The 72,089-nt window shown below is 37.0% G+C and overlaps 1 protein-coding gene across 1 annotated transcript; it reads right to left on the bottom strand.

Annotated features, from left to right (window-relative positions):
- Positions 1-20,061: 20,061 nt before the first annotated feature.
- LOC124975735 (steroid transmembrane transporter SLC22A24-like) lies at positions 20,062-68,818 on the bottom strand. Its single transcript, XM_047538310.1, is given in 11 exon segments — positions 20,062-20,122; positions 21,014-21,217; positions 21,636-21,744; positions 22,611-22,777; positions 22,779-22,823; positions 36,108-36,223; positions 47,392-47,515; positions 64,833-65,001; positions 65,098-65,252; positions 67,464-67,567; positions 68,417-68,818. Coding segments are annotated over 11 exon segments (1,656 nt in total).
- Between the last annotated feature and the right edge of the window lie 3,271 nt (positions 68,819-72,089).

Below are 72,089 nucleotides of genomic sequence, written 5' to 3'. Positions count from 1 at the left end.
AAATCTAGTTTCAAGATACCTGAGAATCAATTTATGTTGTTTTAAGCTATGAAATTAGTGGTGCCTTTGTATGGTAGCATTTAAGGAATGATATAGAATTTATCGGTGGGAATGCTGTTAAAACAATGCCTAAGAATGTGGAGATGAGATTGAAATCTGGTGAGAAGTAGAGGATATGAGAGTTTTTCAGGTATATAGTAGAAAAATCTAGATTCCCTTGAAGAGAAACACAGATATTAAAGTTGGTTCTGATAAAGGCTCGGACAGATTTAAGAAACAGAGGAAGCTTCCATCACCATAACAGAATAGTAAAGGTGCTGCTGAAGTATCTGTCCCTTGTAGTTCAGTCATGCAGTGTTCCTGCTGGTAAAATTATCAAAAACCTTGTTGATTCCTCCATAGCTGTTAAGGAAATCCATATCATTAGACATTACCCACAAACACTGTTTGGATAACACCATTTCTATTCCTGACTTCTGCGAATGGATCCATTAATCACCCATTTATTCCACACTATTACAAGGCAATCCTTTTAATAAAGCAGCAGAAAACTTGGCCAATTGAGTTCTGCTATTGGGTCCAAAGTAGTAGAATTTTTTAAGTGATGGACTTGGATATTTAGCAGAGGAAATTTTCAAGCAATGTGAAACTTGTTTTCTCTTTCTATTTATGGCAAAATATTGAGAAGAAAGAGGTAAATCAAGATTGAACTGTTAAACCAAAAGGAACCAGCACTTGAGTTTGAAAATTCTCAGCTTGTTCAGATAGTATGTTCTGGAAACAGAACCCAAGATGTGGCTGAGCAACCATTTGCTAAAGAGCATAATTTATGTGACTTGTTGATATAATGAACCATTCATCAGGAAACCAGGTACAGAGATGGGGTTATCTGGGTAGTATTTGTGGATAACTTTCTTGTCTAATGGTGTGGAATCTCCTTGACACCTATGAGAAACCACAAGGTTTTTTTGGGGAATTTTACCAGCAGGAACACTGTCAGATTGGATTGAAAGGAAACTGGAGCAGGGCACAAAAGAGAAATAACTCCAAGTGCAGAGCCTCTGATGTGGAAGCCAGGGTTGGACTGCTACTGTGGAGGGCTCAGAGGACAGAGGATCGAACCACAGAGAAGTATTCTCAGGTCTTAAAACCTAGCAGAGGGATGCTACTGCAGATGCCCAGAGGTCTTTTCTCTGGGTGCTGCTGCTGCTGCTGTTGATGCTGTCTCAGTTGATGTCCCCCAGAGGTCTGCTGCCCTCCATACTGCCTGGGAGACCTGCTGCAATCAAATTGCTGCAGCCGCTGCTGATGCTATTGACACGCTGCTGCCAAAGCCACCGCCACTCTCCGGAGGTCACCTGGAGTCTTCTCTCTGGGTGCTGCTGCAACTGCAGCCACAGCTTCTGCTTTTGCCACTGCTGCTGCAGTCCCTCCACCTGCTGCCAACATCACCGACGACTGCAGTTGCTACTGACCCCTGCCTGCTGCCACTAACCCCTGCTACTAACACTTCCACCACTGCCCAGAGGTCCACTGCCAGAGAGACTTCAGGTTTGGTTGCAAGGCCACATCCACTTGAGATGCTGGCCAGAGCCTGGGGTTTTGGGGTGCCAGTGGGTTTGCTGTCACTGCCATCTTGGGGCGTAACCAACCCTCTGTGGGGACACTGATCAGGACCTGGAGGTTCAGTGTCTGGGTGCCTGTGGGTTTGGCTGCGGTGGGGATCTTTTTCCTGGGAGTGTGGGTTGCCGACATCTAGTTACTGTCTGTCAAGTTTGCTCATCCCTGGTGGTCTCTCTCCAAAGTCCGGTGGCATGAGATCTTGGAATTGCAACGTTGCCAAACCTAGGATATCTGAAACTCAGATGGTGAGATAGTGACTGGGTCTTTCGGGGCCTCTCTGGACCAGGAAGTCTTGCGGGGAAATCAGAGACAGGGCCTGAGACGCTTTTGGATGCTGGCAAGAGGACCGTTCAATTTTCACTAAGATTTATTTTATTTTTATTTTTTTCTTTTCTGGCATCTCTCCACCATATTTGGAGCAGGGTGTTTTTTGTTTATCAGTTTGTTGAAAATGGTGACATGTATGGTGTTTTGCAGTTCTGTTTTTTATTATATTTAAAAATTTTTTCTCTTCATATATATTCTTCCTTTCACTTGTCTATCTTCCTAGATTCCCTTTCTACCTTTTCTCCACCTGTCAGCCAATCTTTGTTGGATCCTCTCCCACTCTTCGTGTGGATTTTTGCTTCTGATTTCTTTCTTTCTCCCTCATAAACAGCATGTTCTTCACTGCTTCTGTTCTTTGTCCACGATTTGAGATTGTAAATCTGTTTGGCAAATTTTCTGTTTTTATTGTGGACAGTGATTGAACTCATCATTGTTGTTTATAGTGAAAGGGCAGTGGATGCCTTGCTGGGAGTTATTAGCTTTGAGACTGTGTATTGTTTGCACTGGGTACTGTTGATATTGGCCTTCCACTTAAAGGCAGGATACTGGAAATCTTGTGACAATATAAGTCTGCAGGGTAAAATCTGTATTGCTTCAGATACATACAACTAGATGGGAAAACACAATCAACATGAAAAAACAAGGGAAGAAAATGCCATAAATAAACCAAGATGCCCCAATAATAGTATTCACTGACAACACAATAGAAGAAATGTCCAAGAAGGAGTTTGGAATGTACATAGTTAATCTGATCTGCGAAGGAAAGGATGCTCTAAAGAGAGAAATCAAAGAGAAAATACAGGAAGTGAAAGATCAATAAAGAATTAGAGATTCTGAAAAAAAAAATAAGCAGAAATCCTCGAAATGTAGGAATCACTAAATCAAATTATAAATTCAATGGAAACCATCACCAACAGACTAGACTATTTGGAAGACAGAACCTCAGGCAATGAAGACAAAATATTTAATATTGAAAATAAAGTTGACTATGCACAGAATATGGTAACAATCTATGAATAGAACTTCTAAGAATTATGGGATAACATGAAAAGACCAAATTTAAGAGTTATCAGGATAGATGAAGGAGCAGAATACAAACCAAGGAATGTACAATCTTTCAATGACATATCAGAAAATTTCCCAATTAAAGAATAAAATGGAAAATCAAATACAGGAAGCCTGCCGCACCCCTAATGTACAAAATTACTCCAGGCCCACACCAGGATACATTACAATGAAAATAGCTAAACTACAAATAAGGATAGAATCATAAAGGCCATGAGAGGAAAAAAAGCAAATTTACATATAGGGGAAAATCAATTTGGATCTCACTGATTTCTCAACCAGACCTTCATGGAACAACATATTTCAAGCTCTGAAAGAAAATGGATGTGAACTGAAGATTTTATATACAGCAAAATTTAAATTTAAGATTTGAAGATGAAATAAAAACCTTCCATGATAAACAAAGTTAAAAGAATCACAATTAGAAAGCCTACAGTACAGAACTTCTCAACAAAATATTCCATGAGGATGAAGTGGAAAAAAAAAAAGTAAAAACAAGCAAAGGGAGGAACTACACTAAAGGACTAGTCAAAAGAGAAACTAAATCAAATTAAAGCCAGAAATAAACCAAAATGACTGGGAATACAAACCATATCTCAGTAATAACTTTGAATATTTAGGCCTAAACTCATCAATCAAAAGATATAGACTTGCAGATTGTATTAAAAAACAAGACCCAACAATACGCTATCTGTCACGTTCCTTCTGCCCGCAGAGAGAAACACGGCACCTCAAAAATTGTTCATCAGAGCTCTTTATTCTTCTCTCTTTCTCTCTGATCATCCTCTGGTTCTCTGATGATGATGATGATGATGATGATGATGATGATGATGGTTTTTCAAGGCAGTTACAGTTATATATATATGAATTGTGAGACAATCAGGTTACAGAGTATAATAGTAAGATTACAGTATTACATATCAAAAAGGTACATAGTGGGCACAGATACAAGAAGGTACAGAAGAACAATCAGTTATAGAATATGTGGGGAGAGCAAGATTACAATATAATACAATCAGAGCAACTAAAGGGCGGTGCAAGCACGAGTCACTTTTGTTTAATCAAAGCAGTTCTTTTTGGCCCTGGCTCAATGCCGGGGCCACTTTCTTAGATAGCATCATCTGCTGGCTTAGTGCTGGGGCCAGTCTTACGGCAGTATCAGTCATATGTTGCAAACAGGCTGCCCGGCTTAGTGCCAGTCCTTAATGTTGCAGATCATGCTGCCCGGCTCAATGCCAGTTCTTGATGTTGCAGTCTGTGTTGCCCCGGCTCAATGCCAGGGTTACAGTCCTTGTTGCAATCTATGTTGCCCCGGCTTAATGCCAGGGTACAGTCCTTGATCAGTGTTAGCCTACTGGCTCAGCGCCGGGGCTCCTCTTCAAGCAATGTCAGCTGTTTGTTGCAATCTTTGTCTCAGCATCAGGGCTACACTGATGTCCTGCATCAGGGCCACACTGAAATCCTCAAGCCAGGCTAGGATGGGGTCTGCAGCCCCCGACAGCTATCTCCAAGAAACTCACCTCATACACAAAGATATCCGCAGAGCGAAGGTGAAAGAATGGGGAAAAAACATATCACTCATATGGATTGCATCAACAAGCCAGGGGTTTCGTCCTTATATCAGATAAAGTGGACTTCAAGTCAAAGTTAATAGAAGGAACAAAGAAGGTCATTTCATTATAGTGAAGGGACAACACATAATGATTATAAGTATTTATGCTCTAAACAATGGAGCATCTATATATGTCAGACCCTTCTTAATTTCAAGAATCAAATAGACACAAAACAATAATACTGGGTGACTTTAACACATCTCTCTCACTACTGGACAGATCTTCTAAACAAAAACTAATAAAAAATCCTATAGAACTAAATAAATACAATGAATTATTTAGACTTAACAGACACACGAAAGATATATTTCATCCATCAACAAGTGAATACACTTTTTCTTGGCAGCACATGGATCCTTCAAAAAAATAGACTGTCTTATGCCACAAAGCAACCCTTAGAAAAAATAAATGGAGATGATACCCTGCATTTATCAGATCATAATGGACTGAAATTATGAATCAACAATAAAATAAAAAATAGACGCTACACTAACACATGGAAACTAAATACTATACTATTGAATGATGAATGGATAGTAGAAGAAGTAAAGGATGAAATGAAAAAAAGATACTTAGAGGTAAATGAGAATACCGATACAACCTACCAATATAACTGGAACACTATGAAGGCAGTACTAAGAGAAAGTTCATTGCATTCAGCTCATTATTAAAAGAATAAAAAGTAAACAAATGACCCTAACCTTAATCTCAAGCCCCTAGAAAGAAGAACACATCAACACAAAAACAGTAGGAGACAGGACCTAATTAAAATCAGAGCTGAAGTCAGTGAAATTGACAAAACAATTGAAAAAATGACAAAACAAAGAATTGGTCTTTGAAAAACTCAATAAGATTGATAAACCCTTAGCTACACTAACAAAAAGAAAAAGAGAGAGAAAACCCCAATTAGTAAAATAGGAGACAAAAAAAGGAAATATCACTATGGACACGACTGAAATACAGAAGATAATAAGAAATTATTATAAAAATTTATAACTTCAGGATCCAAACATGGCAGACTAGACAGAGGGTTGCATTCCTTGTTGCTCTGTAGTTCGGGTTTTAAGCAGAGGAAAATCTGTTCTCTGTTAAGCAGTCTTTGCTGCTCATTGATCCCCTGCTGTATACCCCATGTGTCCACCTCGATCACCCGCCATCTTCCAGCATATCGACTACTTTTTGAGTGCTATTGCTCACTGACTGCCACCTATCATCTGCCATTTGCCTGTTGCCTGCCTCTTGCCTGCCCATCACCTGCCTTTCACCTCCCCTTCACCCACACCCAACGGTCCATCGGCTGATTGTTGGTAGCCTGCAGATCACCTGCAGACCACCAACAGATTGCCATCTGCCTGCTCTTGCCTGGAAGTCCATTGTCACAGTACCACAGGTTTGATTACATGTGGCTGCCACCATTTTGGACAACAGCAGGACCTGCAGGACCTCCGACCTGACTGACCTTGCCCCACCTCCAGGACCCCCTGCCTGACTGACTGTACCTTACATGGACTCAGCTTCCCCATTTGCCAACCAGGTTTGGAAGCCAGTGCAGCCATCTTGCATTGTCTGGAAATGGAAGCTGCCATCTTTAGGTGGGCCAATTCCATCCTGAGACAGCCTGCTAAAGACTGGAAACTCATTGTCAGGTACCTCTCATACATCAGGCTACTGAAGACTGGGAAGTCTGAATAGTATGTGACTGTTATAGTGTAGATTTTTTTCCTCTTTTTGAAGAATTTTAAGATTTTATTTCTTTACTTTTCTTGCTTTCTCTATTTCCTTTTTTTTTTTTTTTACCTGTTTCTTCAGCGTCTTTTTCTCCCTTTTCTAATGCTAACAACCAACTTTTGATTCTGCTTTCACTCTTCCTATGATCTAGTACTTCTATATACTCTTTTCTTATTCCATTAGCAGTTATATCTTACACTCCTCCCCATCCTCTTTGTTCACTATTAGAAACTGTAGACCTCATTGGAAATCTATTGGTTATACTGTACATAATACTTGAACTCAGCTTCTCTGTTATTATTATAATATTGTTAATGTCTTTATAGGGGCTATTTGGTTTAGGGTGCATATTGTTTTGTACTGGTGCTGCTCATATTGATCTCCCCCTTAAGGAAGAGGGGAGTGTCACTATAAGCCTATAGGGGGGGAAAACTGCAATAGTCCTGATCTGCATTGCTACAAGGGAGGATACGTGAAGATCATGAAAAAACAAGGGATGAAAGTGTCCAAAGAAACCAAGATTCTATATTAATATAATCCACTGACAGCATGGTAGAAGAAATGTCAGAAAAGGAGTCAGAACTTACTTCATTAAAATGATTCATGAGCAAAGGATGAGGTAAGACAGCAATGCAGGCAATGTATGATCACTCAATAAACAGTTGAAGGAGCAACTGCAGGAAGCAAAGATCATTTCAATAAAGAGATAAGAGATTCTCAGAAAACCCAAACAGAAATCCTCAAAATGAAGAAACAATAAACCAAATAAAAAACTCAATAGAAGCATTACCAACAGACTAGATCACTTGGAAGACTGAACCTCAGACAATGAAGACAAATATTTATTTTGAAAATAAAGTTGCCCAAACAGAGAAGATGGTAAGAAATCATGAATGGAACCTCCAAGAACTATGGGATATCATGAAAAGACCAAATTTAAGAATTATTGGGATTGAGGAAGGCACAGAGATACAAACCAAAGGAATGAACAACCTATTCATTCCAGTAATATTAGAAATTTCCCAAACCTGAAGAAGGAAATGGAAAATCAAATACAAGAGGCTTACAGAACACCAAATGCACAAAATTATAATAGATCCACACCAAGGCACATTATAATGAAAATGCCTAATATCCAAAATAAAGATAGAATTTAAAGGCTGTGAGAGAAAAGTATCATATACCTATCTGGGGAAACCCAATATGGATCATCAGCAGATTTCTCATCCCAGACCCTAAAAGCTAGAAGGACCTGGAACAACATATTTCAAGCTCTGAAGAACTGGTTGCCAACCAAGAATCTTATACCCAGCAAAACTAACTTTCAGATTTGATGACAAAATAAAATTCTTCCATGATAAACAAAAGTTAAAATAATTTACAAATAGAAAGTTAGCACTATGAACATTCTCAGTAAAATATTCCGTGAGGAGGAAATGAAAAACAGCAATGTAGGTCAGCAAAGGGAGGAACTACCTTAGAGAAAAAACCACTCAAAGGAGAAACCAAGTCAAGTTAAAACCAAAACTAAGCCCAAATGACTGGGAATAGAAATCATATCTCAATAATCATCAATGTTAATGACCCTTAAACTTATCAATCAAAAGACATAAACTGGCAGATTGGATTCAAAAGAAAGACCCGACATTATGCTGCCTCCTAGTGACTCATAGGAAAAGACATCTACAGACTAAAAGTGAAAGGATTGGAAAAAACATCCACACACACAGATTCAGTAAAGAAGCGCGGGTTTCCATCCTTTTAACAGATAAGTAGACTTCAAGCCAAAGATAGTCAGAAGAGATAAAGAGGATATTTCATACTGCTTAAGGAAACCATAAATCAGGAAGACATACTGATCATAAATATTTATGCCCCCCAAATGGCACATTCATGTACATCAAACAAATCCCTCTCAATTCCAGGAATCAAATTAGACAACAACCACAATAATTCTGGGTGACTTTAACACACTGCTGTCAGAATGCATGAGAAAATGCTTTCTCCTTAGAGTTCTATCAATAGAATTGTTAGACAGCTTTGGCATTTTTGCCAATGGAGAGAGAGAAAATTGTCTTTCATCTGCAGTTTTAATTTACTTTCTCTTTTTTAATGAATGACCTTAACTATCTTGTTGTTTATTAATAGCATGCTTTATTTTCTTTTTCGTGTTTTGAAAGGGTTATGATTTTGTGATTTACATGTTAGCAAGGATAGTTCTTTGTGATACCAACTGTAAATCTCCCCTTAGTGTCTTTTTTAAAAAGTTTATGATGCTTCTTTCCATAAAAAATGCTTTTTTATGTAACAAAAAAATTTATCTTCAATAAATAAAAAATATTAAAGATATGACAAAGTTCTAGAGATATTATGACCTACCTAAACTGAATCAGGAAATCATACACGGTTGAAGAAAACAATTCTTCAAGTAATATGAAATAGAAAACGCCATTAAAGCCTACCAATTAAGAAAAGCCTGGGACCAGGTGGATTATCAACTGAGTTCTATAAGACCTTAAAGAAGAATAACACCAATACTTCTCAGGTCATTCCATGAATAGAAAAGGAGGGAACCCTTCTAAACCCATCATGTGAGGCTAATATCACCCTTATATCAAAGCCACACAAAGACACATCAAGGAAAAAAACTTCAGACCAATATCTTTGAGGAATATAGATGCAAAATTCCGAACTTAAATCAAATACTGTAGTGACACAACCACATCAATGTTTATAGCAGCTCAATTCACATAGCTAAACTGTGGAACCAACCTAGATGCCTTTGACAGAAGAATGAATAAAGAAATGTATATATACACACAAACATAAACACACACATATGATGGAATATTACTCAGCTTTAAAGAAGAATGGCATTTGCTGGTAAATAGATCAAGTTAGAGAATATTATGCTAAGTGAAATAAGCCAAAGACTGAACGTTTTCTCTAATATGCAGATGCTAATTCACAATAAGATGGGGAGATAGGGAAGAATAGATTACTTTATATTAGGTAGAGGGAGTGAAGGGAGGGGAAGGTGTATGAGGGAAGGAATGATAGTGAAGTGAAACAGACATTATTACCTCGTACATGTATGACCACATGACTGATGTGATCCTGCAATATGTATAATTAGAAAAATGAGAGATCACACTCTATTTATGCATGATCTATCAAAATGTATAAATGCATTCTACTGTCATGTACAACAATTAGAACAAATAAAGTTAAAATTAAAAAAATAAAAAATCTAGTAGAACTTGCTCTGCCGTATCACAGATATACTTTAGTAATCCATTCATTCCTATTTCTTCTCTTTTTTTTGTTTTTTTAAAAATATTTTAATTGTTGATATACCTTTATTTTATTTATATATGTTGTGCTGAGGACTCAAACCCAGTGCCTCAACACATGCTAGGCAAGCACTCTACCACTGAGCTACAACCCCAGTCCCTCATTCTCTTCCTTTTTGGAATATCTATCCTGTGTCTGTTCTCCCATAGTATTTGGAAGCAGATAAGTTTTTCCCTAGTTTGTCAGGTTTCTCATCCATTCCTAATTTAGATGATTAAATGATAAGGTTTTGCCTTCTTAATTGATGTTTATTTAAAATTTTGGACTTAGAGTTCATTCTGTAATGGGGTTAAGAGTTTTGGGGATGTTGAAGTGGGGTTAATGGATATGGGAAGAATATGAATTTTGGTGTACCAGAGGAGTGGGTCTATTGTGGGTGAACTGTGTCACCTAAAGATATATGTTGAATCCTAAACATCAGGACCCATGAGTGTGGCCTTATTTGGAATAGTGTCTTTGCAGATGTAATCAAGTTAAAAAGCTAATACTTGATTGATTAGAGTATGCTCCTCTAGTGACACATGTCTTATTGGAAGAGAACTTTGGACACATATGTAGGTAGAACATCATGAGAAGATGAGGTGGAGATTGGAATGATGCATGTGCAAGCCAAAAAAATCCAAGAATTTTCAGGTAGGAAGAGGGCCATGAGTGATATTCTCTTAGAGCTTTTAAAGGGAGCGTGGCCCTGATGACTCCTTGGTTTTGGATTTCTAGACTCCAAAATGTGAAAGAATAAATTTATGTTATTTAAAGTCACTAAGTTTGTAGTGCTTTGTGATCACTGTAGGAAACTAATATGACCTCATTTCCTCCTATCCTTATCTCTGACTGCTTTTCCTTGGAATATCACACTCAAAAATTACTGAACTCTATCAGTTTTTAAAAATATATTTTTTAGTTGTAGATGAACTCAATATCTTTACTTATTTATTTTTATGTGGTGCTGAGGATGAAACTTAGTGCCTTACATGTGCGAGGCAAGTGCTCCACCACTGAGCTACAATCCCAGTGTATTTTTAAATGACTCCAGATTCTCTCTCATCTATGAGCCCTTAAGCAATCTTCTTATCTCATTGAGTAGCATTTCATTAATTATTACACGATCAACTCAAGTACTTCAACAATTGATGAGCAGCCTTTAAGTGTCACCTGAAACATAACTTTCTCCCAGGATGCTGTCTTGATCCCTGTACATTATAGTAGGACTCCTGCTTCACCATCTTTTCACATCCTTTGCATCATTTAGTGCAGTGGCTCTTAACTTTGGCATATGTCAATCATCCGAGTAAATTGACAAAGTTGAAATTCCTGGGCCATGTAAAGAGTTTCTTATTTAGCCGGTCTGTGTGCAATAATCTGTTTCTTTTACTCATTCATGTGTGTGAAAAATCCCCATTAAGATGAAGGAGCCACTCCTGGGTGTGGAGGGTATTATAACACTCACATGACTTCAGTTTTGTGTCCAGTGTGATGCAGATTCACATGAGGGCATTTGGGGTCATGATCACAATGCCATTAGCAAAAAATGTTGAGGAGGTAAATCTGTCAGCAATGATGTATGTCTTCAGTGATGTTCTTCAACCCAATGTGAGGATACATTACCATGATAGAGGTAAGAAGAAGCCATGTGAAGGGTTTGGAATTTCCTTATGCTTCCAGCTTGATTCAGGGGCTCCTCAGAGATCAAGGTTGAATGGGTGGTCACTGGCCAAGAATGACTGTATGGAGATAGAACATAGCTCTGTGCCACTAATGCACACACCCAGCGTTAATCCTAACATCATATGTCCATCAACGCTCCCTTCCCAATGCTTTAGGCTAGTAGTGTTAGTAGTTTATCTAGGTTTTTGTTTTTTCAGGCAGACACATTTTCAATAGAGTCACAGAGGGAATTATTTAAAATGTTTCTTCTAACAGTTAACAAACATACTTATTAACCTGTTTCTTCCGGGAATGTCCCTGACTTAAGTAAACAACTAGAAAACCAGAAATGACTTGCAGTTTAATAAACCAAGCAAACAAAAAGTTTACTGGCTTAAGGGTCTATAGTCATTTACCCCTAAATGGAAATTTTGATACAGGTTTTTTTTTTTTTTTTTTCTTTTTTGGAAAGACTGAAGGGCAAATCTTTGGTTACATTTGGTTAAAGAGTTAGTAAAGCAAAAAATTAGGAGCTAAATTAATCCAGATGCAATGTTCAATGTAAAATATTAATTTTGTTAACTGGAGGTTTACCTCAATGGATATCTAACCAGGAATTCAGAGTGATTTTAAGTTTCTGGAAATTGGGAACTGGATTTGGGACCAGGAGTGGAGGCAGGGGAGAATTACTAGTCCTTCTGATAGAGCGGTTTACATTCTGTATTTTTTTTTCATTTATTTAACATATTTTTAGAACATCATCTGTGTGCTTGCTAGGAACACAGAACTCACAGAACTTGTGTTCAGTGTGATGCAGATTCACGTGAGGGCATTTGGGATCAGTGTTCATAGTGGTCTCATAGTTCTTTAAGAGGAAGAGTTAAGGTCTTGCATGTGCTGTGAAAGAATCGGCAAGGGGACGTTTTGTAGGGGGGTCTCTGTTGTAGAGATGAGGTTTCAATCAGGCATCAGAGGATGACCCTCAAGAGTTAAAGAAGGGGTAGGCGGAATCAAACATTGGGAAAAGATGATTCAAGCAGAGCGCTAATGAGCACACAACTATGAACAGAGGGGCAGAGGATCATGGGATAATTGGGCAGTCACTATTTACTTAACATAGCCAGACACTGAAGAGGGTGCATAACTGGAGAGAGATTTAAAAGAATGGACAAAAGAATTGACTTTATCCTGAAGATCAGATGTTCTCATCCCTTACTTGCTTAATAACTTCCTCTGGAGCAAGTGATAATGAGATTCTGTTCCAGAAGTGATCATGAGGTAGGAGGCTCAATACTCAGACTTGAAGAATCTTGTATCATGGATGGCAAATGTTTTCTGTAAGGTATAAGAAATGTACCTTTAGATAATAAATAGTTGAAGATTTGTAGGCCAAGGTGCAAAGTTGAATCTATTATGTAGGTATTCATATAACAAAAGAAAAGCAAATTTCCATATTTTTTGTTATTTTCCATAATTCATTTCCATAATTAGTTTTTTGACAAGATTAAAATATAACAATCAAATATGGGTTTTTGTAGTACAAGTCTGCCAATGAGAATGAATTATTTTTCTTTTGAGACATTTCATTTATTTGATTGAAAGTTAGTGATACTTCTCAAAGCCACTTGCAAACATTCATTTGGTCATGGTGATCCATAATGAACTTGTGCATATTAACCTTTGTACCTTTGTAATTGTTTTTTCACACAGGTAGATACTGCTAAATACTGATATTAATTCATGAGCATACACATTGCATGGAAGTCATTTAAAGAATTCTGTTAGACCGTTCTCTAGATATTAGATTACACAGAAGCTCCTCAATTGCAAAACAGCTTATTATGGGCATAAAGACAGACATATTGATCAATGAAACAGAATAAAGAGCTCAGAAATAAATCAATGCATCAACAGCTCAACTGATCTTTGACAAATGTGCCAAGAACACACATTAGTAAAAATAATTTCTTCAATAAATGATGCTGAGAAATTAGATATCCACATATAGAAGAATGAAACCAGATATTTATCTCCTGTCACATACACAAATCAACTCAAAATGAATTAAAGATATAAATGTAAGATCTAAGACTAGAGGGTTCTAGAGAAAAACATACCAGAAATACTTAAATACATTGGATTGGGCAAGAAGATTTTGGATATGATTCCCAAGCACAGGCAACAAAAGTGAAACTAGACACATGGGATTACATCAAACTATAAAACTTCCCAGCAAATGAAACAATGGACTGAAGACAACTACAGAATGGGAGAAAGTCTTTTCAAGCTATATAGTGGACAAGGGCCTGGTATCTATAACAATAAGGAACTCAAACAACTCAAGAAGCAAAACAAACAAATAGCACAACCTGATTAAAAACTGACAATAGATTTTGTTATGGTTTGGGTGTTGTCTCTCTCCCCAGAGGTTCATCTGATAGGAACTTGGTTGTATTGGGAGGTGGTGGACACTTCAAGGTGTGGATCTAGTAGGTCCTTAGCTCACTGGGGCTTTGTCCTTGGAAAGGAATATGGTCTCTTTGAATGAATTCTCACAGGATGTCAAAAATGCAATATGTTGAAAATTGTGTGGCAATACATTTGTTTTTTTTCATGAACATTGTTATAGCACGGGAATTATATAAAGCAGCTGACATTGCTTGTGATTCAACAAACATTTGTCATCTAAGTGACTTTTGTGTACTAAAAGGTTCACCCATCAGTGATGTTTGACTTATCATTTTAGGTCGAACTCATCAAGAAACATTATTGAGTTGAAAGCATAACCTAATTTCAAAGCTGTTCTGTGTGTGGTGGTAGAGGATGGGTCTGTGCATTCAGAAAAGCTTCAGTCCTGGGTCTAACTTCAAAAACTGTAGTAAAAATTCACCATGACTAATATTTGCATTTTTAAACTACTAAAAAATTTTTTTTTAGTTGTTGATGGACCTTTATTTTATTTATTTATATGCAGTGCTGAGAACTGAACCCAGTGCCTCACACATGCTAGGCAAGCACTCTGTCACTGAGCCACAACCCCACCCCACATTTTTAAACTCTTAATGAAGAGGAAAAATCAGTATGGAAGAAGTACACAATTTGAATAGCTTATATCCACTAAAGGAATGAAGTTTGTAGGTAAATCACTGCTACCTCCACCTTAAAAACAGAGACAAAACAAAACAAAATAAAAAACTATGGGGGCAATAGATTCACTGAGAATTCTACCAAAAAAAAAAAAAAAACCCAAAAACCCCACCCAAAACCCCCCAAAACAAACCATCATGACTAAGTTTATTTTTTTGTAGAATGGCGAGGGTGCTTTAATGTTTGAAAATTAATCACTATAATTTTCCATACTTGGAGAGTTAAAAGAAAGAAAACAGAATATTTCAATAAATTTGACAAATGATATGGCATCTGTTCTTTAAAAAATCATTTTATTTTTTCTAATTGACATATATTTGTGCTCATTTATGGGGTATGGTGTTGTAACCATATATATATATACACACACAACATATAACTATCAAATCAGGGTAGTTGGCATTTCCATCCCTTTGAATGTTGTCATTTTTATGTGTTGGGACCTGCAAATCCTTGTCCTCTAGTTATGTTGGAGTATATAATAATATACTACAGAACATTAGAACTCCTCCTCTTATAGTTCAGAACTTACATGTCCCCTGCAGCTCATGTGTTGAAGGCTTGCGCTCTAGTAGATGGAGTGGTTGAGAGGTGGCTATTTGGATGGTGGCTTTAGGAGGTGGGGTCTTGTTGGAAGCTCTCAGGTCACTGGTGGTATGCCTCTAAAGGAGATATTGTAATCCCAATTCATTCCCATCACTTTCTCTTCCTTACCAAGAGGTGAGCAGCTTTTGCTCTACCACACACTCCCTGCCATGGTGTAGTGACTTGCCAACAAGAACAGGACCAAGCACCCATGGTTGAACTGTAAGCCAAATAGATCTTTTATCTTTTTAAGTTGACTTTCTCAGGTATTTTGTACCAGTGGACAGAAAGGTTGAGCGCCTCCCCCAACCATGTTTGGTACTCATTATCCACCTTGTCAGTATTCTTCTACCATCTTCCTTCCTAACTTTTAGTGACTTCTGTACTACTATATGTGATCAATTATTTTTTTTCACAAATGAGTGAAAACATGCATTCATCATCTTTCTTATTCCACTAATTGCCTGACTTATTTCACATAACATCATTTTCTCTAGTTGCTGCAAATGACAGGATTTCATCCTTTTTATGATTGAATAATATTCCACTCTGTACATTTGCCTCTTTTTCTCAAGGTTTTTCCTTCTCTTTACTTATTTAAAAGAGTAACTAATGATTTTGGATTTTGTTTGGTGCAGTACAGACAGCATGGGGAAAAATAACAAATGGCACTTAACAGCAGTGCCAGTACCTATCTCTTCAGGGTTATAACTAAGGATATTATTAATTTTCGTGTTATCTGCTTTTCTTTAGAGCATAATCAAAGCCATTAACTTGAATTTGGGGTATAAACACAATACCTACACAATCTTATGCAAAATGCTTTCTATAAATAGTTTATTCCATTTTAAAATATTGGAAAACCATATCTGTCCTAATTTGTATTTTGACTGAACAGAAAAGAAGGGATCAACCTTCAACTACAGAGGTTATACTGATAGCAAAGCTCTTAAAGTTGAAGATATATTCCTCTCCCTCTTTATTTACTACAGGCTACACAATGTCCTGAATAGATTGATTTTGAGAAAAATGTCAATTGCAGTTTTATATCTTACTTTGGAAGGAACTAATGAGAAAACAAATTGGAAGGGAAGACTTCATGTTTGTTTTCAAATAAGTTATGTTGATTTTTTCTTCCTATTGAAAATGTTTACATTGGTTTTTGATAAATATGTCTAAACTATTAGATAAATATATCTAAACCATTCATCTATGTAGATTCACCAACTTCTTTCTATTAAGAGTCCCCATTGACATGATGTCTTTAATGGATGATGTCTCATACAAAGATGAGAGATTTCTACTGTCTTCTACCCACAGACTCTTTATAAATGAAGTACTGGGCTTACCCAAGGGCTGCAGAAGGTAAAGTTCAGATATATTTATCATAAACTGATCTAACTTTTATGATAGGAAGAAAAATTAACACCACTTATTTCAAAAAGTGGGAGATTTCTGCTATAGCCATGAATTCTTAACATCTGCTTATTAGCAAATAACAGTCCTAGGTTATTTTTAGGTTCTGATGCCCTAACATTTTTACAGGTTTTTCTCCAATTATAGAAGTCCTCTTTATGTCCACACCAGCTATTATAAACTCGTGTTAATACACCAAGTGTTCCAGGGAGAACAGATTGATTCTTTTGGCCATCGATACCCATGTTGGGAATGTGTCTTATTCACCACCCTTCTTTTACCTTTACCTTTTGTTGTACCATCTACAACTCAATTTGTGAAGATTGTTAGTTTTCCCTGCATTATCCAACTCAGCAATGATAACGTTGTTGCTCCTGGTGATTAAATAGTCTCCATGTCCAAGTGAATAGATTTCCATTCTTGGAGAGGGACCCACCCTCCAGCCCCTGAGTTGCCTGGCTTTCACTGGCTTAGGCTGAGGTTGGGGGGAGAGACACCTCTGATTTTCTGCTTCAGTGCTGGGTGCCACCTGTTTCTAGGGAACTGGAGGGAGGCAAAAGCCTAGGCTACCTTGCTCCTGGCCAGGCCCAATCTGTGGCACTCACCTGGCTCAAGGACATCACTGCCACATTGCAGTGAGCCTCACAGACCACCACATTCCACCAGATCCTTTTTTAAATTGCATTCAATGTTCATATTTGACATCTTGTTAAGTCCATAGCTTGTCTATTTGGAATAATGTTGAGTAAACATGAGCAAGCAGATGTTTCATTGATAGAATGATTTCTTTTCCTTTGGATACATACACAAACACACACACACACCCCTAGTGGTGGGATTACTGGGTCATGTGATAATTCTACTTTTAGTTTTTTGAGGACTCTCCATGTCATTTTCCACAATGGCTATACCAGTTAATATTCCCACCTACAGTGTATGAAATTTATCCCTTCCTTTTCTGCATCTTGGCTAGCATTTTTGTCCTTTTTTGAAATTAGTCACTTTAACTGGTGTGAGATGATATCTCCTTGTAGTTTTGATTTGCATTCCTGAGGACTAGTGATTTTGAACGTTTTTGTTTTCATATACTTGTTGGCCATTTGAATGTCTTTTTGAGAAACATCTATTCAGATCATTTGCCTATTTTTAAACCAGTTTTTTTTGTTATTGCATGGATAACATGCAATCACCTGGATATTAACTCCTTGCCTGATGAATAGTTTATAAATATTTTATCCCATTCTGTAGGTTGTCTGAACTCTGTGGACTGATTACTTTGCTGTGCAGAAGGTTCTTGGTTTGATATTATCTTGCCTAGTTTTGCTTTCACTTAGATAGTGAAATTCTGTGCACCTGGGGTTCTATCCATCAAAAATAGTTCTTGCCATTTCAATGTCTTGAAGTGTTTCCCTTATGTTTTCTTTTAGCAGTTTCATAGTTTCAGCACTTACATTTAGGTCCTTGATCTACTTTAAGTTGATTTTTGTGTATGGTGAGTAGGGGTGTAGTTTCATTCTTCTATGTGTATGTATCCAGTTTCCCCAGCACAATTCATTGAATGGCGATCTTTTCTTCAAGGTATGTTCTTGGTACCTTTGTAAAAACATCAGATGTCTATAAATACAATTATTAATTTCTGGATTTTCTGTCCACTGCTGTATGTGTCTGTTTTTTAAAATTGTTTTTGTAGTTGTAATATGGACAGAATGCCTTTTTTATTTATTTTTATGTGGTGCTGAGGATTGAACCCAATGCTTCACACATGCTGGGGCAAGCACTCTGCCACTGAGCTACAACCTCAGCCCATGTGTCAATTTTCATACCAGTACCGTGTTGTTTTGATCACTGTAGTTTTGCAGTTTGTATTGAGGTCATGTATGAATTTCCATTTCACTGTACCTCACCTACCTGGAGAATGAATAATAGGTTTAAGAATTTTTGTTGTTTTGGCAAATGAAAGGTGGTATTTCATTTTAGTGAATATTTCTTTGATTACAAATTGAAAATCTTTTCTTTTTTTTAAGTATTTTTTAGTTGTACTTAGACACAATACCTTTATTTTATTTATTTATTTTTATGTGGTGCTGAGAATTGAACCCAGTGACTCACATGTGCAAGGCAAGAGCTCTACCACTGAGCTACAACCCCAGTTCTGGATATCTTTTCTTATGTTTATTTTTTATGTTTTTTCCCTCTGAAAATTATTTGCTCTTGCTTTTGCCCATCTTTGTATGCAGTATAATTTTATTCCTAATGATATATTAAACACATACACTCATGTATATGTTAAGTCATTGATCATGTCAGTAGGCCTTTAACATGATAATATTTATAATATTTTAAAGTGATTCATATTAGTTGCTTAAAATGTGAAGCCAGAAAGAATCCAGGGGAAAAAACAATAAAATATTACCACCAAAAGAGTCCATTGCAAAAATTTTTGTGAATTTATTTCCAGAGAACTAATTAATATTATTACAGAATATTTCAATCAATAAGTGGTTTTGCTGCCAAACATTTCTATATTGTGTCTATTTATATAGGAGTATATTTTGGAAATTATTTATGATTTCTGGTGGCATAGACTGTTACTCTGGATCACTGTAATTTCATAAAATGTAGCACATGTTTCATGATATATGAGCCAGTCACTTTGTTTCTTCTTTTTCTTTCTTGTTTTCTAATTTATTTATTTAAAGTGACATATAAATCATGTGTTTATTGTGTACAACATGATGTTTTGAAGTGCATATACATTGTGTAATGATTAGATAGAGCTAATTAACCCATGCATCATCTCACAGAGTCAGAATTTCTTTGTGGTGGTAGCACTGAACCATTCTCTCAGCATTTTTTCAAGAATACAATATGCTGTCATTAACTGTAGTCACTATGTTACACAATAGAGCTCTTGAACTTATTTCCCTTAACTGATTGTAATTTTGTATTCATTGATCATCCTCCATCTACTCCCTGTACCCAACTTCCCCGGTCTCTAGAGATCACCATTCTACTCTGTTTTGAGATGGACATTTTCAGGTTTCACATGAGTGAGATTCTGCAGTATTTGCCATTCTCTGTGCGTACTTCATTTAACATAATGTTGTCCAGGTCCATTAGATTATGACAAATGGCAGAATTTTCTTCATTTTTATGGTTGAGTAGCATTACATTTTATGTAATATAATACACTTTCTTTATCCATTTATCCTTTGATGGACCCTGAGGTGTGCTACGGTAAACATGGAAGTGCAGGTATCTCTTTGGCATACAAACTATCTCTTTTGGATGGATTGCTGGACCATAGAAACAATGCTTCTTTTTTATTATTAATTTCAAGATGAATTTGAAACTATTTTTGCAATGTCTTCCCCAAACCAACAATTGTTTGGGGAAATTACATAAAATCATGAATTATTTTGAGAATATTTGCATATTTAGTGATTGCAGGTAGCATCCATTTGTCCATTATCTTTTGACTAAGTTTTATAGGTATAAGGAACAATTTTGACTTTTTTCTCCTTATTTTGCTCTTCTTTGGATCAACTCTTGGGAACTCTTAAAACTGCGTTACTTTCGTGGAAGTATCTTCCTGCTTTACTTTTCTTGAATATTTTGTGCTGGGAAGAAGAAGAAAAAAAAAAAAAACAAAGAAGTAGAATAAGTGCATACATCCTGCATGCTTGATGACAAGCTTTGTAAAAAGCTCTACTTGATAACTTTGTAATCCAAGACTCCCTAGACAGCATTGTGCTGGGAAAGGCCTTGATACCTGGGAATGCCTGGGAAAGAGGGTATTGTGTTGCTACTCATACCCTGTCTTTTTAGGCATTTTGACCAGTGACCTCTTTGGAAAAATCAAAAGGGAAAATAGAAATTTCTAAGGGCAATTTTCTTATTTTCCTCATTTAAAATTCTGTCATTCCATATCTTCTATTCCTCTCTCAAAATTTCCACTACCCAGGGCATTAAATTTGGATTATATCTTACTAGGATCTACTTCCTCTAGATACATGGTCACCTTTGTAAGTAAGGTTGTTCTGTTTTAGGTCCCACAATTCTTCCTGACTGAAGCAGTAATCAAGGTTGTGTCTTTGAGGCAAGCACATTTCCTCCCCATAATATATCCAGCACTTGTTGGACCGATGCCTGATAATGCCATGAGTATGAGAATGAAGTATTTGAGTCTTCACGTATTTATGAGAAAATATCAGGAGTGTGCTTCCCACAAGGGCAGAGTGTGTGCCACTTACAGTAGGACTAATTTTGACCTTTTCACTGCTAAAGTACTGGTGCAAGATGGTCTGTGTGATCTAGAGTCTCAAGAGAGGTCATGCAGCTTTGTGTGTAGAGGTGGGCTGCCACTGAATAAAAACATGGGGCCAAGCAGAAACAGCTCAGATCTGAGCCTGTTGGAAGGACCTATGGCTCCAGTTGCCCTTTGCTTCCTCATTACAGAGCTATAGGACATAGCCACTGCCTACTTAGGTGGCCACCGGCGGTTTGCTTACTCATTTTCCACCTCCTGGATGGTGTCAACAAGAGGCTGGTTTCTGGTTTCTGGAAGGAGCAAGGCAAGAAGACCTGCAAGGAGGGTGATGACTGCATAGATGATCCAGGTTAGATGGGGAGAATAACCCTGTAAGGTCATCAGGAGAGGAGCGAATATTCCCCCAGTTCTGTAGAATATCAGAGTGATGCTCCCAGTATATGACCTTAGGATGAAAATGAACAATGCAAAGACCTTGAACAAATCTGATTTGTATGTTTTCATTTGTCATCTCCATTTCTTTTGGGGGACAACTTGGCAGTTATTAAATACACGGGCTTTGGACAATCAGCTCGAGACACTGATCTCTGTTGATTCCTAATTATCAGTTTCATCATTATTAAGATTAGGAATCGATAGCATCAATCCTGTACAGTGCTCTAAGAGTAAAATGAATGTGAAGGACTTGGCACATTGCCAGGCATAAAGTTCCATTTTACAAATAATCTTGGTTATTAGTGGCTTGTAAAATTTCTGTTCCAATTCATGTCTTGCACCCCTAAACAGCCTCAGTTTTATCCCACAGGTCAGTAGCTCAAGAAAGTCCTGTTTGTAGACAGACAGCAAGTCTTTGAGCTCTATACCTGAATATGGTGGGGATCAGCTCAAGTTGGTGGAATGCACAACCTGTGTTTGCAGCAGAAAGAGCTCCAATTCCCAAAGTCGCTAAAACCACACGCAGAGTTTGCATTTCTGGAGAGAGGAAGACCAGGGAGAATTAAAAAATCTTGACTGAAGAAATCTGTCTGTCCCCAACTAATTGTGAGATGATTCTGTTGTAGGCTTTGCAACTGAGAAACAAATGATAGACAAAGCAAAACCCCTCAGAGATGATGGAATGGTTTATGCACTGCAGAATACTGGGCTTAAATATTGAACAAAAGGATCTAAATCACTTGCTTCAATTTTCTCTGCACATTTGAGTATTGCTAATAATAGTGGGGATAGAGAAAGTCAGGAAATATTTGTTTTATTTAATTTTTTCAGATTATTTGTTTCTTGTCTAGGAACAGATTATAAAACAGATTAGAAGACATATTAAGATTAGACTCTTGTCTTACCTCCTGCTGTGTTTCTTTCTGTTTGAAGACAAGGGATTTTTATTTCACTGAGTTTAAGAAGCCTTTCCTAAAAATTGTATTGAGTTAGGGAAACCCTTAAAACCAGAAAGAGTCCCAGGGAGAGTATCACATACCTACTTGGAGATACAATTGCAAGACCTAACCCCTCCATGATTGTTATTAAAAGTGTAATTAGCCAGAGGCATGTGGTTAGTTCCCTCTTCTAAAGAAACTGTTAGGTGCAATTGGAACTGATGTTCAGATTCATCTTGGATGTGGGTCAAGACAGCTTTGTGTCTGAAACCCTTCCTTAAGGACATAGGCACAGTAGGGGCCTAAGTCCTGCCAACAACTTGCCATAATCTGTTTCAAACCTTCATGTTAACTGTAAAGAATCCTTTGGCTTTTAATGACATTCTTCTGGCATCAGGCAAGTAAGATGATTTAATTCCTAAAGGAATGAGGGAACACTTGCTTCCTCCAAACTGTTTCTCTCACCTTGGGGCAAAAATGTGTTGACCAGAATGGAAACTCCTGCCAGGAAGGAGAACAGTATCTGGTTTGTTCGACGACCCATGTAATTCAGAGTCCAAAAGGAAATGAATCTGCCTATGAGCATGATGGCTCCAAAGAGAACCTGGAACAGGAAAGTATGTTCCCCAGATGCTGCAGGTGAGTACTAGGCCATAAAAGGACACAGCATTTGCAAATCTGAAGTAAAAGGAAAAAGAGACATAACATTTAGAGCCTAAGACAACATTCCTAGGATTTTTGAAGGAGACTCATACAGCTGATTATAATTTGGCCCAAGATGACTGTGGTCACTGACAATTATTAGTGGAATAATTGTTTTTAAGGCGGGGATCTTAAATTACCATAACATTTTTTGTGGAGGCTGATTTCCACAATAATCTTAGATCTTTATTGCTATAGTTTTTACTGAGGCCACAAAAGGAGATACAGCAGATACATACATAGTCAGTAAAAGTCATAAAAACCCCTATGCAGAAAGAGATAATTGAAATCTGAGCTCATCATTCAATTTTGAGGACATAAAGACTTGAACATAGGGTTAGACATTAGAAAATTAGGGAAGTTGTTTCTTTGCCGCGTGAGTCTCTTTTTGATTCCTGGTGTGGGAGTCCTTTTTTACCTTAATCCTAGTGAGTAAGTGTACAGGTTAATAAGGAGAAGAGTTTGACATGTACTTTCTGGTCTTAAGAGTATAACGACCTAGCCAGGCGCAGTGACACACAGTTGGTAATCCCAGTGACTCAGAAGGCCAAGGCAGGAGCATTGTAAGTTCAAGGCCAGGCTGGGCAACTTAGAGAATTACATTTATTGATTTGTATATGCTGAAACAAACTTGCATACTGGGATAAATTCAACTTGATCATGGCATACAATTTTCTTAATGTTTTAAAATGCAACTTTCTAATATTTTTATAAGAATTTTTGTGTCTATATTTGTCAGTGATATTTGTCTGTATTTTTCTTTCCTCTTAGTTTTGGTATCAGGATGATATTGATACTGGCTTCAAAGAATGAATTTGGAAATGTTCCCTCCCTTTGTATTTCATGAAATAATTTGAGGATGATGAATTAGTTCTTTTTAAAAAACCCCTTAGGACCTCCTGGAGAGAGGCTTCTGATTGGGAATTCAAAGGGGCAGGGGCAGACAATTATAGAGACTAAATATAGACCGGAATTGTGGGGTCCATAAATAAGGAAGGGGCTAAGCCCAAGCTCCCATGTCACATGAACGGACCCCAAAGGAGAGTCCTGGGGTGCAGTCTTCCAGAGGGAATGGCAACTGCTACACCCTGCCTCCAGGAATCCTGCTCCAAGTCTAATCCTACCGTATTAGTAATTGTCATCATGAGGGTGGAGTTACCAGCAAACTCCAGACCTATCAGAAGAGAGGAGAGGCAGAGAAGATATTGAACTCCAATATAAACAATTGTTTAGTTCTCCTTCAAGACTCTTTTTTTTTGTCTTTTCTTTTCCCCATTTTTCTCTCTCTTTTTTTTTTTTTTAATTTCCCACTCTCACATTCCTATCATTTTTGAAATAAGTACTTTTCATGCATTAGGCTATTGAAGACTGGGAGGTTTGAATAGTATAGTACATTAGTATATTAGTAGTATATTACTAGTTTTGTTGTAGATTTGTTTTTTATTTTTATTTTATTTATTTATTTATTTTACTCACTCTATTTTCCTTTTATTTGTTTCCATGGAGTCTTTCTCCCTTTCCTCCTGGTAACAACCAACTTCTTTTGATTCTGCTTTCACTCTTCCTATTATCTAGTAACTCTATATTCTCTCTTCTTATCTCATTACTATCTATAACCCTCCCCTATCCACTTTGTCCACCATTAGAAATTATAAAACGTATTGCAATCGTCTTGTTTATGATGAAGATAATAATTGAACACCTCATCTCTGTTTATTATGACAATACTGTTAATGTCTTAATAGGGGCTATTTGTTTTAAGGCTGCATGTTGTTTGCATTGGGTGCTGTTAATATTGATCTCGCCCCTAAAGGCACAATATTGGAAACCTGCAGGGACACTATACATCTATAGGATGGAAACTGTAATACTCGAATTCTCACTGCAAGAGGGGAAGATACACAAACAACATGAAAAAAACAAGGGAAGAAAGTACCCTAAATCAACCAAGATACTTTATTAATAGAATCTATCAACAGTACAGTAGAAGAAATGTCAGAAAAGGAGTTCAGAATGTACATAATTAAAACGATCCACAAATTAAAGGATGATATAAGAGAGCAAATGCAGGCAACAAAAGATCACTTCATTAAAGAGTTGAAAGAGTGAATGCAGGAAGCAAAAGATTACTTCAACAAAGAGATTCTGGGAAAAAAAAAAAAAAAACACCTAGAAATCCTTGAAACGAAGGAAACAAAACACCAAATTAAAAGCTCAGTGGAAAGCATTACCAGCAGACTAGATCACTTGAAAGACAGAACCTCAGACAATGAAGACAAAATATTTAATCTAGGAAATAAAGTTGACCACATAGAGAAGATGGTAAGAAATCATGAACAGAATCTCCAAAAACTATGGGACATCATGAAAGGACCAAATTTAAGAATTATTGGGATTAAGGAAGGCACAGAGATACAAACCAAAGGAATGAACAACCTAGTCAATGAAATAATATCAGAGAATTTCCCAGACCTGAAGAAGGAAATGGAAAATCGAATACAAGAGGCTTACAGGACACCAAATGTACCAAATTACAACAGATCCACACCAAGGCACATTATAATGAAAATGCTCAACATACAAAATAAAGGTAGAATTTTAAAGACCCTGAGAGAAGAGTATCAGATTACATAGAAGGGGAAACAAATACAGATATCAGCAGATTTCTCAGCCCAGACCCTAAAAGCTAGAAGGGCCTGGAACAATACATACCAAGCTCTGAAAGAAAATGAATGCCAACCAAGAATCTTATATCCAGCAATACTAACCTTCAGATTTGATGATGAAGTAAAACCCGCCCATTATAAACAGAAGTTAAAAGAATTTACGAACAGAAAACCTGCACAACAGAACATACTCAGCAATATATTCCATGATGAGGAAATGAAAACAGTGAAAGTCAGCAAAGGGAGGACCCATGCTAAAGGAAAAGTCAATCAAAGGAGAAACCAAGTCAAATTAAAAAACCAAAAATAAGCCAAAATGACTGGGAATACAAATCATATCTCAATAATAACCATGAATGTTAATGACCTAAACTCATTAATCAAAAGTCATAGACTGGCATATTTGAGTTTTCAAAAGACCCAACAATGTTCAGCCTTCAAGAGACTCATAGGAAGAGACATATACAGACTGAAGGTAAAAAGATGAGAAAAAACATATCACACACATGGACTGAGTGAAGAAGCAGGGCTTTCCACCTCATATCAGATAAAGTGGACATCAAACTAAAGTTAGAAGGGGTAAAGGAAGGACATTTCATTTTGCTTAAGGGAGCCATAGTCAACAAGACATAACAGTCTAAATATTATGCCCCAAACAATGGAGCACCTAGGTACATCAAACAAATCCTTCTCAATTTCAGGAATAAAATAGACCACAACACAATAATACTGGGTGACTTTAACACACCTCTCCACCACTGGATAGATTTTTTCCAAACTAAAGCTGAACAAAGAAACCATAGAATTCAATAAACCATCAATAATTAGAATATTCCATCCATCGATGAGCAAATACACTTTTTTTCTCAGCAGCACATGAATTCTCTAAAATATGCCAGAAAGCAACTCTTAGCAAAAAAAAAAAAAAAAAAAAAAAAAAAAAGACTGCCTTGCATTTTAACAGATATAATGGAATGAAATTAGAAATCAATGATAAAATGAGAAATAGAAACTACTCCAACACCTGGAGAATAAATAATACACTATTGATTGATGCATGGACAGCAGAAAGGAGGAGATAAAAAAAAATCTTACAGGTAAGTGAGAACACTGATACAACATATCAAAATCTCTGGTACACTATGAAGGCAGTACTAACCAGTAAGATTCATTGCATGAGCTCATTCAAGAAAAGAATAAAAAGTGAACAAATAAATGACCTATCATTACATCTCAAAGTCCTAGAAAAAGAACAGATCAACACCAAAAGTAGTAGAAGGCAGGAAATAATTAAAATCAGAACTGAAATCAGTGAAATTGAAACAAAACAAAAATTCAAGAAATTGAGAAAAAGAAGAGTTGGTTCTTTGAGAAAATAAGTAAAATTGATAAACCCTTAGCCACACTAACAAAGAGGAGAGAGAAAACTCAATTACTAAAGTTCATGATGAAAAAGGCGATATCACTACAAGACACTATTGAAATACAAAACATAAGAAGCGATTTTGAAAATCTATACTCTAACAAAATAGAAAATCTCAAAGACTTTAATTTCTGGAGACATATGATCCACCCAAACCAAATCAGGAGGATATACACAACTTAAACAGATCAGTTTCAAGTAGTGAAATAGAAGAAGTCATCAAAGCCTACCAAAAAAGGAAAGACTGGGACAGATGAATTCTCAGCTGAATTCTACAAGATTATGATGAAGAGCTAATAGCAACACTCCTCAAAGTATTCCATGAAATAGAAAAGGAGGGAATGCTTTCAGACTCAGTCTGTGAAGTTAATATCATCCTGATACCAAAACTAGAAAAAGACACATCAAGGAAAGAAAAATTCAGACCAATATCCCTGATGAACATAGATGCAAACATTCTTAACAAAATTCTGGGAATTCTCATTCAAAAACATTAAAAAGATACTGCCCATGATCAAGTGGGGTTCATCCCAGGGATGCAAGGTTGACTCAGCTCCAGAAATCAATAAATGTAATTTATCACATCAATAGACTTAAGAATCATATGATCATTTCAATAGATGCAGAAAAGCATTCGGTAAAATACAGCAACTCTTCATGCTGAAAACACTAGAAAAAATAGGTATAGTAGGAACATACCTCAACATTGTAAAGGCCATGTATGCGAAGCCCATGGCCAGCATCATTTCTAATTGGAGAAAAATTGAAAACATTCCCACTAAAAACTGGAACAAGTCAGGGATGCCCTCTTTCACTGCTTCTATTCAACATCATCCTTTAAACTCTAGCCAGAGTGATTAGACCAAGAAATTAAAAGGATATGAATAGGAAAGAACCAAAGCTATCAATTTTTGCTGATGATATGATTCTATATTTAGAGGATCCAAAATATTCCACCAGAAAACTTCTAGAACAAATGAATGAATTCAGCAAACAGCAGGATATAAAATCAACATTGATACATCTAATGCATTTCTATTCATAAGTGATGAATCCACTGCAAGAGAAATTAGGAAAAATACCCCATTCACAATAGCCTCAAAATAAAAAATAAAATAAAATACTTGGGAATCAATCTAACAAAAGAGGTGAAAGACCTCTACAATGAAAATACAGAACATTAAAGAAAGAAATTAAAGGAAACTGTAGAAGATGGAAAGATCTCCCATGTTCTGGATAGGCAGAATTAATACTGCCAAAATGGCCATACTACCAAAAGTGCTATACGGATTCAATGCAATTGCAATTAAAATCTCAATGACGTACATGATAGAAATAGAGAAAGCAAACCATGAAATTTATTTGGAAAAATAAGAGACCCAGAATAACCAAAGCAATCCTGAGCAGGAAGAGTGAAGCAGGAGGTGTCACAATGCCAGACCGTAAACTCTACTATAGAGCAATAGTAACAAAAACAGCATGATATTGCATCAAACTAGGCAAGTAGACCAATGGTACAGAAGAGAAGACACAGAGGCAAACCCACATAAGTATAGTTATCTCATACTAGACAAATATGCCAAAAACAAAAAATGGAGAAAAGATAGGCTCTTCAGTAAATGGTGTGGGGAAAAACTGGAACTCCATATGCAGCAAAATGAATTTAAATCCCTATCTCTCACATTAGACAAAACACAATAGATCAAGGACCTAGGAATTAGACCAGAGGCCCTGTACCAAATAGAAGGAAAAGTAGGCCCAAATCTTCATCCTAATGACTTAGGACCTGATTTCCTAACAAGACTCCCAAAGCACAAGAAATAAAAACAAGAATCATTAAATGGGATGGATTCAAACTGAAAAGCTTTTTCTCAGCAAAGGAAACAATCAATAATGTGAAAAGAGACCCAGCCTACAGAGTGGAGAAAGTCTTTTACACATGCGCTTTAGATAGAGCACTGATCTCTGGAATCTATAAAGAACTTCGCTTTACACCAAAAATATAAAGAACCCAATCAATAAATGGGGCTAAGGAACTGAGCAGATTGTTCACAGAAGCAATATACAATCGATTAACAAATATGTGAAAAATGTTTAACATCTCTAGTAATTAGAGAAATGCAAATCAAACTAAGATTTCATCTCTGTCCAATTACAATGACTTGTCAAGAGTACAAGCAACAATAGATGTTGGTGAGGATGGGAGGAAAAAGGTACACTTATACATTGCTGGTGGGATTGCGAATTGTTGCAGCCATCTGAAAACAGTACAGAGATTCCTTAGAAAACTTGGAATGGAAGCACCATTTGACCCAGCTATCCACCCCCCTTGACCTATACCCAAAGGTCTTGATATACTCCAGTGATGCAGTCACATCAATGTTTATAGCAGCTCTGTTCACAACAGCTAGATTGTGGAACCAACCTAGATGCCCTTTAATTGATAAATGGATAATGGAAACTGTGGAATACACAATGGAATATTACTCAGTCATGAAGAGGAATGTAGCTTTTGGAGGTACATGGATGGAGTTGGAGAATATCATTCTAAGCAAGGTAAGCTAATCCCAAAAACAAGACCAATGTTTTTCTGATAAGTGGATACTGATACATAGTGGGAGGAGTTGGGGGGATTAGGGAAGCATGGAGGAACTTTGGATTGTGTAGAGGGAAATGGGAAGAGAGGGGACAGGGGGAAGGAAAGATGTGGAATGAGACAAACATTATTACCCTATGTACATGTATGATTACAGGAATGGTGTTAACTCTTAATCATGTACAACCAGAAGTGAAAAGTTGTACTCCATTTGTGAATTCATTAATCAAAATGCATTCTGCTATCATGTATAACTAAATAGAACAAACAATGAAAATAAATAAAATAAAAATAAAAAATAAATTTCATTTACTTTTTCTCCTCTAGTGAGTGTCATCCATTCAGGAGCTTTGTAGTTTTTGTGTGAGTTCTTTTTTGTGTAGTACTTATTTAAGTATTTTCTGTCCTTCTGGCTTAGGGATCATAAATTATTTTATCCTTATCTTGAAAAGTTTTTACTACTTCAATTGTGAATGATTTCTTTGTTGAATATAGCAATCTTGATTGACATTTATTTTATTTCAGAGTTTGGATTATGGAATGCCAAGCCCTCCTGAATTTTAGAATCTGAGCCAATCATAAGCTGTCCTTATTGGGAAAAATGGTCACAGTTGAGGATTCAAGATGGTGTACTAGAGGGAGACTGCATTCCTTTTTGCTCTGTAGCTCAGGATTCAAGCAGAGGAAAATCTGTTTCTCTGTGAGACAGTCTTTGCTGCTCTTCCATCCCCTGCAATTTACCCCATTTGTCCACCAGTATCACCACCCCTGTCTGTCAGCATATCACGTATTTTTTGAGTGCAAGTTGCTTACTGACTGCTGCTTATCATCCCCCATTTGCCCATTTGCCTTCCTCTTGCATTCCCATTGCCTGCCTTTTACTTATCATCCCCCACCTGAGGTCCACTAGTCAATCATCTGCTTTTAGACTGCAGACCATCTGCAGACTGCCAGCAGATTGCCTGCTGCCTGCTATTGCCTGGAAGTCCATTGTCACAGTACCTGCTGGTTTGGTTACACGTGGCTGCTGCCATTTTGGGACAACAGCCAGGACCTGCAGGACCCCTGGTCTGACTGACCATGCCCCGCCTTTATGACCCCTGACCTGCCCACCCCCCTCATGAACTGGGCCCAGTCAGCACCCATGCTGTGACTCCCCATTTGCCAACATTTTGGAAGCAATTGCTGCTATCTTGGATAATCCTGGAAGACACCATCTTTAGGTGGGTGACTCCCATCCTGAGACACCTGCTGGAGACTGGAAGGTCCCTGTCAGGTACCTCTCATGCATCAGGCTGCTGGAGACAGGGAAGTTTGAATAGTATCTGATTGTTACAGTGTAGCTTTTTTCCATTTTTTGAAAAATTTTGTTTTTATTTCTTTATTTTTCTTGCTTTCTCTGTTTTCCTTTTGTTTATCTGTTTCCTCAGTCTCTTTCTCCCTTTTCTCATGCTAACAACCAGCTTCTTTTGATTTTGCTTTCACCTATGATCTAGTACTTGTATATACTCTTCTTATCCCATTAGCATTTACATCCTACACCCCTTCCTGTCTTGTTTGTTCACCATTAGAAACTGTAGACCACATTGCAAATCTATTGACTATACTGTAGATACTAATTTAACTCGTCTTCTGTTTATTATTATAATATTGTTAATGTCTATAGGGCCTATTTGTTTTAGGGCTGCATATTTTCTGTACTGGGTGCTGCTAATATTGATCTCCCCCTTAAAGAAGAGGTTTTCAAAACCTGCAAGGTCACTATAAGCCTATAGGGGGGAAACTGCAATACCCCAATCAGCACTGCTACAAGGGAAGATACATAAACAACATGAAAAAACAAGAGAAGAAAGTGTTCCAAAGAAACCAAGATTCTATTCAGAATCCAATGACAGCATGGTAGAAGAAATGTCAGAAAAGTAGTTCAGAACATACTTAATTAAAATGATTAATGAAGCAAAGAATGAGATAAGACAGCAAATGCAGGCAATGAATGATCACTCCAATAAACAGTTGAAAGAGCAACTGCAAGAAGCAAAAGATCATTTCAGTAAAGAGATAGAGATTCTGAAAGAACAAACAAACAAACAAAAAAACCCAAACAGAAATCCTTGAAATGAAGGAAACAATAAACCAAATAAAAAACTCGATAGAAAGCATCACCAACAAATTAGATCACTTGGAAGACAAAACCTCAGACAATGAAGACAAAATATTTAATCTTGAAAATAAAGACCACACAGAGAAGATGTTAAGAAATCATGAATGGAGCCTCCAAGAACTATGGGATATCATGGAGATTTGTGCATCTGTTGGGATGGATTTCCCTTCCAATTTTATGTGAGGGTGTTTTTAGAGTGCAACCTTTTCTTGGTGAAGTGTTTTTGGATATCAGGTTATTGTAATTTGTTTAATATATATCCAAGTGTGTTTCATAGTATAGTTTTCCTGCTAATGTTTTGTGATGTATTGTAGTGCATTTTGATAGTGTATATTGTGTTGGAGTTGGAGAATTCCTCTTTCTATAAGATCTCTTGAGAGTGGGCTCCTTCTGGTAAGTCAGGCAATTGTATATATAGAAGGGCATAAGGGGTATACTCTGTGTTTGCTTTCTCAGACTTGATAATCTGTATATATTAAAAGGGGTGTGAGAGCAATCTGTGTTGAATCCCTTTATAGATATAGTATTCAAAGTCTTTGTGTTATTTCTCTCTGCTGTTTCTATAAGAACAGATATTCATGAGTGAACCCTGAGCCCCCCTATTCATTCCTACTTGTGACCTGGTTGTCAGTTTGGGGGTTTTGTCTCCTAGTATTTGTGATATAGTGTTGCTGATGTTTGAGTGGGTTAGGTTGTATATGGAACAAGCTGTACTGTCTCCTAGATGGGTAGAGGGTGTAGCTCAGCAGCATACTGTCTACCCCATAAAGTTGAAGTGTTATACTAGATCTCACAGAAAAAGGAAAATAAATAACAGCAACAACAGTAGCAAACAATATGTAGTATTAAAATAAATACCAGGTGCCAAACTGTGACATCTTCAACACTAATAACCACAAAAGCAGTAATGGTGGGATCAGAAATTAGCAACAGCAACAAAGACAAACAGCCATGAACTCAATATAGCACTAAAGTAAATACCAGGTGTCAAGTATGACTTCTACAATACTAATAACTGTAACAAAATGAATGGTAGGGGCATAAATTATATAAAATAGTTTTAAAAGATAGGAAAAATTCAGTCCATTAAGAGGAAAAAAATAGGAAAAAAATAAGGGAAAGATTAGAATGTTATAAAGGAGAGAAAGAAAGCAGAAGACAAGTATAAAGTGAAGGACATAAAGGAGGAAAAATTTTAAAAATTGAAATAAAGTGGAAAGAAAGAGGAAAAGAGAGAACAAGAGAATTTGAGTATTAGAGGGAGAACATGGGAGAGAGTAGCAATTGCAAAAGACTCACCCTAAAAAACACAATGAAATAAAAATATAAAATATGAAAAAAGTACGCACATACATTCATACATATGTATACATACAAATCAAACTGCAAATACAACTGGAAGAACTTAAAAATTCTTAACAAAAAATAAAAGAATTGTCCTCATTGTAGTAGTTGAAACTGGACAAGAATTGATATTTACTACTTATGCCAGACTGCCCTTCCATCCATTTTTTCCTGGGGTATGCACATCTTAAAGCAAAGGTTGGGGGTTATTAAACCCTTCCTCCTTTTGTCTTGATTGCTAGAACTGGAACCAAATATGGAGTGGCCTGACTCAAAGCTGATTGAAATGACTCTTAGGTTTCCTGCTCATCATTACAAGGTAGGATGGAACGAGAAGTACCATCTGGTAGATCCAAGGTGGCAGACTAGTGGGAGCCTGCAATCCTTGTCACTCCATAACTTGGACTTTAAGCAGAGGAAAATCTGTTTCTCTGTGAGGTAGTCTTTGCTGCTCATTGATCCCCTGCTGTTTATCACAATTGTCCACCACAATCACCAGCCATCTGCCAGCATATTCCATACTTTTTGAGTGTGGATCACTCACTGCTGCCTGTCATCCACCATTTGTCCATTTGCCTGCCTCTTGCCTATCACCTGCCTTTCACCCACCCATTGCCCACAGCCCCAGTGTTCACCTACTTATTGTCTGCCATTAGCCTGTAGACTGCCAGCAGACTGCCAGGGGATCACCTGCTGCCTGCTATTGCCTGGACGCCCATTGTCACAGTACCCACCTGTGAGGTACTGAAAGCTTTCAGGAACACTACAGGGTAGAATTTGAACTGCTTCAGCTCCATACTGTTAGATGAGAAGACACACAAACAACATGAAAAAACCAGGGAAAAAAGTGCTTCAAACAAGCCAAGATGTTCCAACAATAGACTTCATAGACAACATAGTAGAAGGAATGTCAGAGATGGAGTTTAGAGTGTACATAGATTGATCTTTGAAGTAAAGGATCATATTGGAGAGAAAATACAGGAAGTGAAAGGTCAATAATGAGGCAGATTATAAAAAGGAATCAAGCAGAAATCTTTGAAATGAAGGAAACAATAAACCAAATTAAAAATTCAATGCAAAGTATCACCAGCAGACTAGACCACTTGGAAGACAGAACCTCAGTCAATGAAGACAAAATACATACTCTTGAAAATAAAGTTGACTACACAGAGAAGGTGGTAAGGCACCATGAACAGAACTTCCAAGAAATATGGGATAACATAAAAAGATCCAATTAAGATTTACTGGAATAGATGAAGGCATGGAGATACAAACCAAAGGAATGCACAATATTTTTAATGACATAATGTCAGAAAACTTTTCATATCTAAAGATTGAAATAGAAAATCAACTACAAGAGGCTTACAGGACTCCAAATGTACAAAATTACAGTAGGTCCACACCAAGGCACATTAAACTTTTGTTTATTGTGGAAGGTTTTTTTTTTTTTTTTTTTTTTTTGCGGTGCTGGGGATTTGAACCAAGGGCCTTGTGCTTGCAAGGCAAGCACTCTACCAACTGATCATGGAAGGTTTTTATTTCATCTTCAAATTGAAAACTTAATTTTGCTGGATGTAAAATTCCCATTTGACATCCATTTTATTTCAGATGTTGATATATGTTATTCTAGGACCTCCTGGCACTGAGGGTCTGGATTGAGAAATCAGCTGAGATCTGAATTGGTTTCCCCTTATATGTAATTTGATTTTTTTCTCTAGCAGTCTTTAAAATTCTATCTTTATTTTGTATGTTAGTCATTCTCATTATAATGTGTCTTGGTGTGGGTCTGCTGTAATTTTGTACATTTGGGGTTCTGGAATAAGGATAGAATTTTAAAGGCTGCTAGAGAAAGAAATCAAATTACATATAGGGGGTAACCAATTCGGACCTCAACTGCTTTTTCAACACAGATCCTCAGTGCCAGGAGGTCCTGGAATAACATATATCAAACTTTAAAGAAAGTGGATGCCAACAGAGAATTTTATATCCAGCAAAATTAAGCTTCAGATTTGAAGATGTTTACCATCCGTTGGAGTATTGTCTAGAAAGACTAGATCAATGCACGCTTAGGGCAGGGATGATACAAAGTTCTAAATGGAAAGTTCCCCCAGTTGGGATCTATCCCTGATTGGAACTTTGTCTTATTCTGGAGAGATTAGACCAACAAACCCATAGGGCCAGGTAGATGCCAATTTTTTCTGATTATCTCAATCTCAGATACTTCTTGATAATTTTACTCATAGGGTAACCAGCTTTCAGGAGTCAGGGGACACAGCAGGTCACAGCACATTCTATCACCCAGGACTAAGGCCTTCGAAGATGCAGTCCTTGAATGTAATCATGAATGCCTGTGTGTTTTCCTGAACCTCTACAGCTGATGGAGTGAACCACCAGACTCCAAGGGAAAGTAAGTTGTACTCCCATCTGTATCTGAACTGAATTCTCCTGGTTGAAATCTTCTCTGTGCCTGTTTCAATGGCTTGAATTCTAGGCTATAGAGTAGATGCCAGCTAGGATGCCATGGTGATCTTTTCTATGGGTTCCTGTAGCAAAAGTGTTCCCCACATCTAGTGTGACTTTCATGAGTTGGCTTCCACTTTGGCTTGCCCCTCCCAACTTGAGATACAGTACTTTTCAATCACCAACTCCAAGTGTAGACTCACAATAGCTAAGTTCAGATTTCTTTCTATTCTACAGGTGTCTCCAGTGTTTTCCTGCTCTGTTTCTTTCTTTATTCTTTTGTGTTACCCCTCCCCTCTGGTGACCCAGAGCTACTACCACCACTGGCTTGTCACTGATGTACTCTTTCATGTCCTCTGTTGAAGCATCAGTATTTCTGGGTCTCTCTGAGTCTCTGACTATCCAATAATGAATTTTAGTGAATTCCCTTAATCATCTACCTCATTGAGAAGCAGTATTCCCATTGTTTCAATTATAAGCCACAGAGAAACTTTAAAGTGCAGCCTTCCTCTACTCTACCATATTTGTCCCTATGGCTAATATTTTTGAAAGAAGAAATGTAGTTGCATCTTCAATATTTTAAAGTTACTAAACACCAAATGGGACTTACCTGATAAAGCTCAAGCAGCTGGTTCTCATAATCACTTTGGGTGCATGGAGCAATTGAAAAACTGATGTTTTGATCTGAATTTCATCCAACTCCTTCTGTATGGTGGATTTCACATACTTCAACAACAAAAACAACAGGCATTTATAATATGTCAATGATGGGCAGTATAGGGGTAAGTACTAGAGGATGAGATAAATATGCTAACTATCCTTAAAACTCTGCCTAGTGGGGAATGTGGCTGTTAAGTGATCTAGTTAATGTAGGGAGAGCTACAGAAGGTGTGGGGAGAAATGGAAACTATATAGGAATAAATCCAGTTTAAATACTGAGCTTAGGAAAGGTAAAAAACATTGACAAAAAGATTTGCACTGTAAATCAAAAACAGTGAAAAGGTGCTTTTTTAAGGTTTTGAAGTTTCTTGTCCACTGGAAAAGAGACTTGTCCATCCATTGTTAGAATTAGAGCTTATCTCTATAAATCAATGGATTTTACAAAAGCAGGTTCACTTTATGATTTGGTTCTGAGTAAATCTTTTCTAGGAATTATAGGCACACTGCCTCCACTCATTATTGGAGTAAACAGAGTTAAAGGAGAGTAAAGACAGGGGATTTTTGGAGTATAATTTGCACCCAGGCCAGATATTATAGCAGATGAAGTTTGGTGGAATGCCAGGTGAAATATAATAGTTGCAAATATGTTTGGTTTCAGTGTTAGAACTTTTAGCCCTGCCACTACCATGTTACTTAATATTTTGGGAAAGGTTGGTCAACAGGTACCTAGTTACACTTAGGAGAAATAAATTCTGATGTTCTTTTGTATAGCTGGTGTCTATTGATAATGATAACATTGTGTATTTCAGGAAAAGCTAGATTAAAGAATTGGAATGTTCTCACTACAAAGAATAAATGTTTGAGATGATAGATACACTTACTCTGATGTGAACATTACATAATATATTCATACATTAGAATGTCACATCCCTAAATATGTAAATTTATTATGCATCAATTAAAAAGTGAAAGTAGCCCCTCTCTCTTTCAGGGGTCATCTAAAGTTTACTCAGTGTCACACATGCAAATATCAAATGTATTCAGCACAAGAGAAGGCACTTAATACTTTTAAAAATAGTAATATTTTATTTCTGATAATAAAACTAAAATGAGCTGGGCACTGTGGAACATGCCTATAAGCCCAGCAGCTCAGGAGACTGAGGCAGGAGGATCACAAGTTCAAAGCCAGCCTCAGCAAATTATTGAGGTCCTAAGCAACTTAGCTAGACCCTATCTCAAAATAAAAAACATAAAGGGCTGGGGATGTTGCCCAGTGGTTAGGTGCCCTGGGTTCAATTCCTAGTACCAAACAACCCCCAAAGCCCCCCCAAACAAAAAATCTCAAACAAAACAAAAACAACACGCCAAAAACAATAACAACAAAAAACTGTAGTGATTTAGCACAGGATACCACACCTTTTTTTCCTCCTCAGCTCCAGCATATAAGTATTTTAGACCATACAGGCAATAGTTTTTATTGTAACTGCTTAATTATGATGTGGTAGCACAAAACAGTCATAAATAATACATGATCAAGTGGGTTTTTTACTTTCCAATATTTTATTTACAAAAACAGATGTTAGTCTGCACATAGTTTGCTAATCTCTGGTTAGTGCGGTTGTATCCTACTCACATTTGTCATTTATTTCTCCAGCTTCTGGGAGTGTTGATGGCTGATTGTTGTGGCTCCCTCTGTGAATTGCCCTTGGGTAAAGAGAACCTCCTCACCCAAGGCCATACCTTTATCAGTTATCCAATAAATTCAGGAATATGAGAATCATGCTTCCTTGCTTCAAGGCAGAGAAAGTCTCTTGGGCAGTCCTATTCCAGTGTTTCTTGCAAGATCTGCTGGGGCCTCTATTACAACTGCATTATGCTCTGACTTTTATTGCTGCCTAATTCCATTTTCTCTTCTCACAGATGATGTTCTGAAAGAACTCCCCAACAAACTTCCTGCACACAAATCTTAGATTTCTAGTTTCTGGGAAACCAGACCTTCAACTGTTGTTAATTGTCTAGTAGTAGTCAAATAAGTTGATGCTATAATGAGTGTAAGCTCATGGCCCACAAATGGTCGAGGCAGAAGGTGGGAAGCAAAACTAGGATCAGTTACCTTTCCTTTATTATGCAACAAGGTCCATGGATCAGGCACCAGAGGGCCCATTTTCTGGGTATGGAGCTGGCCCTCAAGTTACAGGAGTCTGGGTTTTATAGTTTCATTGGAGATTGGATGTGCAGTTTGGACAGTCAGAGGCTAGTTGTACAGGTTAAAACTTTAACTTAGGAGGGTAGTTGTAAAAAGGTTGAAACTCATTATTATCTGGGGAGATAGGAGTTCAGATCCCAAGGGATGAGTACTCAAATCTTTTCCCTTGTTTTACTTTCTCTGAGATCCATTGTTTCTTAGAGTTTCAACATTTGCTCTGCCTCCATTTTGGACTAATTTGTGATAGGGGAAGGTCAAAGTTCAGGGTCCAGCATTCAGTAACTGCCCCTTTCCTTTAGGGCCCACTTTTATTAGGAAAGGATTTACTGGAAGAGGTTTAATGTTTAGCCAGTTTCCTTACCCTCCTCCCAAGCCACACTGTCCCTCCATTTTTCTTGGGGAGATGTCTTGTAGGAATATTATTTTCCATAATTCAATGAGAATTTAGAGCTAGATCATCCAGTAAATATAACATGACTGATGTTAGCTGGTGCATGCAGTTGTAATTCAGTTATTAAAAATTTCACTGGTGGTAAACAGAGATGGGGTGGTGGCGAAACAGAACGCACCAGTATGCATATGATTCCAGGATTTTGAAAGTTTCAAGAGAAGGAATAATCATTAGAACTTTAGAATTCAATAGCTCCTGTAAGGGGCTATAAATGCATTTAAAAAGGACAATGGAAGACTGGTGATGATTGACTACCAATATAAAGTGGAATGTGAAAACCAGAGGATGTATATAGAGTAGTGTCTAAGCAGACCCTGGTCTTACACAGGTAGAGGGCAGAAAAAAACTGAAGACCAAGTCCCAGGACTAAGTTTTAAGAATAATGTCAAGAAAACTTGAAAATATGAATGTTGGATGGTTTCTTTTGTGAAAGTACCTGGCCTTAATTGAGAAGTAGGACTCATGTTGAGATGAGTATACCTGAGTTCAAGCTTTTGATCCTCTTTAATCCCTACCTTCCCTAGTACTATTTGGCATGAAAAAAATTGACCCCACCTCCCTGCCAAAAGCTAGTGCTATTGTCCTTGGATAAAGAGAACCTCCTCACCCAAGGCCATACCTTTATTAGTTATCCAATAACTGATAAATTCAGGAATATGAGAATCATGCTTCCTTGTTTAAAGATAGTGCAGAGGTTTACATTTGCAGGAAAATACATAATTTCGCTACCAGGATATATTACCATTTTCCTACTACCAGACCACTAATAGAAAAATATAATCTGACTGGGGAGATGTTTTGTCAACATAGGAGGAAAGTGGCCTGTATACACAAAGTGCTCAAGTAGCAAGCTAATACCAGTATCAGGAGAGCATACATGGGAATAATTTTTTAATTCAAAAATTTTATTTGTACAAATAGCAATGATACAAAATAGTGGGTTTCATTGTGGCTTATTCCTACATGCACATAACATAATTTGATCAATTTCATTTCCAAGTTAGCCCCCCCATTGGCCTCTTTCCTCCACAAGATTCCTTTCTTTAACAGTCTCCATTCAATTTTTAAATGAGATTCTCCTATTTTTCCTTTTCTCTCTCCAGCTTCCACATATGAGAGAATACATATGACTTAGAATTTCTGAGTCTGTATTATTTCACTTAGCATAATCATCTCAAGTTCTACCTATTTTTTTGGCAAATGCTAAATTGTCATTCTACTTTATGGCAGAATAAAACTATTACATATATATATAATATATATAATATATTTGTGTGAATGTATGACCAAAATATGCTGATATTAATTCTTTTGGATAAATACCAAAGTACTCACTCCTATAACTGGTCATATGATGGTTCTATTTCTAGTTTTGAGGAATCCCCATAATGATTTCCATAGTGTCTGCCCTGATTTACACTTTTGCAGTGTATTTGAGTTCTTTTCCCCCAGCATCCTCACCAGAACTTATTGTTATTTGTATCCTTAATGATTGCTATTCTAACTAGTGAGATGAAATCTCAGTGTAGTTTCAATGTGCATTTTCCTGGTGGCTAAAGCTATTTAACATTTTTGTTTTCATTTTTGTTGGTCATTTATACATCTTCTGAAAACTGTCTTTAGTTCATTTGCCCATTTATTGATAAGTGATTTGCATTTTGGTGGTGTTTTTTCAAGTTCTTTATATATTCTTGATATTAATCATCTATCAGAAGAGTAGCTGGAGAAGATTTTCTTCCATTTTTTAGGCTTTCTCTTCATGTTATTATTTCCTTTGCTGTGCAGAAACTTTTTAATTTGATGCCATTCCATTTATTGATTCCTGATATTATTTCCTAAGCTGTACAAGTCTTATTGGGGACATGATTGACTGCACCTGTATTTTGGAGTGCTGCCCCTATATTTTCTTCTAGAAGTTTGCAAATCTTTTAACCTTATTTCTAGGTCTTTGATCCATTTCAAATTGGTTTTTGTGCAGGATGAGATAGATCTAGTTTCAGCCTTTTATGTATGAACATCCAGTCTTCCCAACATCATTTATTAAGGAGCCTGTCTTTTCTTCAACATGTTTTTGGTGTCTTTGTCGAGGGTAAGATGAATCTATGGATGGGTTTATTGTTGGGTCTTTATACTATGCTATCAAACTAAAATGTTTCTTTATAGCAAAGGAAACAAGTATGAAGAGAGAGCCTATAGAATGGGAGAAAATCTTTGCCACCCACACCTCAGAAATGACATTCATTTCCAGGATATAAAAAGAACTTAAAAAGCTTACCACTGGGCTGGGAAGATAGCTAAGTTGGTAGAGTGCTTACCTCTCAAGCACAAGGCCCTGGGTTCAATCCCCAGCACCACAAAACAAAAACAAAAACAAAAAAACAAAACAGCTTACCACCACCAACTATAACACCATCAAAACCCAGACAATAAATGGGCAAAGGAACTAAAAAGACCCTTCTCAAAAGAAGAAGTAAAATTGTTAAGCAAATATATGAAGAAATCAATATCTCTAGCAATTAGAGAAATACATATTAAAATTACACTGAGATTTCATCAGTCTAGTCAGAATGGCAATTATGAAGAATACAAGGACCAATAAATGTTGGTGAGGATGTGGGGAAAAGGGTACACTTACACATTGCTGGTGGGACTGCAAATTAGTGTAGCCACTCTGGAAAACAGTATGAAGATTCCTCAAAAAAAGTGGAATGGAACCACAAGTTATCCCACTCCTCAGTATATATCCAAAGGATTTAAAATCAGCATACTGCAGTGACACAGCCACATCAATATTTATAGAAGCTCAATTCACAATAGCTAAACTATGAAACCAACCCAGGTGTCCCTCACAGATGAATGGATAAAGAAATTACAGCATATATACACAATGGAATGTTTTGTTTCCAGTGCCACATCATTTTTGTACTCTAATTCTGTAGTAATAATTCTAATTTTAAATTGGTTATTGTGGTACCTCTAGCTCTCTTTGCTCAGAATTATTTTGGCTTCTGTATTTACATATGAATTCTAGGACTATTTTTTCTAGCTCTGTGAAGAGTCATTGATATTTTGATGGGGATTGCATTGAATCTGTAGATAATGTTCATATGGTGATTTTAACAACATTAACTCTGTTAAGGAAAAGATTCTAAGATCAAGGTGGTCATCTAGGTAATAGATTAGAAACCCTGCACCTAATAGAAGAAAATGTAGGCACTCCATCATGTTGGCTTAGGAACCAATTTCCTTAAGCCAAACCCCAAAAACAAAAGGTCAAATGTTTTCTCTGATATGTGGATGGTAACCCACAATAAGATAGGGGGAGGGGAAGAATAGAAGTTCAGTGGATTAGACAAAGGGGAATGAAGGGAAGGGAGCAGGGATAGGAATAGGAAAGACAGTGGAATGAATCTGACATAACTTTCCTATGTACATATGTGAATACACCAAAGTAAATCTCACAATTGTGTACATCCACAAGACTGAGATCCTAATTAGAATAAGATATAAACCATGCTTGTATAAATGTAACAAAATAAATTCTGTCATATATAACTAAAAAAGAACCAGTAAAAATGAAAAAAAGATCAAGATGATCAGAGTATAAAGTTGAATAAAGGGGAAGTTTTTTTCATATGGAAATAATTGCCGACAGCTTTGAAAGATAGCCTAAACAGACCAGTAACTAGGAATGAGATAGAAGCAGTAATGAAGAGTCTTCCAAGAAAGAAAATCCCAGGATCAGATGGATTCTCAGCTGAATTCTACCAGAGTTTTAAGGAAGAACTAATGCTGATGCTCCTCAAATTATTCCATGAAATAGAAAGGGATGCAACACTTCTAAATTTATTCTACAGAGCCACTGTCATCCTTATAACTAAAAGTACATAAGGACACATCAAGGAAAGAAAACTACAGACCAATATCCCTCATGAACTAAGATGCAAAAAATTCTTAATAAAACATTAGCAAATCACATTCAACCAAGTTGGCTTTTATGCCAGTCTTGCAGGGATGTCTTTACATGCACAGACCAATAATGGGTACTGAAGAATTAAGAATTAAATAGAATTAAGGACAAGAAACACATGGTCATCTCAATAGATGCAGAGAAAGACTTCAACAAAATTCAGCACCCATTGATAAAAAAGGAAGAAAGTAAGGATAGATGAAACTTACCTCAATATCATAAATACTGTATGCCATAAGCCCAAAGACAAAATCATAGTGAATAAGGGAAAACTGAAAGCATGTCCTTTAGAATCTGGAACAAGACAGGGACTTCTCTTCTTATCATTTCTACTCAATATATACTAGAAATTCTAATGGGAGCAATTAGATGAGAGAAGAAAAAGGAATAAAAATGGGAAAGGAAGAAGTCAAATGGTTACTGTTTGCAGATGATACAATCCTATACTTAGAAGATCTGAAGACTTTTATCAGAAGACTGCTATAACTAATAAACAAATTCAGCAAAGTAGCAGGTTACAAAGTCAACATGCAAAATAAATAGCTTTTCTGTACACCATTAATGAATTTGCTGAGAAAGGAATCAGGAAAGCAATTCATCTACAATAGCCTCAAAAATCAAAAAACAAACACCCCCCCACATAAAACCAAAACAAACAAACAAAAATGAAAAAACAACAATAACTAGATTGTGGAACCAACCTAGATACCCTTCAACAGATGAATGGATAAAGAAACTGTGGTATATATACACAATGGGATTATTCAGCCATAAAGAATAAAATTATGGCATTTACAGATAAATGGATGGAATTGGAGAATATCATGCTAAGTGAAACAAGCCAATTCCCCAAAACTAAAGGCCTGATGTTTTTCCTGATAAGTGGATGATGATACATAATAGGGGTGGGGGAGTGCAAGGTGAGAGAAGAATGGATGAACTTTAGATTACATAGAGGGGAAATAAGATGGGGGTATGAAAAATGATGGGATAAGATAGACATCATTACCCTATGTACATGTATGACTATACGAATGGTATGAATCTACGTCATGCACAACAATAGAAATGAAAAGATGTACCCCATTTGTATACAATGAATCAAAATGCAGTCCATAAAAATAAAAAAAAATTAAAAAAACCCAACCATAGAATAAATCTAGCCAAAGATATGAGAGAACTCTACAATGAAAACTATAAAAGATTGGAGAAAGAAATTGAAAAAGACACAGAAGATGGAAAGACTTCCATGTTCATGGGTAGGCAGAAGTAATATTGTTAAAATATTCATACTACTAAAAGCATTATACAAATTCAATGCAATCTTCATCAAAAAGCCAATGACATTCTTCACAGTACCAGAAAAAAACAATCCTAAAATTCATTTGGAAGAATAAATGATCCAGAATTGCCAAAGTAATTCTAAGCCAAAAAAGCAATGCTGGAGGCATCACAAAGCCTGTCTTCAAATTATACTACAGAGCTATAGCTATATAGTATAGTCCTGGCATAAAAACAGACACATAGACGAATGGTACAGAATAGAAGATCCAGAGACAAACCAAAACATTTATAGTCATCTACTCCTTGACAAAGTTGCCAAAAACATAGGTTGGACAAAAAGTAGACTTTTTTAATCAATGGTGCTGGGAAAACTGGTTAATCAAATGTAGAAGAATAAAACTAGACCCTTATCTCTCACCCTGCTTAAAAGTCAACTAAAAATTGACCAAACACCATTGGAATTATACCAGAAATTGTGCAACTCCTAGAAGAAAACATAGGATCAACACTTCCATGCAGTCAATGACTTTCTCATTAGGACCCTCAAAGGCCAAGATATAATACCTAGAATTAATAAATGGGATGGTATAAAATTAAAAAGTTTCTGCACAGCACAGAAAACAATTAAGAATGTAAAGAGAATGGGAGAAAATCTTTGCCAGCTACTCTTCTGACAGTGTTAATGCCCCAAATATATAAAAAACTGAAAAGAAAAAAATACACAAAATAACCTAATTGAGAGGCTGGGGATATAGCTCAGTGGGTAGAGTGCTCGCCTTGCAAGCACAAGGCCTTGGGTTCAATCCCTAGCACTGGAAAAAAATTAACCTAATTGATAAACAGGCAAGTGAACTAAACAGATATCAAAAAATTCAAATGGCCAACAAGTAAATAAAAAATAGTCAACATTGTTTTGAAAGTTAGGGAAATACAAATCAAAACTATACTGAGATCTCATCTCACTCTAGTTAGAATGGCAGCCATCAAGAATACAAACAATAAAAAATGATGGAGAGGATGTGGAGATAAAAGAAAACCGTTACACTGTTGGTGGAACTAAAAGTAGTACAACCACTATGGAAATTGGTCTGGAATGGAACCACCGTGTGCCCCCACTTATTCTATTTCTTGGTATTTATTCTAAAAAATTAGTCATCATACTGTGTTGATACATACATACCCATGTTTATAGCAGTACAATTCACAATAACCCAACAATGGGAACAACCAATCAATAGATGAATGGATAAAGAAAATATGGTTTATATACACAGTGGAGTTTTATTCCACCATAAAGAAGAATGAAATGATGTCATTTGTAGGAAAATGGATGGAACTAGAGACAGGTGAAATAAGTCAAACTCAGAAGGTTAAGGGTCATATGTTTTCCCTCATATGTGGAAGCTAGAGAGGAAAAAGGAAAACAAAGGTGGGGGTAGATCTCCTAAAAATCAAAGGGAGATCAGTAGAGGAAAGAGACAAGGAGGAGGAAGTAGGATAGGAAAAGGGGAGTGGATCTCCAACAAATCAAAGGGAGATCAGAGAAAAGGGACTAGGAGAAGGGAGTTGGAGGATAGGAAAAAGGGAGGAATGATATTGCCCAAATTATATTGTTATATTTTGTGCCCATATGAGTCCCACCATTATGTACAACTATAATGTACCAATAAAAATATGGAAAAATAAAGATAGCCTTGAATGATCCCAACTCTTGTTTTTTATGGTTCTATAATCCCCTCTTCTTGACTGTGGACTGGAGATAGTGACTCATTACCAATAAAGAGAAGACACAAAAACAATGGATTGCTACTGCTAAAAGTAGAGAGTGAAAGTTGTGACTTCTACCTTGCTAGATTCCCTTGCTAGCTATACACTTTAATTAAAAGCTATTATGTTGGTGAGACCAAAATGACAAGGAATGAAGTCCTTAGTCCGAGTCTGAGAGCAACTTAATTCTCCAAACTATGGGACTGTGCTAGTATCATCAGTATATGTTGGATAAATTTGGGACAGGTGTTTTGTGTCTTTGGTTTCATAGACTTACAAATACAGGTTCTATGATTAGAGAACAACAAATAAGTAGTCTAATCCACACTTGGACCTCATTTAAGTGTTAAGATTCTGGGGGCCAGGGTATAGCTCAGTGGTAGAGTGCTCTTCTATCAAGTATGAAGTCCTTGGTTCAATTCCCAGGAGTAAAAAAATATTATTCTGGGCTTTGAGCACGTACTATAATGAAATAAGACTTTCTGGGACATTGAGCAATTGTGTCAATTTATTTAGTGGGTTAGAAGGATGGAATAATTTTGTAGCCAGAAAATCTATTCTTTGTGTTTTCCTTTATCAACATTTTCTTCTTTAGGGCATTTCTTCTCTTTCAGGGCTCATGTGGGAGAGTCTATCAGTTGTCCCTCTAACAAGCAGTTTGTGTGATGTCTGAAATGCCTTTTAGCTTCCTTTTTATCAGTTAACACCTAATACTTTTTGGTCCATTAAAGCTAAGGTGAACACTTCCTCTGTGTTCTCTCAAAAATTATTTTCATTTGACTTGTCATTACACCCTTTTTGTAATTGTCTCTTAATTGGGTCCCATACTAAAATGTAAGTTCCTTAAAGGCAGAGATTCTGGTTTATTCCCTTATTAACATATATTAACATTCTGGCACACTGTAGATGCACAAGGATTTTTAAATGAGTTAATGAGAGTATTCTTGAATGAGCTACATCAGGATCTGGCTCCCAGTCATGAGGAGGGAAACCTCAGGGGGGAAAATAAAAAAGAAAGATTCATCCAAAGATTTTTCACAGAGGTGAAATCTTAGAACTCTCTAATGAGAACAATGTTAAATGTCAAAAGAAGTAGGGGAGGACCTATATATTTTTTACTGCCATGTCGATATTGTGTAGAAGAGTATATGACTCATATTTGTTGTACAATAAATATTTGTTGAATAACTGAATAAATGCATGGAATTAAAATAATTTTAATACCATCTTTTGCATGCTTAATTACTCTTTCTCTTATTGACTTTCTTATTTCCCTTAAAAGGGACCATGGTTTATTTAAATAGTGAGAAATGTATTAGTGTACAATTAATGTAGTTCCATCAGTGAATTGCAAAATCTATGTCCAAATACTTGATAAAAGCAAGACATGTTTTTCAATGCCTCCTCTCTAATGATGAATTCATGGAGAATCAGGACAGAGATGTAAGATTCCCATTCAGAGCCTCTAGTCACCCCAAGGACCCAGGGACCCAGCCTAGTGTGACTATGAGGTCCTGTCATTCCATCCCAGCAACCAGATCCCCCTTCCAGATCACCTCTGTGGTCAGGATCTCTTCAGTATTCTTTTTTCCGTTTATGTGTGCAACTCTTCTAAGTTCCTTTATGCCATTTTCTAGCTGATTTCTGACAATCAGCCAACGGAAGGACTCAACAAGCTTCCTAATTAAAGAAGACAATGAAGAAACAGTAATAACTACTTATTTTCTATACAGCCTTTAATTTGAGATTCCTTTACCTTTTCATTTATACATACTTTTATTATGGCAGTGTAATTTCTAACCAAATCTTCCTCATCCACTGGACTGGACTTTCACTAAGGTGAGGGACATATCTGGCAATTAATGTGTTAAAATAATTATACAGATCAGTAAGCAAGGATCAAATGGTATAAATTAACCATTTGCATTCCAACTTTTTGTTTTGGTTTATAATTCACAATCATAAATTAATGTTTTTATAGGGCACAATTCAGTGAATTGAAAGTGGTGAATGCTCAGTGGTGAAAGACTAAAAACTTTTTCTCTGAGATCAAAAATAAGGCAAGCATGTCCACTTTCACCACTTATTTTCAACATAGTACTGAAAGTTATAGACTAATCAATTAGTCAAGGGAAAGGAATAAAAGGCATCTAAATAAAAAAGAAGTAAAATTATCTGTTTGCAGATGATATGGTCTTCCATGTGAAAAATCCTGAAGATTCCAGGAAAAAGCTGTTTTAACTAATGAAATGCATCAAAATAGTAGAATACAAAGTCAACATAGAAAGTCAATTGCATTTATGTACAATAATAACAATATGAAGAGAAAATTACAAAATAAATCCATTTACAATATAACAATCAGAATAAAAATTTACAAGTTAACCAAGGACTTATAAAATGAAAACTGCAAAAATGTTTGAAAGAAAAGGTAAAACAAATGAATATATATCCCATGTTCATGGATGAGAAGTCAATATCATTATGATAGCAATACTACTGAAAGTGATCTACAGATTCAATGCAATCCCTATCAGAATTCTAATAATGATTTTCATAGCAATAGGAAAACATTTTAAAATTTATATGAAATCTCAAAGGATTCTGAATGGCCAAAATATTCTTGCAAAAGAATAGCATTAGAGGACTCATTTTCTGACTTCAGAACTTACTACAAAGCAAAAATAAAGCAATGTGGCACAGGCATACATACACACAGGATAAGGTAGGGTAGAGATCCTCAAAACAAATCTTCACATGTATGGTCAAATGATTTTTTACAAGAATGCAAAGACAATTCAATGGGAGGAAATTACAGTCTTTTCAACAAATGAGGCTGGGAAAACTTGATAGTCATGTGAAGAAGAATGAAGATGGATTCTTGCCTAATGCCATATACAAAAATTAACTCAAATTGAATGGAAGAGCTAAATGTCCCAACACTAAAAAAAAAAAAAAAAAAAATTAGAAGAAAACAGGGCAAATATTCATGACATTGTATTTGGTCATGATATCTTGGATAGGACAGCAAAACACAGGCAACACCACCAAAATGGCAGGCAAAGTCACCTCATGAAAAAGTTTTAAATTTGTGCACCAAAAGACACTCCCAACAGATTTAAAAAGGCAATCTACAGGTTGTCTAAGATATTTGTGAATTATATATTTGAAAGGAATTAAAATTTAGAATATATAGAGAACACCCAAAACTCTGCAGCAGCAACAACAGATAATTTTAAAAAATGGGCCAAAATTGGAATAGACATTTATCCAAAGAAGATAAAGTACTTGAAAAGGTATTTATTTGTATACATTTTTGTCACATGTAGAATTCTTTGTCAGCAAATGAAGAAAGAGCCTACAGAATTGCCTTAGAAAGTCAAGGATTAAATGTTTTCTTTTATAGGTGGAAGTGGGGAAGGAAAGAGGAATAAAATGATGAGCTTAAGAAATAAGAGCATGAAGAGAGAGCCTACAAATGGGAGAAAATCTCTGCCAGTTACTCTTTCAACATGGCATTATATCAAGAATATATAAAGAGAATTAGGATCCAAGATGGCGGCCTAGAGGGAGACTGCACCCCCGTCGCTCCAGAACCCAGGAGTTAAGAAGGGGAGGCATTGAGAGACTGGGACTGAAATAGAGCCACGGGTGAGTCTGCCCACTGGGTAAAGCTCGGCCCGGGGGGCAGGCCCAGATAGAGGTGGCTTATCGGAGCCGGGCAGGGCAGCTAGAGTCATCCACAGGCAGCCCTGCGCACTCCGGCGGTGGGCCCCACCCACACAGCCAGCTTCTCCAGGTTCTCGGAACGGAACTGGCCCGCTGGTGAGAGCCTTTCTGACCAGAACAAGCTCCGAGTCCCGGAGCCAGTGCAGCTCAGCGTACTCTGGCATGCAAGCAGATTCAGGGTCCAGACAGGGCAGCCAGAGACTTCCCCAAGTAGTCTGGACCCCTGCGGTGGGAGGTGCCGTTCAAGGCTAGCCTCTCGGAGCTGACCGCCCAGTGAGAGACTTTCTACATAGAACCAGCCACAAGCCCCCGAACCAACGGAGAGCCTCGATCCGCAAACAGCCTCTGGGATCAGGGCAGGGCAGCCAGACACCTCTTCAGGCAGCTCTGCCCACTCCGGCTGCAGGCTCTCTTCTCGGGGCGATCCAAGATGGCAGCCTAGAGGGAGACTGCACCCCCTGTCGCTCCAGAACCCAGGAGTTAAGAAGGGGAGGCATTGAGAGACTGGGACTGAAATAGAGCCACAGGTGAGTCTGCCCACTGGGTAAAGCTCGGCCCGGGTGCAGGCCCAGATAGAGGTGGCTTATCGGAGCCAGGCAGGGCAGCTAGAGTCTTCCCAAGGTAGCCTTCCACACTCCGGAAGTGAGCTCCTCCCACACGGCCAGCTGCACGGTGCAGGCCCACAGTGAGAGCATTTCAGCACAGAGCCAGTTCCAAATCGTGGAACCAGTAGGGGGCTAGGGGCAGTTTTCTTCGGATACGCTGCTTTATCAGATTCCTCCAAGACATCAGGCTACTGAAGGCTGGGAGGTGATACACTGGAAATCTACCGGGACACTATAAGCCAATAGCGGAAAACTGCAATATCTCAGGGTCCCACTGACAACTGACCAATATGAGAAAACAAGGGAAGAAAATGTCCCAAACAAACCTAGATACTACATCAATAAAACCCAATGACAGCACAGCAGAAGAAATGTCAGAAAGGAAGTTCAGAATGTACGTAATTAAAACGATCAGGGAAGCAAATGAGGAGATGAAAGAGCAAATGCAGGCATTGAAGGAGGAGATGAAAGAGCAAATGCAGGCATTAAATGATCGCACCATCAACAGTTAAAAGACCAAATACGGGAAGCAAGAGATCATTTCAATAAAGAGTTAGAGATACTGAAAAAAAACCAAACTGAAATACTTGAAATGAAGGAAACAATAAACCAAGTTAAAAACTCCATAGAAAGCATAACCAATAGAATGGAGCACCTGGAAGACAGAACCTCAGACATTGAAGACAAATTATTTAATCTTGAAAGCAAAGTTGGCCAAACAGAAAAGATGGTAAGAAATCATGAACAGAATCTACAAGAATTATGGGATATCATGAAAAGGCCAAATTTAAGAATTATTGGGATTGAGGAAGGCTTAGAGAAACAAACCAAAGGAATGAACAACCTATTCAATGAAATAATATCAGAAAATTTCCCAAATCTGAAGAATGAAATGGAAAACCAAATACAAGAGGCTTATAGAACTCCAAACATACAAAATTACAACAGACCCACACCAAGGCACATTATTATGAAAATACCTAACATACAAAATAAAGACAGAATATTAAAGGCCGCGAGAGAAAAGAATCAAATTACATTCAGAGGGAAACCAATAAGATTATCAGCAGATTTTTCAATCCAGACCCTAAAAGCCAGAAGGGCCTGGAACAACATTTACCAAGCCCTGAAAGAAAACGGATGCCAACCAAGAATCTTATACCCAGCAAAACTTACCTTCAAATTTGACGATGAAATAGATCCTTCCATGATAAACAAAAGCTAAAGGAATTTACAAAAAGAAAGCCAGCATTACAGAACATTCTCAGCAAAATATTCCATGAGGAAGAGATGAAAAACAACAATACAAATCAGCAACAGGAGGCGCTAGCCTAAAGGAATAGCCAAATAAAGGAGAAACCAAATCATGCCAAAAAACAAATATGAGTCAATTGACTGGGAATACAAATCATATCACAATAATAACCCTGAATGTTAATGGCCTGAATTCATCAATCAAAAGACACAGACTGGCAGATTGGATTAAAAAGAAAAATCCAACAATATGCTGCCTGCAAGAGACTCACCTCATAGAAAGAGACACCCATAGACTAAAGGTGAAAGGATGGGGAAAAACATACCATGCACACGGACACAGCAAAAAAGCTGGAGTATCCATCCTCATCTCAGATAATGTGGACTTCAAACCAAAACTAGTCAGAAGGGATAAAGAAGGACATTACATGCTGCTTAAGGGAAGCATAAATCAGCAAGACATAACAATCATAAATATCTATGCCCCGAACATTGGCTCATCCACGTACGTCAAACAAATCCTTCTCAATTACAGAAATCAAATAGACCACAACACAATCATACTAGGCGATTTTAACACACCTCTCTCACCACTGGATAGATCGTCCAAACAAAAATTGAATAAAGAAACTATAGATCTCAACAACACAATCAGCAATTTAGACTTAACGGACATATATAGAATATACCATCCAACAAAGAACGAATACACTTTCTTCTCAACAGCACATGGATCCTTCTCTAAAATAGACCATATTTTATGCCACAAAGCTACTGTTAGCAAATACAAGAAGATAGAGATACTACCTTGTACTCTATCAGATCATAATGGATTGAAATTAGAAATAAATGACAGAATAAAAAACAGAAACTTCTCCAATACTTGGAGACTAAATAATACACTATTATACGATGAATGGATAACAGAAGACATCAGGAGGGAAATAAAAAAATTCTGAGAAGTAAACGAGAACAAAGACACATCATATCAAAATCTCTGGGACACTATGAAAGCAGTACTTAGAGGAAGATTTATTTCATGGGGTGCATTCAAAAAAAGAAGTAGAAATCAACAAATAAACGACTTAACACTACAGCTCAAAGCGCTAGAAAAAGAAGAGCAGACCAATACCAAAAGTAGTAGAAGACAGGAAATAGTTAAAATCAGAGCCGAAATCAACGAAATCGAAACAAAAGAAACAATTGGAAAAATTAACAAAATAAATAGTTGGTTCTTTGAAAAAATAAATAAAATTGATAAACCCTTAGCCACACTAACAAAGAGAAAGAGGGAGAAAACTCAAATTACTAAAATTCGGAACGAACAAGGAAACATCACAACAGACACGAGTGAAATACAAAACATAATTAGAAGCTATTTCGAAAATCTATACTCCAACAAAACAGAAAACCTCGAAGACATCAACAAATTTCTAGAGACATATGAATTACCTAAACTGAACGAGGAGGACATACACAACCTAAATAAACCAATTTCAAGCAATGAAATAGAAGAGGTCATCAAAAGCCTACCAACAAAAAAAAGTCCAGGACCAGATGGGTTCTCAGCCGAGTTCTACAAAACCTTTAAAGAAGAGCTCATTCCAATACTCCTCAAACTATTCCATGAAATAGAAGAGGAGGGAACCCTCCCAAACTCGTTCTATGAAGCCAATATCACCCTGATACCTAAACCAGACAGAGACACATCGAGGAAGGAAAATTTCAGACCAATATCCTTAATGAACATCGATGCAAAAATTCTCAACAAAATTTTAGCAAATCGCATACAAATATATATTAAAAAGATAGTGCACCACGATCAAGTGGGTTTTATCCCAGGGATGCAAGGTTGGTTCAACATTCAGAAATCAATAAATGTCATTCACCATATCAACAGACTTAAAGTTAAGAATCACATGATTATTTCAATAGATGCAGAAAAAGCATTCAATAAAATACAGCATCCCTTCATGCTCAAAACACTAGAAAAAATTGGGGTAGTGGGAACATTCCTAAACATTATAAAGGCAATCTACGCTAAGCCCATGGCTAATATCATTCTAAATGGTGAAAAACTGAAAGCGTTCCCCCTAAAAACTGGAACAAGGCAGGGATGCCCTCTTTCACCACTTCTATTCAACATCGTCCTTGAGACTCTAGCCAGAGCAATCAGACAAACCAAAGAAATTAAAGGGATACGAATAGGAAAAGAAGAACTCAAACTATCCCTGTTCGCTGATGACATGATTATATATTTAGAGGAACCTGGAAATTCCACCAGAAAACTTTTAGAACTCATAAGTGAATTCAGTAAAGTAGCAGGTTACAAGATCAATGCTCAGAAATCCAATGCATTTTTATACATAAGTGATGAATCTTCAGAAAGAGAAATTAGGAAAACTACCCCATTCACAATAGCCTCGAAAAAAATAAAATACTTGGGAATCAATCTCACAAAAGAGGTGAAAGACCTCTACAATGAGAACTACAGAACACTAAAGAAAGAAATTCAAGAAAACCTTAGAAGATGGAAAGATGTCCCATGTTCCTGGATAGGCAGAATTAATATCGTCAAAATGGCTATACTACCTAAAGTGCTATACAGATTCAATGCAATTCCAATTAAAATCCCAATGATGTACCTTGCAGAAATAGAGCAAGCAATTATGAAATTCATCTGGAAGAATAAAAAACCTAGAATAGCTAAAGCAATCCTCAGTAGCAAGAGCGAAGCAGGGGGTATTGCAATACCAGATCTTCAACTCTACTACAAAGCAATAGTAACAAAAACAGCATGGTATTGGTACCAAAATAGACAGGTAGATCAATGGTACAGAATAGAGGACATGGACACAAACCCAAATAAATACAATTTTCTCATACTAGACAAAGGTTCCAACAATATGCAATGGAGAAAAGATAGCCTCTTCAACAAATGGTGCTGGGAAAACTGGAAAACCATATGCAATAGAATGAAATTAAACCCCTATCTCTCACCCTACACAAAACTCAACTCAAAATGGATCAAGGACCTCGGAATCAGACCAGAGACCCTGCATCTTATAGAAGAAAAAGTAGGTCCAAATCTTCAACTTGTTGGCTTAGGATCAGACTTCCTTAACAGGACTCCCATAGCACAAGAAATAAAAGCAAGAATCAACAACTGGGATAGATTCAAACTAAAAAGTTTTCTCTCAGCAAAGGAAACTATCAGAAATGTGAAGAGAGAGCCTACAGAGTGGGAGAATATTTTTGCCAACCATACCTCAGATAGAGCGCTAATTTCCAGAATCTATAAAGAACTCAAAAAACTCTACACCAAGAATACAAATAATCCAATCAACAAATGGGCTAAGGAAATGAACAGACACTTCACAGAAGAAGATGTACAAGTAATCAACAGATATATGAAAAAATGTTCAACATCCCTAGTAATAAGAGAAATGCAAATGAAAACTACCCTAAGATTTCATCTCACCCCAATTAGAATGGCGATTATCAAGAACACAAGCAACAATAGGTGTTGGCGAGGATGTGGTGAAAAAGGAACACTCATACATTGCTGGTGGGGTTGCAAATTAGTGCAGCCACTCTGGAAAGCAGTGTGGAGATTCCTCAGAAAGCTTGGAATGGAACCACCATTTGACCCAGCTATCCCACTCCTTGGTCTATACCCAAAGGACTTAAAATCAGCATACTACAGAGATACAGCCACATCAATGTTCATTGCTGCTCAATTCACCATAGCCAGATTGTGGAACCAACCTAGATGCCCTTCAGTTGATGAATGGATAAAGAAACTGTGGCATATTTATACAATGGAATATTACTCCCCAATGAAGAATGATAAAATTATGGCATTTGTAGGCAAATGGTCGAAATTGGAGAATATCATGCTAAGTGAGATAAGCCAATCTCAAAAAACTAAAGGACGAATGATCTCGCTGATAAGCGGATGAGGACATATAATGGGGGTGGGAGGGGTTAGCATTAGGTTTAGGGTTAGGTTTAGAGTTAGGCTAAGGAGAGCGGTAAGAATGAAGGAAAGAAGGACTGTATAAAGTGAAAAGGGTGGGAGGGGTGGGGGGGAAGGGAAAAAAAAGAAACATCATTACCCTATGTAAACAAAAAAATAAAAAAAAAAGAATACACAATTAAATGGTGGTAGAAATAAAATACAAATATAACTTTTCTGACTCCATGTTTAGTGCTCTTGCAGTGGCAAAATGATGAAAGACAGTCATATGAGAACTGAGAAAGTGTATTTAAACATAAGGCACAAAAATATTTTGTATATCTTAACTATGTGACTGTGTACATGACTTTCTACTTTTTATGCCTAATTTTATTCATCTGGAAAATGAAGATAGTAATTGTGAGCCTCATAAATTTGCTGTAAGATTTAAATGATATTATGCATGTAACTGACTTAGTATGGTTTCTGGCATACTAAGTGTTCAATAATACTCAGCTATTACCATGATTATTGATTTGGAAATCTTATCTAAAATCAGTTGCCATGGCATCAAGGTTTTATATAATAGTTGGTCCATTTCAAAGGGCTCTCTCCATGTATCACTTGATATACAATGTTTAAACCCATGTGACTAATTTATTAAAAGGGTGAATAATTATGAACTTCTTGTTATAAAAGTAGTCTAATTTTTCTGTACCTAACAAAATTATTCTATGTTTAAATATAATAAACAATATATCTTTAAAAATCTAAAAAAAAAAAAAAAGAATATATAAAGAACTCAAAAAAACTTAATAAATAGCCAAGTTAATCTATGGGCAAAAAATCTAAACAGACAATTCTCAAAAGAAGAAATACAAGTGGCCAATAAATATGTGAAAAGATATTCAACATTTTTAGCAGAGACTTGCAATCAAAACTGTACTGAGATTATGTAAACACCGCATGTCTACAATAGCACTAGTGTTGACAACACTTTGGCCAGGTTTACTAAGTTTCAGGTGGGTCATAATTCAGCTGAAATATATGGGAGCAAAGACAGCCAAGGAATGTCAGAGTAGTAAGATATAGACTACAGATTAAAAATTGTGAATAATTCATACTGTTTAGAATCATCCATGTGATTAATATGAGATGTTAGTGATTTAAAGCAATTAAAATAATTTACCAAGATAATATTCAGACATATTTTCCACTTCCATGGACTTCTATTTCCATTATTTTATTTAAGGAAGATAAAATACAGACCATAAGATCCAAGATGGCAGACTAGAGGGAGGCTGCATTCCTTGTCATTCTGTAACTGCGGTTTCAAGGAAAGGATATCTGTTTCTTGGTAAGGCAGTTTTTGCTGCTTATCGATCCCCTGCTGTTTACCCCATTTGTCTACTGTGATCACCTGCAGTCTGCCAGCATATAGACACCTTTTTTGAGTGCAGATTGCTCACCGTCAGGCACCTATTATCTGCCATTTGCCTGCCTCTTGCCTGTGCATTGCCTGCCTTTCGTCTACCCATCACCCACCATCCAAGGTTCACCTCCCCATTGTCCAAAAGCTGCCAGCAGACTGACCACTGAACGCCAGTGGAGGGCCAGCGCCTGCTGTTGCCTGGAAGTTCTCTGTCACAGTACCTGCAGGTTTGATTACACATGGTTTGATTACATCCTGCTGCCATTTTGAGACAACAGCCAGGCCCTGTAGGACCCCTGGCTGGACTGACTGAGCCCCGTATCCAGGATCCCTCAGCCCAACCAATCACTCCATGCCTCTGGGACCCTCACATCGACTGACTGCTCCCTGCAGCCAGGACCCCCAGACCAACTGACTGTGTCCTACCACCGGGACCCCAGACCAACTGATTGCACCCGGCATCCAGGATCCCACAACCACACCGAACACACCCGACCTCCAGGACCCCTGCATGACCAACTGCACCCCGCCTCCAGGACCTCCAGCCAACCACATCCACACCCTGAGCTGCAACTCCCCATTTGCCAACACATTTGGAAGCCAGAGCGGCCATCTTGGATAATCCTGGAAACAGTAGCTCCGATCCTTAGGTGGGGCAAATCCCATCCTAAGACACCTGCTGGAGATTTGAAGCTCATTGTCAGGTACCTCTCATGCATCAGGCTACTGAAGACTGGGAGCTCTCATTACTATATGACTGTTATACTGTAGATTTTTTTTCTCCTTATGGAACAATTTTAAGTTTTTATTTCTTTACTTTTCTTGCTCTCTTTTCCTTTTGTTTACCTGTTCCCTCAGAGTCTCTTTCTCCCTTTCTGTATGCTACCATCTAATTTCTTTTGATTATACTCTCACCCTTTCTATTATCTAGAACTTCTGTATATTCTTTTCTTATCCCATTATCAGCTACATTCTACATCCCTTTGCATCCTCTTTGTCCTCCATTAGAAACTGCAGACCTTATTGCAAATCTGTTTGTTATACTGAAGATAATATTTGAATTCCTTCTGCTTATTATGACAATTTCATAATTGTCCTCAGGGGCTATTTGGTCTAGGATTGCATAGTGTCTGAATTGGGTACTGCTAATATTGATCTCCCCTTAAAGAAAGGGTTTTGGAAACCTATAGGGCCACTATAAGCCTATAGGGGGAAATCTACAATATCTCAGATCTGCACTGCTAGAGGGGAAGATACCTGAACAACATGAAAAAACAAGGGAAGAAAATGATCCAAACAAATCTAGATTCTATATTAATAGAATCCAATGACAGTATGTTAGAAGAAATGTCAGAAAAGGACTTCAGATTATACATGATTAAGATGATTCGCGAAGCAAAGGATGAGATAAGAGAGCAAATGCAGGCAATGAATGATAATACAAATAAGCTGAAAGAGCACCTGCAGGAAGCAAAAGATCATTTCAACAAAGAGATAGAGATTCTCAAAAACAAACAAACAAACAAACAAAACAACCAAATGGAACTCCTTGAAATGAAACAATAAACTAAATAAAATCTCAATGGAAAGCATCACCAAAAGACTAGACCACTTGGAAGACAGTACCTCAGACAATGAAGACAAAATATTTAATCTTGAAAATAAAGTTGCCCAAACAGAGAAGATGGTAAGAAATCATGAACAGAATCTTCAAGAACTATGGGACATCAGGAAAAGACCAAATTTAATAATTACTGGGATTGAGGAAGGCACAGAGATACAAACCAAAGGAATGAACAACCTATTCAATGAAATAATATCAGAAAATTTCCCAAACCTGAAGAATGAAATGGAAAATCAAATACAAGAGACTTACAGAACACCAAATGCACCAAATGTACAAAATCACAACAGATTCACACCAAGGCAGAGTATAATGAAAATGCCTAACATTCAAAATAAAGATAGAATTTTGAAGGCCACAAGAGAAAAGCATCAGATTACATATAGGGGGAGACCAATACGGATAGCAGCAGACTTCTCAAGCCAGACTCTAAAAGCTAGAAGTGCCTGGAATGACATATTTCAAGCTCTGAAAGAACATGGTTGCCAACCAAGAATCCTATACGCAGCAAAACTAACCTTCAGGTTTGAAGATGAAATAAAATCCTTCCATGATAAACAAAAGTTAAAAGAGTTTACAAATAGAAAGCCTGCACTACAGAATGTTCTCAACAAAATATTCCATGAGGAGGAAATGGAAAACAACAATGGAGGTCAGCAAAGGGAGGAACTACCTTAGAGAAAAACCACTCAAAGGAGAAACCAAGCCAACTTAAAAACCAAAAATAAGTCCAAATGACTGGGAATACAAATCACATCTCAATAATAACCCTGAACGTTAATGGCCTAAACTCATCAATCAAAAGACATAGACTGGCAGAATGGATTAAAAAGAAAGACCCAACAATATGCTGCCTACAAGAGACTCATCTCATAGAAAAAGACATCCACAGGCTAAAGGTGAAAGGATGGGAAAAAACCTACCACGTACATGGACTCAGTAAAAAAGCGGGGGTTCCCATCCTTATATCAGATAAAGTGGACTAACCAAAGTTAGTCAGGAGGGATATAGAAGGACATTTCATACTGCTTAAGGGAACAATAAATCAGGAAGACATAACGATAGTTAATATTTATGCCCAAACAATGGTGCATCCCTGTACATCAAACAAATCCTTCTAAATTTCAGGAATCAACACAATAATTCTGGGTGACTTCAACGCACTGCTGTCACGACTAGATAGATATTCCAAACAGAATCCAAACAAAGAAACCATAGAACTCAATAACAAAATCAATAACCTAGACTTAATAGACATATATAGAATATTCCATCCATCAACGAGTGGATTCACTTTCTTCTCAGCAGCACATGGAACCTTCTCAAAAATAGACCATATGTTATGCCACAAAGCAGCCCTTAGGAGATACAAAAAAAACAAAAAAAATAGAGATACTGCCTTGTATTCTATCATATCATAATGGACTGAGAGTAGAAATCAATGACAAAATAAAAAACAGAAATTACTCCCAACACCTGGAAAATAAATAATAGGCCACTGAATGAAACATGGATAACAGAAGACACCAGGGAGGAGATAAAAATAATTCTTAGAGGTCAATGAGAATGACGATATAACATATCAAAATCTCTGGGACACCATGAAAGTGGTACTAAGAGGAAAATTCATTGCATGGAGCGCATTCCAAAAAAGAATGAAAAGTCAACAACTAAATGACCTAATATTACAGCTCAAAGCCCTAGAAAAAGAACAGAATAATAGCAAAAGTAGTAGAAGACAGGAAATAATTAAAATCAGAGCTGAAATCAATGACATTGAAACAAAAGAAACAATTCAAAAAATTGACAAAACAAAAAGTTGGTTCTTTGAAAAAGTAAACAAAATAGACAAAACCTTAGCCATACTAACAAAGAGAAGGAGAGAGAAAACTCAAATTACTAAAATTCGTGATAATGGAAATATCACGACAGACACCACTGAGATACAGAACATAATGAGAAGCTACTTCGAAAATCTGTATTCCAACAAAATAGAAACTACTGAAGACATTGACAAATTTGTAGAGACATATGCTCCTCCCAAACTGAACCAGGAGGACATACACAATTTAAACAGATTAATATCAAGCAATGAAATAGAAGAAGTCATTAAAAACCTACCATACAGGAAAAGCCCAGGACCAGATGGATTCTCAGCCAAATTCTATAAGACATTCAAAGACGAACTCATTCCAATACTTCTTAAAGTATTCCAGGAAATAGAAAAAGTGGGTACCCTACCAAACTCATTCTATGAAGCTAATATCACCCTCATACCCAAACCAGGAAAAGACACATCAAGGAAAGAAAATTTGAGACCAATATCCTTGATGAATAAAATGCAAAGATCCTTAACAATATATTGGCAAACCATATCCAAAAACATATTAAGAAAATCGTGCACCACGATCAAGTGGGGTTCATCCCTGGAATGCAAGGATGGTTTAACATTCGTAAATCAATAAACGTAATTCATCATGTCAATAGACTTAAGGATAAGAATCATATGGTTATTTCAATTGATGTAGAAAAAGTGTTTGACAAGATACAACACCCCTTCATGCTTAAAACACTAGAAAAAATAGGGATAGTAAGAACATACCTGAACACTGTAAAGGCTATTTATGCTAAGCGCATGGCCAACATCATTCTTAATGGAGAAAAACTGAAAACATTCCCTTTAAAAAGCAGAAAAAGACAGGGATGTCCTCTTTCACCACTTCTATTCAACATTGTCCTTGAAACTCTAGCCAGAACAATTAGACTAAAGAAATTAAAGGGATACAAATAGGAAAAGAGGAACTTAAGCTGTCACTATTTGCTGATTACATGATTCTATATTTAGAGGATCCAAAAAACTCCTCCAGAAAACTTCTAGACCTCATCAATGAATTCAGCAAAATAGCAGGCTATAAAATTAACACGCATAAACATAAAGCATTTTTATACACAAGCGATGAAACAATTGAAAGGGAAATGAGGAAAACAACTCCATTTGCAATAGGCTAAAAAAAAAAAAAAAAAAAAAAAACTTGGGCATCAATCTAACCAAAGAGGTAAAAGATCTCTACGATGAAAACTACAAAACATTGAAGAAAGAAATTGAGGAAGACCTTAGAAGATGGAAATATCTCCCATGTTCTTGGATAGGCAGAATTAATATTGTCAAAATGGCCATACTACCAAAAGTGCTATACAGATTCAATGCAATTCCAATTAAAATCTCAATGATGTACCTTACAGAAATAGAGCAAGAAATCATGAAATTCATCTGGAAGAATAAGAAACCCAGAATAGCTATAGCGATCCTTAGCAGGAAGAATGAAGCAGGGGGTATCACAATACCAGAACTTCAACTCTACTACAAAGCAATAGTAACAAAAACAGCATGGTATTGGTACCAATATAGACAGGTAGATCAATGGTACAGAATAGAGGACACGGACACAAACCCAAATAAATACAATATTCTCATACTAGACGAAGGCGCCAAAAATATGCAATGGAGAAAAGATAGTCTCTTCAACAAATGGTGCTGGGAAAACTGAAAATCCATATGCAGAAGAATGAAACTAAACCCCTATCTCTCACCCTGCACAAAACTCAACTCAAAATAGACCATGGACCTCGGAATCATACCAGAGACCATGCATCTTACAGAAGAAAAAGTAGGTCCAAATCTTCAACATGTTGGCTTAGGATCAGACTTCCTTAATAGGACTCCCATAGCACAAGAAATAAATGCAAGAGTCAGTAGGGATAGATTCAAACTGAAAAGCTTTCTCTCAGCAAAGGAAACTACCAAAAATGTGAAAAGAGAACGTACAGAGTGGGAGAAAATCTTTGCCACTCATACTTCAGATAGAGCACTAATTTCCAGAATATATGAAAAACTGAAAAAAATTCTACACCAAGAATATACAAATAACCCAATCAACAAATGGTCTAAGGAATTGAACAGACACTTCACAGAAGATCTACAAGCAATCAACAGATATATGAAAAAATGTTCAACATCTCTAGTAATAAGAGAAATGCAAATCAAAACTACACTAAGATTCCATCTCACCCCAATTAGAATGGCAATTATCAAGAGTACAAGCAACAATAGGTGTTGTCGAGGACGTGGGAAAAAGGTACACTCATACATTGCTGGTGGGATTGCAAATTAGTGCAGCCACTCTGGAAAGCAGTGTGGAGATTCCTCTGAAAACTTGGAATGGAACCACCATTTGACCCAGCTGTCCCACTCCTTGACTTCTACCCATAGGACTTAAAATCAGCATACTACAGAGATACAGCCACATCAATGTTCATAGCTGCTCAATTCACAGTAGTCAGATTGTGGAACTAACCTAGATGTCCTTCAATTGATGAATGGATAAAGAAACTGTGATACACACACACACACACACACACAAACACACACACACACACACATATATATATATATATATATATATATATACACACATATATATGTATATATATAATGGAATATTACTCAGCCATAAAGAATGATAAAATTATGGCATTTGCAGGCAAATGGATGAAATTGGAGAATATCATGCTAAGAGAGATAAGCCAGTCTCACAAAACCAAAGGACGAATGATCTCGCTGATAAGTGGATGATGGCACATAATGAGATGTGGGAGGGGGGCAAGAATGGAGGAAGGAGGGACTGTATAGAGGGAAAAGAGGGTTGGGAGGGGTAGGGGGAAGGACAAATAACAATGAATCAAGCACCATTACCTCATGTAAATGTATGATTACACATATGGTATGCCGTTACTCCATGTACAAACAGAAACGACATGTATTCCATTGGTTTACAATATAAATAAATTAAAAAAACCCAAAATTCAGACCAGCTGTAATTGGCAAAATAAAAAAAAAAAACTGTACTGAGATTTCATTTCACCCTAGTAAGATTGTCAAGCATCATGGATATAAACAATAATAAACACTGGCAAGGCCATGTGGAGAAAGGAATATGTTTGTTATGGTTTTGATATGGTGTCCCCCAAAAAGCTCACGTTGGAGACAATGCAAGAAGAAGTTAATCCCTGATGGAATTAACTAGTGGTAACTGGAGGCAGGTGGGGTGTAGCTGAAGGAAATGATTCATTGGGGGCATGACTATGAAGAATATATTTTGTATCTGGAGAGTGGAGTCTCTCTGCTTTCTGATCATTATGTGAGCTACTTCCCTCTGCCATGCTCTCCTTCCATGATGTTCTGGCTCATCTTGAGCCCTGAGCAATGGAACCAGCCTTCTATGGACTAAGACCTCTGAAACAGCACTCAAATATACTTTTCCTCCTCTACAATTGTTCTGGGTGGGTCTTTTAGTCACAGCAGTGAAAAAGCTGACTAAAATAACATTTATCAATGGTGGGACTGCAAATTGGTAAAATAACTTTGGAAAGTAGTATGGAGATTCTTCAAAAGACTAGAAGTGGAACCACCATATGACCCAGCTGTCCAAGTCCTCAGTATTTGTGTGAAAATGCTCAAATCAGCATATTATATTGATACATGCATTTCAATGTTTATAGCAGTACAATTCACAATAGCCAAGTTATGAAACCAGAGTTTGTGTCCATCAACAGATGAAGAAAATATGGCTTATACACATGATAGAGTTTTATTCACCCATAAAGAAGAATGAAATTATGGTAAATGGATGGAACTGGAGAGCACAATGCTAAGTGAAACAAGCCAGACTTAGAAAGACAAAAATTGAATTTTTTTTTTTTTTTAATATGTGAAAGGAAGAGAGAAAAAAAGGAATGAAATAAACGAACCTCCTGAAAATAGAAGGGAGAACAGTATAGCAGAGGAAGGTGGTGAGGGGTGAGGGTGATGCCAGGGAGAGGTACTGGGTATTGAAATTAACCAAATTTTGCTATGCATATGTATGAACAAATTGCAATGAACCCCATTTATATATATAATCATAATGTGCCAATTAATAAAGTAAACATGTAGAAGACAGTTCAGAAGAGTAGAGGAAGACATTCAGAGGGAGGGAGTAGGGCAGGGAAAGGGGAGGTAATTAAAAATAAAATTCAGCAAATTATGTGCATTTATGAGTATTTCAAATGATCCCTGCTATTATGTATAATTTTACTGCACATATAGAAGTATAATACAATTTTTGATTTTTTTCTATTAAAATTATTTCATGGTAATTTTGTGCCTCCTGTACAAAAGTGGTGACTGCAGAGTGCCAACCTCCATTCAAATTGCTGTTCTGTTTGCTATCTTGCATCTTGAATGGCTCAATGGGTGTTAATGGGGACATGGCTTAGGACTATAGAGACACCCAGTGACACAACTCTTCTGTTCTCAACTTGGCCTCCCTTGTAAAGAATGTGGAGATTGTTCATACCTGGAGGGCAAGAAGAGGACAAACAAGGGTATAGACAGGGTCAGGTGCAGTGTGTACCAGCTTCGAATGGCAAAAGCCAGTCCTCCAAGGAACATCTGCCCAATACTGAAGGAAGACAATATCAAAATTATTCCCAGAGACTTCCTTCGGGTTGTTGTCCATTCTGACACTGGAAGAAAACAAGTACATAATTGTTATTTCAGACAAAGGGTAATTTCAGTCAATTTAGGCATGGAGAACATGAAGTCTCAAATTATTGACTTACCAAGAGAAAAAGAAGTGTGCATGATAGTTGAGACATTTGACCCAGCCCAGAAGCGTAGTAAGCAGTAAACGAGGAAGGTGGGGGCGAAGGCCGCAGATGTGTCAGCGATGCCCAGCTGGAGTAAGCACCACAGGTAAACCACCTTCCGCCCAAAACTAAGAAATATTGGAACAGGTAAGCTTATTTAAGAACAAAAAAATATGTGGAAAACAACAAAAGATAAAATAACTTGAGATTTAGGGTAAATGTTTAACAAGTAAACACTACTTGAGGTCTAGCAGAATCATACTACTCAACAACAAAAATCACAGACATAACCTTCTCTATTGGTCAATCTGAAAGTGATGCCAGAATACTCAGCAAAGTATCAGCAGAGGTCCCTTCATTTGATAGGGGGTTGAACTTTATAACTTCTGGATGTAGAAACAGGGAGAGGCGAGGGGGAGTAGAAGGAAGTTGGATAATTGGCACCAAAGCAAAGTTAGATGGAAGTAATAACTTCTAGTATTCTATAGCAAAGCAGGATGACTATAGTTCACAATAACCTTTAGTATATTTTATGAATCACTAAGTGGAGCTTGAGGGCTGCAAACCAAAATAATAAGGAGATGGAAATGTTCATTACCCTGATTTTATCAGGACATACTGTATACATGTAATGAAATATCACATAGTACTTTATAGTCCAATATTATGCTTATGAAATTTTTAAAAATGTTTAAGGAGATGGAAATGTCAACCACACTGTCTTGATCATTACACACTGTATGTATTCAATATATATAAATACATCAAATTTAAGTGCTCCATAAATTTGTACGACTAAAATAATTAACACAAACTAAGTTTCTTTACTGTGTTCTATTGTTTCCTACTTTAGACCTGATGGGGCCATTTTACAAATCTCTGTCATGAGTATAGAAATCAATCCTCTTAACCACTGGTCTCCTGGCTGCTACTATTGCCTTTTATCAAATTTTACTCCTAATTCAATAGTCATATCCCCACCTTTGTTAAATTCCTTACTAAGCCTTTCTTTGAGGTTTGCATAACACACAAAGGTACACATATCAAATGTGTATAAGTTTAATTATTTTCACAAAACCAGTGTACCCATTTAACCAGTCCTAAATCAATAGAACATCACTCTCATGAAGAAGCCCTTCTCGGATTCTCTCCTAGACACCATTACTGCCAAAGAGATCTAATATCATAACTTTTAACACCATATATCAGTTTGTATGCTTTGATTGTTATAAAAGTCAAAATCATGTATTATATAGTTCTGTGTCATGTAATGTTTCCCCTATGTTGTTGCATGTGGCAACAGTTCTTTCTCATGACTCAATGGGGATTTATATGAATATACCACTTTTTAAAAATTCTACTGTTTACAGATATTGACCTGAATCTATGCTCAAAGAAAACTTGTGTATTCATATTTTTTATTAAACTGCTTTGTTAATTCATTCTGCAATACAAATTGGTAGTGCGTAGGCCTGAAAATCAGGGGGAAATGAACTCTCTGACCCAGAAATCTGTAGAGTCAACAATTAACTGTAGTGTGCTCAAAGTCACAATTTTAAACTGAGACTACTAAGGTGACGGTTTTGAGCATCTGCACTCCCATCAGTGTTCTCGTGGGAGACATGCTTGGGTGACAGCCACAGCTGACTGCCTTCTTTAGAAGCTCTGCTAGGATGCTAGAAGCCACAAACTTCTCATCTCCAAGTTGCATCCTCCTGAATTCTTAATGATTACCTTTTCTGGTTACAAATGTTACCTATTAACATTTTGTCATTTCACAAGGACCTGCATCCAGGTTACAGGTCCAGTGTCTTACCATCCCATCAGGGCCACAGTGGTACTCAACAATTAGATTTTATAATTGTGATTACCATCTGTACCTGTGCCTACATTGCATGTGTGAAATGATGACCAGTATAAAAGTATCCATACTCATTTATCTTACAGGGTCTAGGTGGCTCAGAATATTGCCAAGGCCAGGAACATACTTTTAAACATGCAAATGTCTTCTCCCTCAAGTCTCCTTCTTCACCCTTTGTTGAACTCTTACTCATATACCTTACATCCTGGACTTACTCTGGAAATTACTTCCTGAAACTGATAAGATCTACATGTCCCTTTCTCTCCTTCTTAATGTAGCACAATGAATTTTTCACAATGATTTATAATTTCCAGTTTAGGTACCAAGCACTAATATTTGATTGTAGTTTCCTGGAGTCAGAAGTAGAGGCCCACACATAGTTCATTGCAAAGCATACAGAGCTCAGCAAGATTTCTTAAATAAAGGAATGAATATTTAATCTGACCAACAGTCCAAAAGAAAGTGAGGTGACACTCACCAGTCTGAAAGAATGCCATATATCAGAGTTCCCAGCAGTGACCCAGTCATAAACAGAGCTTGAACCACTGATCTTAATGACTGAGATCCACAAACCAGATCCCACTGGAAGAGAATGGAAGAAGCACAGTGGAGTTTTAGGAGATTTTAAGCCTTTAGTGGAAACTGAGTGTGAACTCCCACCTATGATATATGTGATCCTCTGGTATGTGGATCCTGCCTCTATATCCAGCTTTGTCTGAAATCACTCTCCCTGGTAACTCATCCTGCACTTTAGCCCTCAGGTGCACCTGCCTCTCTCTTGCCTCATGACTTTCCAATATTCTGCATCCTTTGTCTACATCTCTTTGTTCATTTTTACCTTAAGGTCATCAACTCCCTTTATTCCATTAATGTATATGTATTCTTTAGCTACTACAATTTAAAACATATAAAAACATATTTTTAAGAAAATTCTGTTACCAAAAATTTTAAAACCCTGATTTTTTTTCTCATCATGTAAGTGACATAAGGGCCCTCTGCCTTTGACTTTTCTTAGCAGTCCATACTTCAACTATTACAATATCTCTCATCTTTGACCACACATTGAATCACTTAAAGAACATCAAAAACACTAATGCCTGGATTCTATGCCTGGAGATTCTGATTTATTTGCTCTCAGCATCAGTTTTTCAGTAAGTGTTGAGAACCACTTAATATAACATTTGATTACTTTTAAAATTATAGATTTTTCTTACTAAATTAAATGATGTAACTAGAGGTCTGTGTTTCATTTGTTCAGTTTATTAGCTCCAATATTATATATGCCTGACTGCCTTGGAGTGCAGAAAAGCAATTGCTACCTGTTGAAGGAAGGAAGAAAGGGCTGGGGACTAAATGTATAAAGTGAGTCTTTACTTGGTATTAACTCCAAACATTTTGATCATATAAGAAGATTTAAATGAGTCTTCTTACCTCAGTTATGATGGTGGAGGGGAAAGAACTTCGGTCATACACCCAGCCATCCACACAGGGCTCAGTGTCTGACTCGGTTGTGTTGGTGATGGTCTCATTCAGGTGAAGCAGCTGCCACTGGGGATGGATAAAGCGACGGCACTTCTGTGGTTTTAGGTTTGAGTCCAGTGGGATGGAGATCCTCAGGAGGGCATCTTGGCTGAGGGTCCCATTGTCATTACCAGAGAGTGTGTTATTGTCCAGAATCTGTACCCAGCAGCGATGATCAGGAATTGCTGCAGTGAAGTTCTCCAATATAATATGAGGGCATGTTAAGACATTGACAATAAAAAAGAGAACTAACTGAAAGATTTGGAATCTCCCCATGCCTCCAACTTGATCCAGGAGCTCATCAAAGGACATTGAGGCTGAACAGGGGATCTACCTTTATGGAGGTAAATTCAGAAGGAGAAAACTCTTCCTTTCACCAAGACGTGTAATGTGTTGATCCTCATTCAACTTTCTCCTTGATGGGTTCTGTCCCACTGCTGCAGAATACTGGAAGGATTTCCTCAAAGTCTTTGGGTTGAGGCAGGCAGATAGTTTCAATAAAGTTACAGAAATATTTGGCAAAGAGAACTCTCCGTGTTGACAACTAAACCTGCTTAAATGATTACTCACTGAATGATTCTGATCTTTGAGCTTTCTGAGAAGTCAACAGTGAACTTTCAGGTGGGTATGATATCCACATGACCTAAAATACACCTTTCAATGGTTTGTCCTGTTCAGAAGAGGAATGTTGGAATCTCAAATGTAAAGAGCTTTATGATTCTACTGTGTAAAGAACAGAGCATGGCTTTTTCTTTGTTAGGACTGAATTTTCACCAAAAGTTACTGAAAAATATTCTTAGTTAAACTAAAGGAAAGTGGAATATTGAATATAAATTCTGACTTTTGGTAACTGAAATTCTCCTTCAGTTTGAGTAGTGACAGTGATTTTAAAGTTTTTGAAATAGAGAAATAAGGATACGGAGCTGTAAGAAAGTTAACAGTACTTTTATGCCATAACTTATCTAATTAGATTTGTTGCTTTATTCAAACCGCATTTTGGACTAACTTTTATATCTGTGTAATTATGTGTTTATTTACAAATTTGCAAACAAAATATGAGTTAGCTATTACAAGGTCATGTTCCAGTTAGTGACATATAGGCAAATAAACAATATCACAGAAAATGTTTAATGATTCCTTGATAGATTTCATGAGAACCAGGGAGTCATCCCTCTGGAAATAAACTTTTGAACTTTTGAAGGAGGATTCTTGAGACAATGAATGATTAAAAGGACAGTTTCCATACAAGTCAATAAGTACATAATTATAGCAAAGAGGTGTGACATAACTGTGTATCTGCAGGATATTCAAAAGGTGAAGAACATGCAGGGAAATGATGGGAGGAAATGAACTGATTGAAAACACCAAAACAAGCAACCAAACAAAATATCTGGAATTAGTTCTGCAGACTAGAGGTTTTTATTCTTGAACTTGAAATCCATCATCTGCGAAACAGGTTAAAATGCAGATTTCTGTCCAGGTTGCAGAGATGCTTTCAGGAAATGACTTTTTGAGAATTTAAATGAAATGTTTTTTAAGTGATACATAAAAATATTAATGTACATATTTTTGGGTACCATTGATGTTTTGATACATGTATACCTTGTATAATATTCAAATTAGGTTAAACATCTGATTCCTTAAGCATTTATCATTTCTCTCATGTTAAAAATCTATCAAAATTCTTCCTTCTAACTTTTAAAAGTGTACAGTCATTATTGTTATCTATAATCTCCCTTCTGTACAATAACACACCAGAAATTCTGGCTTCCATCCAACTGTATCTTGTACCCACTGATTGACCTTTCACCATCTCTCCTCTGTATTCTCCCTACTCTTTAGCAATAACCATTGTACTCTCAATTTTTTTTAGGGGTTGCAAGGTTGTGTTTTTAACTATTTTAAAAAAATTATTAATTTATTTTTTAGAGACTGCATTTTGATTCATTGTACACAAGTGGGGTACATAATTTTGTTTCTGTGGTTGTACACAATGTAGATTCATACCATTTGTGTAATCATTCATGTACATAGGGAAATGATGTCTGTCTCATTCCACCATTTTTCATATGACCACCCTTTCATTTCCTTCTACATAATCTAAAGTTGCTCCATTCTTCTCTCACTTCCCACCCTCCCCACCCTATTGTATATCATCCTCCACTTATGAGGGAAAACATGTGGCCTTTGGTTGTTGGGATTGACTTATTTCACTTAGCATGATATTCTCCAATTCCATCCATTTATTTTTAATTTTTTTATTTTTATTTATTTATTTTTTCCTTTTTTATTATTGTATGCAAATGGGACACATGTGTTTCTCTATTTGTACATGGAGTCAAGGCATAACATTTGTGTAATCATAAATTTACATAGGGCAATGATGTTTGATTCATTATTTTTTCCCTTCCCACCCACCCCTCCCACCTCTCTTTTCCCTCTACACAGTCCTTCTTTCCTTCATTCTTACCACACTCCTTATCCCTAACCCTAAACCTAACCCTAAACCTAATGCTAACCCCTCCCATCCCCTATTATATGTCCTCATCTGCTTATCAGCAAGATCATTCATCCTTTAGTTTTTTGAGATTGGCTTATCTCACTTAGAATGATATTCTCCAATTTCATCCATTTGCCTGCAAATGCCATAATTTTAGCATTCTTCATTGCAGAGTAATATTCCATTGTATATATATGCCACAGTTTCTTTATCCATTCATCAACTGAAGGGCATCTAGGTTGGTTCCACAATCTGGCTATGGTGAATTGAGCAGCAATGAACATTGATGTGGCTGTATCTCTGTAGTATGCTGATTTTAAGTCCTTTGGGTATAGGCCAAGGAGTGGGATACCTGGGTCAAATGGTGGTTCCATTCCAAGCTTTCTGAGGAATCTCCATACTGCTTTCCAGAGTGGCTGCACTAATTTGCAACCCCACCAGCAATGTATGAGTGTACTTTTTTCCCCACATTCTCGCTAACACCCATTGTTGCTTGTATTCTTGATAACTGCCATTCTAATTGGGGTGAGATGAAATCTTAGGGTAGTTTTGATTTGCATTTCTCTTATTAATAGAGATGTTGAACATTTTTTCATATATCTGTTGATTGCTTGTACATCTTCTGTGAAGTGTCTGTTCATTTCCTTAGCCCATTTGTTGATTGGATTATTTGTATTCATGGTGTAGAGTTTTTTGAGTTCTTTATAGATTCTGGAAATAAGCGCTCTATCTGAAGTATGAGTGGCAAAGATATTCTCCCACTCTGTAGGCTCTCTCTTCACATTACTGATAGTTCCTTTGCTGAGAGAAAACTTTTTAGTTTGAATCTATCCCAGTTGTTGATTCTTGCTTTTATTTCTTGTGCTATGGGAGTCCTGTTAAGGAAGTCTGATCCTAAGCCAACAAGTTGAAGATTTGGACCTACTTTTTCTTCTATAAGATGCAGGTCTCTGGTCTGATTCCGAGGTCCTTGATCCATTTTGAGTTGAGTTTTGTGTAGGGTGAGAGATAGGGGTTTAGTTTCATTCTGTTGCATATGGTTTTCCAGTTTTCCCAGCACCATTTGTTGAAGAGGCTATCTTT

Source organism: Sciurus carolinensis, unplaced genomic scaffold (assembly GCF_902686445.1).
Source record: "Sciurus carolinensis unplaced genomic scaffold, mSciCar1.2, whole genome shotgun sequence".
Classification (NCBI taxonomy): Eukaryota; Metazoa; Chordata; class Mammalia; order Rodentia; family Sciuridae; genus Sciurus; species Sciurus carolinensis.
Note: the sequence above shows the minus strand (reverse complement) of the source record. Positions and strands in the feature narration are given on the sequence as shown.